Source organism: Heptranchias perlo, chromosome 14 (assembly GCF_035084215.1).
Source record: "Heptranchias perlo isolate sHepPer1 chromosome 14, sHepPer1.hap1, whole genome shotgun sequence".
NCBI lineage: Eukaryota > Metazoa > Chordata > Chondrichthyes > Hexanchiformes > Hexanchidae > Heptranchias > Heptranchias perlo.
In genome coordinates this window covers 30,713,287-30,785,375 of record NC_090338.1, presented here as the reverse complement: position 1 = coordinate 30,785,375, position 72,089 = coordinate 30,713,287, and the positions used below count along the sequence as shown (strand labels likewise).

The 72,089-nt window shown below is 43.5% G+C and overlaps 2 long non-coding RNA genes across 2 annotated transcripts in view; both read left to right on the top strand.

The window, feature by feature from the left end:
* LOC137332400 (uncharacterized) overlaps nt 1-5,068 on the top strand; it is a 7,876-nt gene extending 2,808 nt beyond the window's left edge. Inside the window, exon 2 of the long non-coding RNA XR_010965653.1 lies at nt 4,153-5,068. This is a non-coding gene — a long non-coding RNA (uncharacterized lncRNA). The remainder of the gene's footprint in view (nt 1-4,152) is intronic.
* Nucleotides 5,069-54,007: 48,939 nt separating this feature from the next.
* Nucleotides 54,008-67,063, top strand: LOC137332100 (uncharacterized). Its single transcript, XR_010965581.1, has 3 exons — nt 54,008-54,288; nt 61,000-61,126; nt 66,186-67,063. It is a non-coding gene; the product is annotated as an uncharacterized lncRNA (long non-coding RNA).
* The last annotated feature ends 5,026 nt before the right edge of the window (nt 67,064-72,089 follow it).

Below are 72,089 nucleotides of genomic sequence, written 5' to 3'. Positions count from 1 at the left end.
GGCCATTGGAGCAAGGAATGTCCCTCCCGTAGACAAGGAAGAGGGGGCTATATGCAAGGTCAACAGCGGGGAGGCTGGCAAGGGAATCGAGGACGAGGAAGATATACGGACTTTTCCCAGAATAATCCATTTCCCCAGTACTGACTAGCCAACCTTGTAGTAAGCGGGATCCAGCCAGAACAGGAGCCCGTTTTATTACTAACGATTGGAGGATACCAGTACACATTCCTAGTAGACACCGGAGCAACTATGTCATCCGTCCGGTCGGAGCTCAATCTCCCTGAGTCCGGGGAAAAGCAGAGTCTGTCTGGTTTTCAAGGACGAGTGTGCCAGTACCCGATATCTGAACCAGTTGAGGTACAATTTCAGAATGAATCCGTAAAACACCAATTTGTAACTACCCATGGATTAGACTGTAATCTCATGGCTAGAGACCTGTTATGTGCATTCCGACTGAAAATCGAGTGTGGGAATGAAGGAATAACTGTGCAACCATGGGCCCCTAAAATATAATGTTACGTCTCCATTACCCCACAATGGTGGTCTCTAGACTTGAGAGATGAAGGTCCCCTTCATGTAACCTTGGCCTATGATAGGAGTGGGAGAAATAAGGAATTGGAGAACTTTTACCTAAACTATGTAGGAACGGAATGGGATGTTATCCGCCGAGCTATGGTTATAGGACCAGAAGGAAGAGCAGAGTATGTTGAGGTCCCCTCGGAGTTGTGGAGGGAACCAACCACCGCAGGCTATGTCACTCGGGGCGCTGCAAAAACAATGGGGTGGGACCAGGGGTCCTTTGAAATAAAGGGAGCCCCACATGTCACTAGGGAAGTGAATTTCCCCTACCATGCAAAAGATCTAGGACCCATGGTGAGACAGGCAGTCGAACAAGCTGACCCAGATAGCCAGCAGGAGCAGACCCTGTCAGGCAGCCGAACTATCCTGTTCTACCCAACACCAAAGGTCACTCGGGCACAGTTGCACCACCACGTGGGGAAGGAAAAACCAGAATACGTTAATCCGCAAGTGTGGGCAGAGGATCCCACACAGGTAGGATGCGTTAAAATGACTCCCATCCACATCGCTCTGCAGGAAAATGTTGTACTACCCTCCATACGACAGTATCCCCTGAAACAACATGTGATACCAAGCATTGATAAGCTGATCATGGGACTACTAAGACAAGGAATTCTGGTTAAATGTCAGTCCCCGTGCAACACGCCCATACTTGCAGTTCCAAAACAAGGAAAGCCAAACCAGTACAGACTAGTACAGGACTTACGATCTATCAATGCTATTGTACAACCGCTCCATGCGCTAGTACCTAATCCAGCTCACATTCTGGCCCAAGTCCCCGCACAAGCAAAAATCTTTGCAGTAGTCGATCTCCGACACGCCTTCTTCGCCTTGCCACTGGAACCATCAAGTCAGTACCTTTTTGCCTTTACTTACGAGGGACAACAGTATACATGGACCCGCTTACCACAAGGCTTTGTTAACACTCCAACGTTATTTTCTAGGTGCCTACAGGGACAGTTGCAGACCTTAGCCTTAAAACATGGGTCCGCACTAGTCCAGTATGTGGACGATTTACTGATAGCTAGCCCTGATGAACAGAGTAACCGAAAAGACACCGCCCAACTGCTAAATCACTTATCCTCGCTAGGGTACATAGTATCTCAATCAAAGGTACGGGTGGCCCAACAGAAGGTTAAGTTTCTTGGCGTCATGCTCTCAGCAACCGAGCGGAGCCTAGAAAAGAGCAGGGTTGAACCCATCTGCCAATTCCCTGTACCTCGCACTGCAAAGGATGTCCGGCAGTGGATGGGAATGGTCAACTATTGTAGACAGTGGATACCCAATATTGCAGTGGAAACCAAGCGGCTAACGCCATATACTAGTATAGAGGGCGAGTTCCAACTAGACCCTGATGCCGTGGAAGCATTTGAAAGGTTGAAGAAAGCCTTGTTACAAGCCCCCGCCCTGGGAAGACCCTTATATGACAGACCGTTTCAGCTTTACTGTACTATCCTTATGGACTGCTCAACAGCCGTCTTGACTCAGAAGCATGGGGACAAACATAGACCGGTGGCGTACTACTCCTCAAAATTAGATCCAGTAGCCTTCGGACATCCCTTCTGTACCCAGATTCTGACCGCTATTTATAATAGCTTACAATCGGCTGCCAATTTGACTCTACAGCAAGATATCACGGTATATAGTTCACACTCGGTAACGGCACTGTTGGGACAATTGCAGACCCAACACCTTACCATGGCCCGACAAAATAAGTATGAAATTTATCTCCTGAACAACCCAAAACTGCAGTTTAAACATTGTACTACCATCAACCCAGCATGCTTTCTTACAGAACCACCACAGGAACAAACAGATCCAGGACATGATTGTTTATCTCTGATCAGGGAGGATGCCTCAGTAAGGGACGATCTATCTGACACCCCAATAAAGGACCCGGATGTAACCATGTACGTGGATGGGAGTGCATCTATCGGCCCCCTAGGAGAGACTTTCAGGGTATGCAATAATAGATCATGATGGCAATACTGTAGAATCAGCAGCCTTTGAGCTCCCCTATTCCGCGCAATAGGCGGAACTGTTTGCCCTGATAAGAGCTTGTGTCCTTGGGAAAGACCAAAGGGTTAATGTGTACACAGATTCAAGGTATGCTTTCGGAGTGGTTCACGACTTCAGACAATTATGGAAAAACAGAAGGTTTCTGACTTCTGCAGGCACACAGATTTCCCATCAGAAACTAGTCTCAGATTTATTACAAGCCCTTATGCTACCAAAACAGATCTCTGTCATGAAATGTTCTGCACATACGACAGGACAAACCCCAGTAGATATATGCTGATCAGAAAGCTAAGGAGGCGTCCCAGAAACAGAGGGTGGTTGTCCCTAGAATGATGAGTCAGACTAAAAGCTCAAACCAAAGCAAGTCTCCCTCGGAAAAACCAATGCCAACCATCCAAGACGTCATTAAATTACAGGAGGATGCTCCTGACTGTGATAAACAATTGTGGAAACAACTTGGTTGTACTTATGACTGTGTATCTAAATTATGGGTCACCCCTGCGGGGCAGACTTGTATGTCAGAAGAATTAGCATTATGGGTTATTGAATGTGTACACTTTGCAACTCATTGTGGTGCCAAGGCTACTAGTGACATGTTACTGGCCACATGGTGGCATCCTAGGTTGCAAGCCCTAGCTCAGGGCATCAGTAGTCATTGCCTCATTTGTCAACAACACAACCCTGGGAAGGGAGTGCCTTGTGAATGGGGAAAAACCCCTTTGCCTGAAGGTCCCTTTGAGACCCTCCAGATGGGCTACATTGAGTTGGAGAGATGTCAGAGTTATAAATATGTTCTAGTTATTGTTGATGTATTTAGTAAATGGATAGAGGCCTATCCGACTGTGGATAACAAAGCCTCCACGGTTGTAAAAGTCCTGATGAAAGAGATCATCCCGAGGTATGGAATTCCAAATCAATTAAGTTCAGATAATGGCCCTCACTTTGTGGGTCAGGTAAACAAGGAATTCTGCACCCAAATGGGCATCAAACAACAGCTACATTGTGCCTACAGGCCACAGGCCGCTGGTTTAGTCGAATGTGCTAATCAGACGTTAAAGAATAAACTGGCTAAACTGCAGGCAGAGACGGGTGCTAACTGGCTCAAACTTCTCCCCGTCGCCTTATTCCAGATACGTACTACCCCGGCCGGTGCAGCAAGGCTAACTCTTGCTGAAATTATATATGGTAGGCCTCTCAAGACCCCATGGAACCAGAACATTCCGAAAACCGTCCACTTTCACCACATGATGACAGAAATGACTAACTATCTCTTGTCACTAACCAAGGTATTGAGAAGCCTCCACTCCCGGGTACGAGCCGCCTACGTCGAACTTCCTACTATAGCCAGTCCATCTAAAATCAAGCCCGGAACGTACGTATTGATCAGGAATTGAACAAGGAAAGGACTGGAACCTCGTTGGGAAGGGCCCTATCAAGTCCTACTCACCACCCCTACTGCTGCTAAAGTAGAGGGGAAGAGCGCTTGGGTTCACCTCCACCACTGTAAAACTATCAGTAAAACTTAAAATGCTAACTTTTTTCTTTTCTTCCAAGAAATCTTCCCTATACAGGTGTGTCGTGACCAGCCATGAGGGCCTTGCTATGGATCTTCTGCCTTGGACTCTTGCCGACCCTGGGAGTAACCAGAAAAAGAACATGTCGACAGGACCAGCCTGAACGCATACACCATCTATGCCAAGGAGATGTACTTCGGTGCAACGATGATGACCCAGAAGGATTCGGAAAATGGGACGTCACCCGGATAGACTGATGTACCGGGCTCCTGAGGCAGCCCCACCATACACTAGAGTTGGGAGGTCGATTAGATGGTGGTCTGCCGTGTCATTGGACTGAATAAAGTAGATGTGACCGAGTACGAGGCCCTACCAAGAGGGAACCAGGGACCGATGTACTGATTGGTTATCATGGAATGATAAAAGGAGGGAATGAGAATCCTTAGGCTTAGGGACCCTAAAAGAATGCTGACATTACCCCTTGCTAAATAGCTCACGACCACTGTATTGCAACATGCTGAGAGTAGAACAATAGAACAATGTGCTTCATTCATTACAAAGTATCCTGTTATGTCCTAACAGTGCAGGTGACCTGATAAGATCAAGGGTCTGGTTGAGTTGTTTACTGGACATTGTGCAACTGGAACATTCTGTGGTTTGGAGATGATTGTCTTGTTGAGTTGTTTACTGGACATTGTGCAGCTGGAACAGGTTAATGATTACCTTGACCTTTAAGTGTTTTGAACTATGTAACCGGGGCGTGACGACCAGAATACTGCTTATGATTGGCCCTGATGATTGTCAGTTATGTTAGTGCTCTTGCAAAAACTGTATAAGAATGTAACCCTTTGACTGAAGTTTTGCCTTGCTCTGCTGGACTCGACGGACTCCGTAGAGTCACTGCCGATGCACTAGAGTAAAGCCCCGCGAAAAATAAAGATCTGTTTAATTCTGAAGGTGTGTTCGAGTCAGTGTTTGCTGAACCAGACTGAGGGAAAAGAATCCAGATCATCACCCGGGTGGTCGTTAGAGTGGCTGGCCTCTTCCTAATCACAGAGGAGCTTGCTTAGCTATGCACACAGTGACATTAGCTCTTGAAGAAATAGCATTGACTTTGACATTGCAATAATGTGAGGATGCACATGAAGCTGACACTACTTATGAAGAGCTTTGCCCTGCTTTTACCAACCTTACCTCCTACCTTGCCCTCTCCCACAAACTTTCCAGTTTGACTGCATATTATTTGTAGAATTTTCTCTTCCTGCAGACTCAGAGTTTTCAGCCTTGGAGTTCCTCCAAAGTTTCAGTTATTTTTTGCGTAGGTGTGTTTCCCTGGCACCCAGGTGGTGACGGAGAAAGAGTATGAGAAGTAAGGAGATGCATGAAGGCAATAATAGTGATAGAGGGTGTGGATTAGCAAGAGTGCCTTAACTTACTTTGGCTACTCTTGAGAGGTCATTCAACCTCTTCCTCCCCTGCATGGCAGTTCTTGGGGTGATGGAAGTTACACTTCTTTTGGGCCTTCCTGCCCTCAGCGCCCAAGAATCTAGCTTTCCTGACTCTGACTTCAGCTAGCAATGCCTCCTCATATGCATCTGAAAATCTGAAAATCCTTCCTGCTGCTCTGTTGTTAGAATCATAGAAAGGTTACAGCATGGAAGGAGGCCATTTGGCCCATCGAGTCCGCGCCAACTCTATGCAAGAGCAATCCAGCTAGTCCCACTCTCCCGCCCTTTCTCCATAGCCCTGCAAAATTTTTTCCTTTCGAGTACTTATCCAGTTCCCTTTTGAAGGCAGTGCATTCCAGATCCTAACCACTCGTTGTGTAAAAAAGTTTATAGAATCATCAAAAGGTTACAGCACGGAAGGAGGCCATTCGGCCCATTGCCGAATTTAACTCAACTATGGGAGAAGAATCCAGCACACTGTGTTGTATGAGCAAACCGCAAGGAAACACGAGCTTAAAAAATATAAAATCATTTATATTTTTGCTCCTGAGCTTATTCATTCTCGGGTTGTGGGCATCGCTGGCAAGGCCATCATTCATTGCCCATCCCTAGTTGCCCTGAGAAGGTAATGGTAGTCCTTCTTCTAAAATGCTGCAGTCCATGTGGTGAAGGTACTCCAACAAAATTAGGTGGACTCATCTCTGAAAAAACTTTTTGCTTGTAGAAAAGTCAGGCTTATTGTGGTGACAGGAGCCCTTAGACTTGCAAAACAATGGCTGCTTGAGTGAAGATCATTCTCCGTTGTATGTGGTCCCAAGTCAGCAAGCAATTTTATTATTGGTAGCATCTAGTCAATTTTTGGAGCTCTTTCCATCATCTACAAGGCACAAGTCAGGAGTGTGATGGAATACTCTCCACTTGCCTGGATGAGTGCAGCTCTAACAACACTCAAGCTCGACACTATCCAGGACAAAGCAGCCCGCTTGATTGGCACCCCATCCTCCACCTTAAACATTCACTCTTCACTCCCTTCACCACCGCGCACCGTGGTCGCAGTGTGTACCATCTATAAGATGCACTGCAGCAACTCGCCAAGGCTTCTTTGTTAGCACCTCCCAAATCTGCGACCTCTACTACCTAGAAGGACAAGGGCAGCAGGTGCATGGGAACACCACCACCTGCACGTTCCCCTCCAAGTCACACGCCATTCTGACTTGGAAATATATCGCCATTCCTTCATCGTTGCTGGGTCAAAATCCTGGAACTCCCTACCTAACAGCACTGTGGGAGAACCTTCACCACCCGGACTGCAGTGGTTTAAGAAGGTGGCTCACCACCACCTTCTCAAGGGCAATTAGGGATGGGCAATCCTTGCCAGCGATGCCCACATCCCGTGAATGAATTAAAAAAAATTATAAGAGAGCTGATCTAGGGTGTGGTATGGGAGTAATGTGGAGCTCTGTGAATAAAGGCTTGGAAGCAACTGAAGACTAGGCTGTAGTATTCTATCCTCCACCATCTGGCTATCCAATTTATAATGAGGCATCCTCTTGAGCAAAATAGGGGGAGTTCTATTCTGTTTCCAATGCATGCTATAACTGACCTAGGATGCTTGATGGGCAAAGTAGAAGAGCTTTACTGAATGAGATTGACAACTCAAAGTGAATTAATATCGCTTTTGTTTTGTGGGCCTCATACCCACCAGGAACTGGGTTAAACTTCCCAAAATTATTTCATGTAGGACGCAAAGAGCAGCATCCCCTCAAATTGGCCTGGATTTCAACCAAAATTCCTAAGCTAAGTGCACATCAGGCGAGAGGAAAATTGCCTCCTGAGGGCATAAAACAAAGCAACAGAGTAACCAAGACTTCAATAAACATAACCATTTCATGTCTTCATAATATTTAAGGTTCTGGGGTAATTCAATAAATGATGCAACTCTCCCTTAAATCAACTTATTTCATTCAGGTTCAATGGGATGAACCAATTTAAGACAACTAACCACCAATGAGGGTTTTCAGTCTGTTCCTGCAAATGGTCCATATCAGTTTGTCACTAAAATTTCTGAGGTATATTGAATGGTTAATCTCTTTAAAGTATTTAAGATTCTTCCTAAATGCATTTGTTGTGTATTAACTCGAGGAAGGAAAAGAGGATTTGATCATTCAAGAGAAGGATTTGGTGTTAATGGTATAAGAAATGGTCCTGGTTCTCAATTAATTCTAAAGGAAAACATAAAGAGTACAAGGATTAATAATGAAGCATCTTCTTTGTTCAATTCCACTTGAAGAAAATAGTGGCATGAATGTAATGAAATCTCAAGAGCACACATTAATATTTATAATTAATATTACCTGGAACTGGGTGGCATAACACACCGGAACAGTGTTCTGAAGTTCAGTCTTTTTTTCCTCAACCATTGGGATTGGGAATGAAATTAAATCCAGTGTACATATGAAGCTTCCTTTCTCCTGTGATTTTCATGTAAAATGAGTTCAGTTTCAAACCTTGTTCCAGTGGACATGGACAGATCACAATATAGTGCTGATGCATTTCAAAATTTACCAACAATCTCAAAGGCCATGAAGTGGAGAGCAGTGGATTAAAAATATTTCTGTATCGCAGCAAAGGGTCCTTTATAAAGGTTGGATTTAACAGCTCTCATGCAACTACAAGGGGGACTTGCATTAAAATGGAATCATTGACTTGCAATTGCTGGATGTTACCATTACAATCAGGTGCAAAACAAGAACAACATTAATTTTCTAATTTCTTGTCATAAATGAGCCCCACATCAGGCTGAATATTACAATCCAACTTCCTGATTTTAACTCTGGGCAGGTGGGTAGAGGTATGAGTTACTCACAGCTGCACCAAAAAACAGACACAGGGTATTACACAGATAACTGCCTGGCCTCGTTAGAATATCATGGGCAGCTTCTCCACCCAATTTGCTGACACAACGGGAAACCAACCCACTATGTGAGGGCAACAGCTATTTGACTCACATTTGGGGACAGTTTTTTTTCACTGCTGATGAGAACAATGATTTTAGATGCAAAAAAGCAGATTCCCAATGGCAGTAAACCATTTGAATCTATGGGTGATACTGTCCAGATTTACTTTTCTATGTAGTAAAGTTTTGCATCTTCTCAGTGGAAAAGAAGCCCTGAAAACTTAAAAATGAATATATATTCACTTTCCGAAGTTGTACAAAGTGCTGATGTAAGATTTCCAGGGAGTATCTGCCAGTATATGCAACTTTGCAACACTGGAATAGATTCCAGTCTGAGAGGATGGTCCTCTTTCCTCAATGCAGTTCAGCCCTACCTCCCCCCTCCCACCGCCCCCCCTGCCACCACCCCCCCCACAAAACCAGGACCTGAGGGTCCAAACTTCATCCTTCAATGCAAAGCTTGAACCTCACGATTCCAGTCTAACCTGACACATAGATTAAACCTCAGAATTCCAGCCCCAACAGACAGCTGGAATCTCAGGATTCCAGGGATTGGTGCAAGCAGGGTATTAGTTTCCTCAATATGTTAACCTCAATACAAATTTGGTTGTACGCAACTGGAAATATGTAAATGTATATCCCATTTATACACAGCAGTCCCTGAACACATTGTTGAGACATTCGAAGCTTGCCAACTGTTTAATTTTCCAATCCCTGGTTATCAGTGATGCATTTCACTTTCAGCGTGCCTTGCTCCCTAACTATTTCAGTTGTAAACAATTTTACAACACCAAGTTATAGTCCAGCAATTTTATTTTATTTTAAATAGTGAATTTAAAATAAAATTGCTGGACTATAACTTGGTGTTGTAAAATTGTTTACAATTGTCAACCCCAGTCCATCACCGGCATCTCCACATCATAACTATTTCAGGATTTTTCTTCCTCCATTTCTGCCATTACATGTTCTCTTCTTCAGAGGGCAAGTCCTGCTGGAGTACAATTCAAACCCCCAAACCCAGTCAGGTTCCAGTCACCCTCAGGCATTTTGTCTTCATGTGTGTGTGCGCCTAGTGAGTGCTGGCAAGCTATTCATTCATGGGTTGGCAGCATATAATCAAGCCAGATCCTGTCCTTGCTTAATATGTGCTCTTTTCCATAGTACCATCGAACTATATGAGAGTCACCAACTTTAAGAAAGGAGCGATACATTAAAAATAAAATTCAATACCAGCTGGCACTCAGGCAGAGAACAAATCTAATCCATGGATACATTTTAGAGTCATCAACAGTTTTAAATTTTGCCAAATGAAGGAAAAGATGACTGCAATGGCACTCAAAATGGTCTCACTGTTAATGAGAGATTCTTATGCGCAGCATACAGACTAACATCAAAGTACTTATCACACAAGTTGGGAGGCGATGCCAGTTGTGTACAGGATGGTCATGCTTCTGGGTTTGTTGGGGAGATATACACCACTTACCCATGGCCGTAAGATATTAGAGAGCACAATATTAATTTAACAGCACCCCTGCTATCAGATACCAACTTCTCTGCTACAGTAGCCAATATAACTCATTCAATTTACAGGAGTGTACACTGAGACACACACAATCTGTATTGTACCTAATGTGAGTGAACTGTCAACTTTTAGACACTGCTTTATTTTACGAATCTTAGGCACAACAACAACACCTATTGCCCTCCCTCAGCTGATGAATCAGTCCTCCTCCATGTTGAGCACCATTTGGAGGAAGCACTGAGGGTAGCAAGAGCACAGAGTGTACTCTGGGTGGGGGACTTCAATGTCCATCACCAAGAGTGGCTCGGTAGCACCACTACTGACCGAGCTGGCTGAGTCCTGAAGGACATAGCTGCCAGACTGGGCTTGTGGCAGGTGGTGAGCGAACCAACACGAGGGAAAAACCTACTTGACCTTGTCCTCACCAATCTACCTGTCGCAGATGCATCTGTCCATGACAGTATTGGTAGGAGTGACCACCGCACTGTCCTCGTGGAGATGAAGTCCCATCTTCGCACTGAGGACACCATCCAACGTGTTGTGTGGCACTATCACCGTGTTAAATGGGATAGATTCAGAACAGATCTAGCAGCTCAAAACTGGGCATCCATGAGGCACTGTGGGCCATCAGCAGCAGCAGAATTGTATTCCACCACAATCTGTAACCTCATGGCCCGGCATATTCCTCACTCTACCATTACCAACAAGCCAGGGGATCAACCCTGGTTCAATGAGGAGTGTAGAAGAGCATGCCAGGAGCAGCACCAAGCGTACCTAAAAATGAGGTGCCAAGCTGGTGAAACTACAACTCAGGACTACATGCATGCTAAACAGCGGAAGCAACATGCTATAGACAGAGCTAAGCAATTCCATAACCAATGGATCAGATCAAAGCTCCACAGTCCTGCCACATCCAGTCGTGAATGGAGTGGACAATTAAACAACTAACGGGAGGAGAAGGCTCTGTCAACATCCCCATCCTCAATGATGGAGGAGTCCAACACATGATTGCAAAAGACAAGGCTGAAGCGTTTGCAAACATCTTCAGCCAGAAGTGCCGAGTGGATGATCCATCTCGGCCTCCTCCCTATATCGCCACCATCACAGAAGCCAGTCTTCAGCCAATTCGATTCACTCCACGTGATATCAAGAAACGGCTGAGTGCACTGGATACAGCAAAGACTATGGGCCCCGACAACATCCCGGCTGTAGTGCTGAAGACTTGTGCTCCAGAACTAGCCGCGCCTCTAGCCAAGCTGTTCCAGTACAGCTACAACACTGGCATCTACCTGACAATGTGGAAAATTGCCCAGGTATGTCCTGTCCACAAAAAGCAGGACAAATCCAATCCAGCCAATTACCACCCCATCAGTCTACTCTCAATAATCAGCAAAGTGATGGAAAGTGTCGTCGACAGTGTTACCAAGCGGCACTTACTCACCAATAACCTGCTCACCGATGCTCAGTTTCAGTTCTGCCAGGACCACTCGGCTCCAGACCCATAGCCTGTGCTGTATCCAGTGCACTCAGCTGTTTCTTGATATCACATGGAGTGAATCGAATTGGGTGAAGACTGGCTTCTGTGATGGTGGGGATATAGGGATATAGGGAGGAGGCCGAGATGGATCATCCACTCGGCACTTCTGGCTGAAGATGGTTGCAAATGCTTCAGCCTTGCGTTGGTCCAAACATGGACAAAAGAGCTGAATTCCAGAGGTGAGGTGAGAGTGACTGCCGTTGACATCAAGGCAGCATTTGACCGAGTGTGGCACCAAGGAGCCCTAGTATAATTGAAGTCATTGGGAATCATGGGGAAAACCCTCCAGTGGCTGGAGTCATACCTAGCACCAAGGAAGATGGTAGTGGTTGTTGGAGGCCAATTATCTCAGCCCCAGGACATTGCTGCAGGAGTTCCTCAGGGCAGTGTCCCAGGCCCAACCATCTTCAGCTGCTTCATCAATGACCTTCCCTCCATCATAAGGTCAGAAATGGGGATGTTCGCTGATGATTGCACAGTGTTCAGTTGCATTCGCAACCCCTCAGATAATGAAGCAGTCCGTGCCCACATGCAGCAAGACCTGGACAACATCCAGGCTTGGGCTCATAAGTGGCAAGTAACATTCACACCACACACGTGCCAGGCAATGACCATCTCCAACAAGAGGGAGTCTAACCACCTCCCCTTGACGTTCAACGGCATTACCATCGCCAAATCCCCCACCATCAACATCCTGGAGGTCACCATTGACCAGAAACTTATATAGACCAGCCATATAAATACTGTGGCTACAAGAGCGGGTTAGAGGCTGGGTTTTCTGCAGCGAGTAACTCACCTCCTGACTCCCCAATGCCTTTCCACCATCTATAAGGCACAAGTCAGGAGTGTGATGGAATACTCTCCATGTGCCTGGATGAGTGCAGCTCCAACAACACTCAAGAAGCTCGACACCATCCAGGACAAAGCAGCCTGCTTGATTGGCACCCCATCCACCACCCTAAACATTCACTCCCTTTACCACCGGCGCACTGTGGCTGCACTGTGTACCATCCACAGGATGCACTGCAGCAACTTGCCAAGGCTTCTTCGACAGCACCTCCCAAACCCACGACCTCTACCACCTGGAAGGACAAGGGCAGCAGGCACATGGGGACAACGCCATCTGCACGTTCCCCTCCAAGTCACACACCACCCCGACTTGGAAATATATCGCCGTTCCTTCATCGTCGCTGGGTCAAAATCCTGGAACTCCCTTCCTAACAGCACTGTGGGAGAACCTTCACCACACAGATTGCAGCAGTTCAAGAAGGCGGCTCACCACCACCTTCTCAAGGGCAATTAGGGATGGGCAATAAATGCCGGCCTCGCCAGCGACGCCCACATCCCATGAACGAGTTAAAAAAAAACAAAAGTGAAACTGGAGATGTTCATATTCATCATTTCAACTTTTCAATGAGCTAACAGCCATGAAGTCACTTTAGGCAGTGATCATATGCTGCAAACTTCAAGGGATTAGCTTTATTCAGTTTTGAGGCCTGGAGTCATTGGGCACTGGTTTGAGCAGATGTGTACACAGAATGCAAACATGTATTTTATCCTTGGCATGGCAAATTCACTTGTTGGGAGACTATGCAAAATGATTCTTACTGGTGTAAAAAGAATCATCTTTGAAGTGCTTGGTTTGCAGGCTTTTGCGGATCATTGTGCGGCAATGATTTTAATTCATTCCTGAGACTGGCTTTATGGAGATGGAAGGAAAATTAACTGATATCTGCTCATTCACTGTAACTGATCTGGGTATGCTTTGTTGTACTGTTAGCTTCAATATTGCACAGCACAGTGCCAACACTGAATTATACAATGGATGTGAAACTGCCGGTTATTGTTGCTCAGCAACCTCTTTAAGTACCACCGTGTACTGATTTAGACCTGATTTAAGAGCAAGACTTGTAATTTGTGATGGTAAATCAATCTGTTAACCACAATTGCAAGAGTTACACTGTAATTGCTATACTTGAGAAAATGAAGCTCGTATTGCAACAACTTTTGCTTCATTCTAAAAGACCCTCCCTGACCACTGTTTGCAACCTCAGCATCCTATTTGATCCTGAGCTGAGCTTTCAAATCCATTTCCGCTCCATCACAAATACCACCTATGTAACAGCACCTGTCTCTGCCCCGTGTCTGCTTATCTGCTGCTAACTCCCTCATCCATGCTTTTGTAATTCTATTTTTCACCTCGGACCAGCTCATTGTGAGTTTCCATATGTGCAAGAAGCCACTGAAGTAGAAAAGAAGATAAATCAGGAATGGTGATTAGCTTGTGTTTTAAAAAAACTGAACTTGTGAGAATGCAGATAGACTGTGAGAAGGTAAGGGGTTCCAATTTTGAAGTCCTGAGAAAGATTAAAGTAGGAGACCGCGAAGAGTCTTGATGTCAAGACAGCGGTGATGCAGGCAGGGATGGGGGGTGGAAGTGTGTGCAGAAGAACGTATTTGGAGTTTAGAAAGAACAAGAGAGGAAAGTTCAGAGGAGCCCTGGCCATAGTGGTGATGGTAGAATAGGGAGAGACGAGAACAGTTGCAACAGATGGAGAGAAACAGGGAGCTTAGAGGCTTAGGTGTAGAGAAAAAGTTTTCACTTGTGGAAACTAGGGGGCAAAGACAGTCACCAATAAATCCAATAGGGTATTTAGGAGAAATTTTTACCCAAAGAGTGGTAAGTATGTAGAACTCACTACTACATGGAGTAGTTGAGCCGAATAATATAGATGCATTTAAGGGGAAGCTAGATAAGCACATGAGGGAGAAAGGAATAGAAGGATATGATGATAGGGTCAGATGAAGAGGGGTGGGAGGAGGGTTGTGTGGAGCATAAACACCGGCATAGACCAGTTGGACCGAAGGGCCTGTTTCTGTGCTGCAAATTCTAAGTCATTCTATGTAATCCCTTTGATGGGTTCGAAGCCAACAAGGTGTGTGGGGATGGGGGGGTCGATTTGCTGCCACAGGAGATCTTGTGACTTTATTCTTTATCTGTTCCCCCTTCATGTGAGCTACAGTGTGGCATAAACATGTGGCTTTACATCTTGTAGAGTAAACTACTAAAAAGTTAATTGGCAGTACAAAATAACTCCTTTATTCAATTATAGCACCCACTGGCTGAGATGAAAAAAGCCTGCCGTTTTTAAGAGTCAGCAGCATTTTGCGAGTCTTGAATCTGTTCACAGACACACTGGCATTAACAATGAAAAAGGATGGAAATTCTAACAGCAAACGTGATATACAAACTAGTTTTGAATTATTTAGCACCTTCCTAAAAATAGTGCACACAGAAATGTAATATAAGAACGTTAAGCATTGGTACATAAAGTTCATGGGTTGGAAATTCTACGCAATAATGTAAGGGACCGACAACTGGAGTAAGCAGTTGTCTGTATGCACTGTAAGCAAATGTGTACTTTTTTTAACCTGGAACAGCAAATCAGCTATTGCTTTGTGAGCTTGTGTTCAATAATCAGATTAATTGAAGCAGTAGTTTCTATGTGCACTTTCGTTAAAATTTAAATTTTATGACTATTTGATGTAAGAAGAAAATTTCTGATGTATTTTTTTGTGGTTTCTTTGGTTTTCTTTGTGATTTGCTGTCTCAAAGGATCCTGCCGGGCTCCTGATGCTGTTATTTGTCTCTCGGAGTGGATTCTGCACAGTGTGCTGGAGGTTCCTCAGAAACTCCTGCCTGCAACATGGCTAAGAATTTGATGAAACATTAGGTAGGAGACGGAGCCGGGACCCCTGCAGTGAGGAGGAGTACCTCAGTGATGCACAACAACACTGAAGAGGGAAGGATCTTTCTGTGTGGGGTGGGGAGAACATCAGGGTAGGGTTGGGAAAAGGTGACTGTTCAGATTGCTTTCAGAGAAGTGATGGTCTTTTGATTATGGATAACCTGAAAAAGTAATTCATTTTTCCAATAATTTTTTAAGTTTAAAAATCGATCGGTTGTGAAGTAAAATAAAAGTGTTGTTACATTAACCAAAATACTCCATTTTTAATGGAAAAAAACTGGAAAGCATTCCTCTAGAGCAACCTAGCAGTATGTTGCTAGTTGGAAGGAGTGTGTGTTATAATTTTGCTGTCCATACCCCTGTCAGTATGTGCAACAGAGACCAGTGCACTCTGCATTACTGATGCATGATGTTCACCTTGATCACGTTGAAAGACAGAATATTTGCTGCAAGTTTATGAATAAATACTTGTCGTTGTTTACTGGAAATTATATGGTAATACAACTGGTAGCTTTTCCCCAGCTGAAGATCACCCAGAGAGGAAGCTTCCTGAAGCGTGGCTTCACGGTAGCAGGAACTTCATGTGATAATTACAGCTTCTCAGCACACACAATGGGAGCTGGTGAAAGTCTTAAGGAGGTCTATCAGCCATGCATTTTTCCAATGTAAATGGTAATTATATTATTTTCAGGCATTCACATTAAGAGATATTGGCAGCACAAAGCAAGGAACATTAAATCAAATAATTACAAAGAATTACAAAGGTAATATAATTTATTTTTATTTTTATTGGTCCTGCTGTTGAAACGATACAGAGAAATTACAATTACAATTAAAATCAAACGTTAAAAAAAACAGCAAAGACTTATCTTTGACTAATATATCTAAATGACATTGTTAAAAATGTATAGAATCAGGAACCAGCTCATTTGGCCTCCACAGATCATTTACAATGTCCTGTTTCAGAAACTCACTCAATTTTCTGACGGAAGCATTCAGCAACATATAAACTTCAAAGAAGATAATAGTTCTGTGAGATATCGTCCCAAATACGAAAATTAGTCAAGCAAATCACAATCTTATAATGTAGATATACAACTCTGGCCCAAAAAAATTAGACCAGCAGCAATTATCTAGAATTAATTTTCCTTTTCTATGCCACCACAAAATAAATAAAATTGTCATGAATTCATGACTGGAATCCTCTTTCCCACAAAGAGAGTGATCAAATGCTGTATCCTGCACCACAAAAATATAACTTTACGAATAGTTATCTGTCTCTATTAAACTTTTTTCTCCTTCCCAAGTAAAGACTTGATGACCATTTGGAATCATAGAATCATAGAAAATTTGCAGCACAGAAGGAGGCCGTTCGGCCCATCGTGTCCGCGCCAGCCGAAAATGAGCCACCCAGCCTAATCCCATTTTCCAGCACTTGGTCTGTAGCCTTGTAGGTCACAGCACTTCAGGTGCACGTCCAGGTACTTTTTAAATGTGATGAGGGTTTCTGCCTCTACCACCCTTTCAATTGTAAACAATTTTACAACACCAAGTTATAGTCCAGCAATTTTATTTTAAATTCACAAGCTTTCGGAGGCTTCCTCCTTCCTCAGGTGAACGAACGTTCACCAGAGGAAGGAGGAAGCCTCCGACAGCTTGTGAATTTAAAATAAAATTGCTGGACTATAACTTGGTGTTGTAAAATTGTTTACAATTGTCAACCCCAGTCCATCACCGGCATCTCCACATCATGACCACCCTTTCAGGCAGTGAGTTCCGGACCCCTACCACCCTCTGGGTGAAAAATCTTTTCCTCAGATCCCCTCTAATCCTTCTACCAATCACTTTAAATCTATGCATCCTGGTTATTGACCTCTCTGCCAAGGGAAATAGGTCCTTGCTATCCACTCTATCTGGGCCCCTCATAATTTTGTACACCTCAATACAGGAGATAAAGGCTTTCCAGCTAGGTGCCTTTGGTCTTCTGATGGAGCTGGGGCAGATGGGACTGGAAGTGTGCTTGGGGATGTGCTCCACTGTGTCTCTGCCCTGTTTATTTTTCCAGAGGGCAGGCCCAGCAGCATAAAGTGATAATGAAATTAGAAATAAAGAAAACCTGGGCCCCGATATTTACGGGGAGGCTGGGAGGGAGCGGGAGAGCAAAACCCAGAAATGCCGGGAACATGGAAGTCCTGCTGAATTTAGCAGCAGGACCTCATTATCATTTTTTTACTCTGTTTCCTGCCCAGCAACCGACCAGATTGTGAGGCTGGCCGGCTGCTGGACAGGAAAGCCAGCGGTAGAAGGCCGCAACCAGGGACCATTGGGGACGGTCCCCGGCAACTGGGAAACATCGCGGTTTGATGGTGGGGGGGCTGTGGGAGTCATACCGGCAATCGGGAGGGAGGAGGGACCAGGAGAGATTGTGGGTTTGGAGGTGGGGGGGTTGGCCGATAGCGGCAGAAGATTTGCTTGGGGAGGCGGTGGAAGCATTCCTGCTCCTCCTGGCCCATAAGCAGTGCTATAAAAAGCACTTTCCTGCTGGATCTGGCAGCTCCTGCCTCCCTTCAGCTAACGGGTTTCACAAGCCCTGGAAAACCCCCCTGGCCAGTGTTAAATTCAAATAGCTGCCAAAACCTGAGGAACGGAGCCTCATTAACATATTATAATCACGGACCTACTTCTCGAGAGCAGGTTACTCGGACACCCACAAACCCGCCGCAGTTAAAGCGGAAGTAGATGCGTTCGTGGCAGATTGGGGTCAGGTTTCGCATATTTGCCCATTTAAACCCCCGCCCCTCTCCAGCCCATCATGGGGGGGGGGGGGCGGGGGTTTAAAACTCCCCCCATAGTTTCTGCCATGTTTCCCACCAATTGCCTTGATAGGACACTAGCTGCAGGGACTGCCTGATGGACACCAATGTCCAGTGTTCCAAGGTTGGTGGAGGAGTCCGCGGGCATCCAATGGAAGAAGAACCAGTGTAAGCACTCTCAGAGCATGGCAATGCAAAGGCTACATGCAAAAAGAGGAATTTTTAAGGGCCTACAGGGGGTTGAATCAATTATGGGATAGCTTGGTGCAATTTGGTGGGTGTACTGCTGGATTCTGAATGGAGCCTAGGACAACTGTTTATTGAGGTACTTCTAAACTAGAATACAAAGCATAACCCTACTATACTTTGGGTGTACCCTTTACAATGGCACACATTATCAGGCTGAATCCAATAGGCTGGCTATTCTTTTTTCATGCAATAGTCTGAATTTTAATTGGAGTCTGGGTTCAAGCCCTTCTGATACCAATCTATTCTCACTAGTTTGTTAGATTTGTGTTTCCCAGTGACCTACGAAATTGTTTCTGTCCATCTAGTTTTGTTCTTTTATGCGTTTTCTGGAGACTCTTGTCAGAGGTTGGGATGTCACGATTATTGAAGACTATTGCTACCCATGCAATCCCATGCTACCGTGTCACTTCAACAAAGGCCAATCCTGGACCTGGGCAATCTAGTAGGGTTCCCAGTACCATGATGTGGCGCACAAATCCGTCGGGACTATAAAGGGGTTATTACACAGAAAGGAACATCTGACTCTCCCAAACAAGGATGAAGTTTCTAAATCTGGGGAATATAGGAGAAAATTGCTTTAAAAGTTATTACAGAAACAAACACATAGAAGAGAACTCTCAACAGCTCAGGAGTGGAGCTAAATCAAAAACCAACAAACCAGAATACCATGGCTGCTTACTGATCAAACTTTTTCCTGGCACTGCTTAGAGTGAATTTTATTGGTTCCTGACTGAGACACTTCATTAAGTGTTATGCTACGTTGAAACCATTCATCTCCAATGAGGCAGGAAAATCTTCAGAGCTGCTACGGTGAGTCACGTTCATGATGGAGGGAACAATGTGGAAAATAACTGCATTTTCCTTACTTTACAGGAAGCCCCTTTCAATAGTCATTACTAATTCTTAAGAAGAATACATACATTTAAAGTTTTGTAGTACTTGTGACCAGATGTCATGCAATGTCACATAAATGACGTCCAAGTAGAAAGGAATTCTCCCTTCTGAGCAGGATATGTGTATACCGATCTCTAGACCTGCACCCTGTCGCTAGCTGGTAAGTTAAATCGATTTGCTGTGTTAAAGTTAAAGCTTGAGCTCTACTGTGATGCCCCATGGTTAAAACAGTCTGTCCACACGCACTGTCCAGTTTGCACATGAAGAATAATTACTTTGGCAAGGTACCAGAAGTGAAAAATGCCTCTGTTATGATATGGTCTGCACAAGTCAGTGCCTTCAGGGGAGGAGCAGAGAAAACTGGAGGGAAAAAGGCAAGAAATTGAAACACTCTCAACCTCTAATTACAGTCAGTTTTTAGCGAGCAAATCATTAGCAAAATCTTTATTCAGAAGTGCACAGAGGGCATGATTAGCATTCTAACATCAGCATTTTGAGTGAGTGTACCAAAGCTATGATGGTTAGTCTCAGAGCTAATATTGATTCAACAGAGATCTAATTTTTCAGTCTACATTGACATGTCTGAGAAAGACTGAAAATTGTTGAGGCTCTTTTTTTACAGCATTAAACAGCAACCTTAAAGGAAAGATGTATGTTACTGAATATTCCATCATTTTAACATATTGGGCCAGATTTTGCTGTAAAAATAACACCGTTATTTATGTGCAAATCGGACTGTAACGTCTGGCAACCGCACATGTGCAGTTAAAAGTGGAAATCGGGAAGTTGCTGGCCGAGATGCCCTGTTCCTCGAAAAGCTGCACAAAAACTGCATTTTGCCATCTGGTTCCCCGTTCAAATGTATTGAATAGACTAAATTCGCCAAAAAAAGTTAGGGCTTGTCTATTCCAGTGTAAGTACCACATTAACAGCATGGTAAGTGTTAATTACTGCCAAAAAAACCCTCTGGCACTGAAAATTAACTTTTACTGGTGTGGAGTCTCATTCCTTCAGGTATTAATTATTGTTGGACATTTAAAAAAAAATGTAAATAATTTTTTTTTCTTACTTTTTCTTTGTCTCTTTTATCTCTGTCTCGTAATCCAATCTTTCTTTCCCTCTCTTTATTTCACTCACTGTACCTGATTTGACATTGAATTCACTATTCTAACTTACACTTCCTGGTTCAGTCCTTGCAATGCTCATTAATGATTCTTCAATCTGATTGGTTAAGGAGGTGTACAGTTGCTTGCCCTGTTCACATAGGTCCCAGATGCCCTGTTGAGGGTGCTGCGCTGTTTGGCTGTCCTGTTGACGGCAACTTGCCGTGCAAAAGCCCATAGGAAGTCAATGGGCAAGTGCAAGTCTAACGAGCGGCTAGTGCTGTCCGTTTGACACTCACAGCAAGATCCGACCCAGTGTAAAGAGAGATACCTGTACACTTCTGTGTTTCTTGGTTGCTTTTTGTTTTGTTTCCTATTTAAAAACAGGCTATACGCAAACATTTTTGTAGTACTGTGCATGGTGTGAGTTCATTATGCTCTGTTCCACTGACATCATGACTTGAATCAGTGAACTCAGTGTTATCCATTTATTACAGAAGAAAATGATACAGATTGCAAACCCATTTTAAACAAATGGAGCTCTATTTATTTATAAAAGTAATATACATCAAAATAGGTAAATTTTTGAACCAAAATCAGTATTCATCATCATAATGAATGACATATGGCACACTTGTAGGCAATGACACATGAGAGAGAATTGTGCCCAGAAAGTCTGTTCTCACACTACCTTTAAAAGCAGTTTCAAAGCAAAGGGGAAAAAGCAGCTGGCACACTAATAAGTTAGGGGCACAAATATCTCCCTGGACAACATTTAGGAATTAGGGGCATTTCTATAAAATACAATGCCCTTTAACAAATGCATTTCTGTAGTGACCTACTGACAAGAAATGTACATGTATTAAATTCTACCCCCCCAGCCCCACCCAAGGGAAGTTCTACACAGTCTGTTTCCAAGCTGCCACGAACCACAGGAGTATAAAACACAACTAGGAACTGCTGGTAAGTATTTTAGTATCTTTCTTTGAAACATTTAGGACTATACATAGGGCAATTAAGTGGAATACAAGACATAAAGAAAGAAAGCAAGGAACAAGAAGAAACATTCAGCGCATCAAGCTCACTTTTTCTAGACATCATGTGCATTGCACATCAATGCTCCTTGATCCCTAAATGTCATCGAACAAAACTTCAGAATGGTTTCGCATTCCCCATCCCTCACTATTCACTCTGGTCTACTACAATCCACTACAACTGCTCCTCTGCCCTGCTCCCCACTGCCCCGACATCCATTTACCAATCTCAGCAACACAGGAACTATCTTCCCAGATTAGGCTCCAAACCAGATATTTATCGAAAGCAAAGTACTGCAGGTATTTATTGAGCACCTTTATGAAAGAATTAATCAATATTACATCAACTACTTTTGCCAGGAATATATTTCCTCTGTGTATATATATTTTTTAATTAAACAGTACTTATCTATTGGATATAAAATTGCAATCATTTCAAATAACTTCAGGATGCTATATATGAACCTCATTTACACTGACCTCAGGAGATATTTGTCACCCATCTCCTAAGGCTTGTGCCAAGTTCTATAGAACACATTACAATTTATTGTAAAATCTGTTGCAAATAATGCACCTTCAACCATTTTAATAGCCTATGATGCAAAGAAGCTACTTTCGAACTTGTACAAATTATAGAAATTTTATCTCAATTGTCATAAAATCATAAGTACAATTTTGCACACCAGTATGATCTATACACTGGAGTTTATACTTAGTTACTTAAAATATTAACATTTCATTAAAAGGGGAGTAATGCAATAAGGCTGTGGCAAAATTTACTTTCTGAAAAAGCACCATAAACACTCTGACAAACAAACACGAAATTGCAGCACCTCAACATGCAGCTGTATTCAGGATTAACAGCTGCGATCTCAACATCAACATGGTCGGACAGCCAAGACATACAGTTTTGTATTCTAAAATGTTGCAAGACCATTCAATTACACACACAGGCAGATGACAAATACATACACACACAGCATAGATATATATATTTATTTATTATATATATACACACAAAACATAAGTCTAGTCATAGGCAAATCAAGGTACACACGAAAAGTAGTCATGTGATATAATGACATACAAGAGAAAAAGTAAAAGTGCCGACCTCTAAATTTGTCATACTGCATCTTATTAAATGAGGAGTTAAATGTTGTTCTCAAATTGATACCCGACTGAATTATTAACAAAGCTTACAAATCACAAATGTGCTGCAATTTAAATACATTTTGTGTATGCGGTAGGAGGAGAGGGGGATCTTTTCTTTTGAAATTGCTCTTTCCTCACAGCTAATTCGGATATTTTGGTGCAAAGAGGATAATCACAATTTAATTTTATAAATATTGATGTTACTTAGTACCCAAGGAAAAATGCAATGACATTATATGGAAGACTGAAAAGGTTGAAAAAAACGAGATTAGGAAAAAAATATCCAAAACAGTGCACAGAGCTTCAACAAGAAGGGCAGGGAGCTAAAATCTGAAAGAAACAGGAAGGAAAAAAATAGCTGTGAACTGCTGAAAATCAGAAAATACTGGATTGTTCTGGAGCAGCTGATTGGCTGTGAGTGGCTTTCTTTGGATTGACTGACAGCATACTCAGTATCTGGGGTCTGTATAAGGGCAAAAGAAATGAGAGCTTAGAACAGCACAACAGTAACTCGACAAGCCATACAACTCAAGCCATCATAAAGGTAAGGTAAATATGTCACCTTTTTGAGGTGGGAATTGAATTATTTCTCTTATTTAATATCTTGTTTATACCAATTGAAATGAAAGATTTAGGATAAGCAGTGTTGATAATCATGTTGACAGATTGGACTTGTATTTGGTATTGATGCTGCATATCAGAGTATTGAATCTGAATGGGCAGCGTTGTCAGAAGGAGTTGCTGGGAATGCTTGGTTGCAATAAGTTTTTTGATAGTAATTGTATGAGTTCAATACTTTAAGGGTAAAGGCTGGCTCTGTAGTTTTGATGTAGAGATGGTTCCAGGGAAAATCTGATTCATGGAAAAGTGGCTGCAGGTTTTTTTTAAATGAAAGGAAAATTACTGTTTGTTATAAGCAAAACAATGGTTTATGGTTTTTATAGGAAAATTGACAGCATTGTGGAATTCAGCCCCAAAAACAACAGTAGAAATCCTGGAATTCCATATAATACAGAATTTAGCTTTTTCAGTCGATATAAACCAATGACCACTATTATAAACAGACAGAATTATGGATTACGAGCTCAAAAACATTGGCTAAATTTCGGAATCCAACATAATAAAAACAGAATGTCATTTATTCAGCTATAGCAAATCAGTGACCCTTGATTATAGGTCTAAATCAAATGTAACACTACTGTCGCCCTGAGCTACAGATGTTGTTCAAGTCACCTTTCATCCCACATCAATGGGTAAAAATGTTAGTAAGTTCTTTCTTTTTCACAAATTATATGTTAATTTGAGATTGTCAAAATAACTATCCAAGTGGCTCTGAGGTAAAATCATCATCTCTACCAGGAGGATTGCTGGTTTGATCCCTGGTCTGTGCTCAGAGTTAGCTGATCTCAGCCAGAACAGTGGTAGAAGAAAGGTAAACATTAATTATATTTCTGCTTTTGAGCCCATTTGAAGTACAGGTGTGTGGATGACAATTGAGAACAGAATTAGTCCTCCACTGTTGAACAGCCTACCAAAATTCGCTGTCAAGACTCATATGTGAATAACCACCAATTAGTCAAAGTACCAGAGGGCAACTGGTGCCCATGGAAGCATATCCCAGTGAAAGAGTAAATACCTTTAGGAGAGGAGAAAAAACTGAAAAACAAAATTGGGGGAAAAGAAACAATATAAATTAACCTGAGAGGAGGACGAAGAAGAGAGAGTGCAAGCATGAGGGAAGAGAAAGGGAGGGAGAGGGAGGAATATCATACCAAAAAACATTTATGGAAACATGTGTGGATGATGTCATCACTCACGAGTGAGGGAATAATTTGCAAGCTCAATGATCAGTATATTGTTTATACATCGAATCATTCATTTGTTAGTTGTTTTTAAAAAGAGGCATCGTCTTCCTGAAAAAATATTTGGCAAACTTTTTTTAATTTTGTTCGTAAACGTGACAATAGCTTAAATCGTGCCAAAGTGCACATTTTTAAAGTCACTGGCATGTAACATCACCATTGTAAAATAATGTGGGACTCTTTTGGCTCTTCTAGTTCCCCATAAAATAAAGAAGTTTGCCCACCTTCTTTTATGATGAAGAGGATGCTCTTTTCACAGGAAAAAGCAAAATTTAATGTCATAACATTTTATAGGACGTGGCCAGGACTGGAACTTGCTGTCCAGCCACATCCAGAACAGTGAGAACAAAATAAAACCCTCCCCAAGTAAATGTGATGGCCTGTTGTACAAAATATAGATCAAAACGTGTGCTTTATAATGGGGACCTGCAGTGATTATCGGACATATGCATCACATTGCATAAGGATTGGGGTGAGTGGCAGTGGTGGGTGGATAAATGGGGAGGTGAGGAAATGCATAGAAAGTGAAGGATGGTTGCTGCTGAAACTTAAGTAGTGAGGAGTAATGTGATGGAGTACGCTTAGCAAGACAGAGTGAGAGGGAGTGTTGTTGTACTCCACAGGATGTAGGTAAATCAGCAACTGTACTCACTTTTCCTGACCTGCTTAGGTCATTAAACTGTTTCCTGCACTGCATCCAATACCGGGCCACAATGCTCCTGCTGCTCAGCTCTTCTGCCACCTCCATGCCTTCTTGGTCGCAGAACCAGATTTCTTCCTCCCATTGCTGGGGGTAAATTATCTCTCTCCTGGTTCTCACTGCACCCAACAGTACTTCAGGTGAAGCATCCATGAACCTAGGTGCTGCGCTTTGCTCTCTTGAAATCCATAGCTTTATTTCCTCCAAATTCCATTTTTGCAATGGCCCTTTAAATAATGGACATCAGATCGAATCATGCGGGTGCGCATTACGCCCGCTGCACAGCTCGGAGACGCGAAACCCAGAAGCAAAAATGTAATCCTTCAATTGAGTTGTGACCGCAATTTCTGACCTAGGTCAGAAGCTTCACTTCCGGGTTTCGCGTCTGAGAAACATCCCCCCACCACTGCTCCACCCACCCCACCCGCTCTCTTACGGCTCCAAGTTAAAATCCAGGCCACTGACTTTTTTGGTAAATTTAGCAGGAAGAATTGCAACCCAGAGTACCGAACAAAACAACTCACCTGTAATTATACATCTGAATAACATTGCTGACATCAGAAGGCCACTCTCAGTATATAATTAAAGGAGCTTGAATGACTATACACCAGAGAGTGGTTCAGTAATGATGTCTGACTGTGTAAGTGGCAGTCTGCATTCATACATTTTGATTAGGATCCTATTGCAGCTTTTAACACAGTATTATGAAAACATTCTCCAAACTGGACCAGAAATAATTATGCTCTTTGCATAAAAGGTTATGTATAATGTAGTAGAGATTTTGATTGTTCGAAAGGATCTAGGCTTGTCTTGTGATGGTTCCTGCATAGTGCCAGTTTGAAAATAAATGAATTTACTAAAAAAAAAACAAGTAATTTGTATAGAGCATTATGAACTAATAACGCACATGTGGCTTATCAAGAAAGCAAGATACAGAATCAGATCTAAACATACGAAGCGGATGCTTAATACTGGGTCATTTTGTATTAGTACATCTTTCCAGTTATAAGGGAAAGTATTAATTCTGGCAGGAATATGATATAAATTATTAAAATAAATTAAGACTTTGCGGTGTAGTGCATTGACGTGCCAAAGCTGCCCGTCCACTGGGGGTGAATTTCTGCAAAGTTTCTCTCACTCGGCCTCCCTAACTTTGGTGGAAGAACCGCGGAAACCCCTGAAAGATGGTGTCACTCGTCACAGAGGACGAGCGGGAGAACCTCTGCAGAAATCCACCACCCTGTGTCTCTACGGTATCGCACTGGTAAGGACACAGGCTGAGGCCTAGGCAATTCTTTACAAGGAGAGAGGGAAATCTGACAGTTGACAAGAGAGCTCGCACCAGCGTTGGCAGAAGCCTAGAAGCAGGCCAGCTGCCTACCCTTCAGCCACAGGAGGGCAAGCCACCAGGTGAAACGGGAATTTGGAAAAAAATAAAGGGAGTTCCTCCCTTCCTCAAAAATGTCGCACTATACTTTACTGCAATGCAAGTTTATACTTGAATTGGATTAAGAATATATGTAAAGTACAAATAAATGCCTGATTGAGATCATTCAGGTGATAATTAATTTAAAAATCAAAAAAACCCACAAATTTGAATCCCAATGAAAATGAATGATATTATTACTAATATTACCTGTGCTTCTGGACAATTATATTCAAGTTTAATATATACAAAAAAGTACATAAAAACATGATGAAATAAAACTTAATCTGATGAGATTAAAGCATTTTGCAATGATGCTAAAGTTAGGAATTACCCTAACCATGGATACCAATTACCAACCAATTGGAAATTTCACCAGCTTTAAATCCACAATGCACCAGGAATTCAAGGTGTGCTTACCAGGAAAAAGAGACAGTTCTCCCACCAGTACCCTAGACCTTGGAGTGTAATAATTATTCTCTAAATATGAATTGCCAAGTAATCAAGCAATGATTATATCATACTCGATAATCTTCCAGCATGAATGATATTGTACAAACGCATAGAGCACACTGACTTTTGACGTCTGCCACAATACCTGCTGCTAACTACTAAAGACCCAAAACAGAACAAACTACTCCCAGCAACTCCGAACTATCTATTCACATACATGAGTCATTTCAAGGCTATAATCTCATCCCAGGATTCAAATGACAGTTATAAAATGTTCAAGCTCTTAGCTCTGTGGCAACCAAAATCCTCTATTAAATTCTAGTTTCCAATTTACTCTCGGTATTATATATATCTAAACCATCCAAACTTTTCCATTAGATTGCAGCCTGTAACTCTTCTGCCCTTCCCCTCCTTTCCCCTCCAGCCCCACCCCCCCACCAGAAATCCATTATTCTACATATGAACCATTTGAACCTTTTAGTTCGAGTCCAGATTGTAACACCCCTCTTCAACCCGCATATCCATTATTCTTGAAAGCTGATAAAAATAAAACTATTTACAAGTAGGTTAAGCATTAAGTGTAAGAATGTTAAAACATTATCTCCTGCTGACTGAAGAGCTGTTAATCACTTACATGGATTGAAGGATGTGCAAAGGATCTGCAGTTGTCCGTGTCTCTTTTGTTGACCTTTTGGAAAATAGGCACCTCATTTGCTAACTCAGTCATAATGATGTAAATACCTTGCAAATCTTTTCCCTAGTTTCTCTTAGCACTCTAGGATAAATTCCATCTATCCCTCGAGATTTGTTGGTTTCAAGTCTTTTTAAGCTGCCTTGCATCTCTGGCTTGTATATATCAAAATCATCAATTTTTCTTGGGTTGCCTGTTTGCAGAGGACACGTTACTCATATCTTCTCTTGTGAATATTTGGAGCAAATAATCATTCAGGATGTTCCCTATCTGTTGCTTATCCTCGGTTTCCAGTCCATTTGCACCTTTAATGGTTCTCTTCCCTGACTACACTCTTACTGTTGAAGTACTAAAATAATTTTTTTTACTTTTACATTTGGCCTCTGCAACTATGGTTATGTTGACCTCTCTTTGCCCCTCTGATCATTCTTTTAATATGTTTCTTCATGTTCCTATATTAATCCCAGTGAACCTCTTCCCCTTTCTCCCTGTAGGATTTGTAGAGGCGATTTTTCCTCTGTTTCACTTTTGATTTCTTTATTGATCCTTTATTGTTACGCTTGTTTAGTCTCATTTTGCTAATTCTAGCAATGTATTTATCCTTCAGGCTCAGCATTCTTCCTTCAAAAGGTGTTCTACATGGCCTCAACTGAAGTGTTGTTGAACAACCTCTCCCAATTAACTTGCTTGAAAAGCTCCCTCACTTCTTTCAAGTTGTTCCTTTTAAACCTCTTCTTGGCAATCCCCAATTGCAGCCACAGTGGGCTCAATTTTAAAAGGGTGGTGTGATGGCAGCGGGGGGGGTGAAGGTGTGCGTGGCAAATCCAAATAGAAAAAACTTAACTTTTCCGACCCGATCGCGATGTAATTGCTGATGATTAAAGTTGTTTCCGGGTTTCACGTGCGGCGGCCAGGACAGGAGCTGCAACGCCGGGGGTGGGGGAGAAAGAGAGAGAGAGAGAGATGTCATCCGGTGCTGGAACAGAGAATGGAGGGCATTAAAGATCGGGTGGGGGGGGGAGAGGGGAAGATTGGGGGGGCAGAGGAGTAGATTGGGGGGGGAGGGGGTTGATTGGGGGGAGAGAGGGGGAGACATCAGGGGCTGAGAGGGACATCGGAGACGGAGACATCGGGGGGAGAGGGGGACATCGGAGAGGGGGGTGCAGGTGACATCGGTGGAAAGGTAGGTTTATTTTGTTTTTTAACTTTGTGCAATGGTTTTTTATTTAATTTATTTGCTTTATTTTGCCTGATCCGGCCCTTGACGCCTGGTTTCACCCAGCGTGAATCGGAAGCCATGGGAAAGCCACCCAGGTAAGTTTAAAATAGGTTTAACTATCTACTATGTCTGAAACAAAGTACCTTAAGTACCTCAATGAGGTACATTTGGTTCTCTCGGGAAGCGCGCGCGCACACAGGCGTGTCTGTGGGGAGCTGGAAGTCGGCGGGTTGGGGCCGGCTTCCTCACTCGCTCGGGAATTTCCTGATTTTTGCAGCCGCCCGCCCCCAATGCATCCGCAATTTTATTTGAAAATCGGGGCCAATGTCTCCTTAAGGAAGTTTCATCTTCAAGTTGCCAGTAATTTTCAAAACGTGTTTATTTTGCAGTTGCAAAAAAATCAGCTGAAATTTAATTTGTTCCAACAGAGTGTGTAAAATGGCAAATGCTGTGGAGCATGCTGCATCTAAACTTTTCATAATTAAAGCTTCAAATCACATTTCCTGGTGACATTTCAAAACTGGAATCTAATAATGGGCCCAATATATTTTTTTTACTATCAAAATGTGGTTTTTTTCAGCTCACATTACATTTTCAACATTCCCAGACTGAGTGTGCCTTGCCATGGCTTCAGGTGCCTGGATCGATCTGGGGGAGCCCTTCAGTACTCACCAGCGAGGGTGTGTAGAATAATAGTCATGCGTTGCGTCCTGCAAGGCATCGCTCAGCAGAGAGGGTTACAGATGGAGGAGCTCGAATGCGCTCATGTAGCATCCTCATCTGCCGGCAACATTGAAGAAGATGTTGAGGATGAGGGTGAGGAGGAGGAGGAGGAGGACAAGGATGAAGATGGGAAACCCATCCAGAGCAATGACGCACATGGTTGCTTGTGATAACAGGGATTCACTCATATCTAACAGATTCTCGTAATGAGATCTGCAAACTGAAGATAGTAAACTACTCAGGCCGCCTGGAACAACCACCATCACTACCACCACCACCACCAGCAACACCCGCCCACCACCACCTTCATTTGCACGAAACAGTTTTTCAACCTTGCACACACCCATTGTAAACGCGCCCAATGGGTGGCATCATGTCTTGGCATTCATGATAAAGCACATGAAAAGGCACATTCACAAAAGGGACTCAAGAATGGACAAGATGTGGTAGTGGTGGTGAAAATGATAACATTTAATTTGCAGGTAAGAAAAAACAATTATAAATGAAAAACATGACATTTTGTCAGACACCCTTGTGCTTACCCTTGGTGATCACAAAACCTTCACCTTCCTTTACCTACTATTTCTACGGGGTGCATCCCTTGTGGCTTCAGCAGAGGTAGTGGAAGGTTGCTCAGGTCCCTGCCCTGACTGCTAATATGCTCTCAGCCTACGCCCTCTGGGTTTTGGAACCGGTGAGGGCCCCGCCAAAGACTGCTCCACCTGCACCTGTGCAGGGGCAGAGTCAGCCATTGGGAGAGGAGGCAGCATTGTGGGTACCATTTAAGGGGGGGGGGGGGCAACGGGTGAGATGTGGGAGCGTTTTGAGTGGAGTCCCCACTTTCACGTCCCTTTCGCCATCATCCCTCTCCCAGGCCGGCGTAACGTCACTCCCGCCAATCTGCAGGCCAGCAGACAAGTGAGCAAACGTGCCACTTTCTAAGGCCATGGCTAACATATCTGTCTGCCTGTTTAAGATGGCAGACATGTAGGCATCCAGAGTCCGCACAGCTGTTGTCACGGCTTGAATTGACTCATTTGAGAGCCGTGCTTGAAGCTCAATGGAGGCTACCATTCTCTCCATCGAAGACATTCCCGCACTTACCTCCACCACCAATCCACTAGCAATGGAGTTGGCCTCCTCCATCCTATCTGCTATTATGGAGAGTGCATGTGACACCTTTTCCATTACCTCGCAAAGGTGAAGCTGTATCTCGATCATTCTCACTCTCAACCAAGTCCCTCAGGGTTCATCATCTGGGTCCAGCTGAGCAGAGCTTGGAGAGGAGTGCCCCCCCCCCTCCCCGATACAAACTCTCCACAGCTGGCCCTGCCACCAGTGACAGCTCTTGCTCAGTTGTGAGTATTGAATCACCAGGTTACAACCCAACTATCTACCTAACAGGACCCACCGAAGTGCGAGTATCTGCACTGGTGCATGGCTGGATGTGATGTGTAACAGTGCGCCCTCAGAGGAATTGAGCTCCTCTGAGGAATCGCCTTCTTCCATGGCACCTGCCTCTTCATCAATCCTTGAAGGCCCTGGAAGAGAACATAAAGCAATATTAAAAATCGCAGAATTTAGTTTTCAATGAGCATACTCCCCACTCCACAACTCAGCCTGTTTCCCTTTATCATTGCAGATACCCAAGAACACTCCACCACTCTGCCAGTGCCCTTGTTGTTCCTATCGGCCAGCCAGGCCAGACTGCTGCAGCCCATGCTGCGATGGTTCAGTCGGAAGCTTGGGCCCTCCCGGCCCAGAGCTGCTCGAGGTCGTCCTCCAAGGCCATCTGCACGCTCCTCCATTGAAGGCCAGCAGCCTCCCACCACCCATACTCCAGCCACTGGGGAAGCACCTCGTAGGAGCACTAGGATAGGTAATGGCACACGAACAACAGGCACTAAGGGAATGCACAAGGGTGAATAGTTCTGTTCTGTTTCCATAATTTAATTTATTCATTGATAAATGTGATTTTGACTTTGTAATTGATGGTGGTTTTTATTTGTGCGATGAGATGAGAGGAAAACCAGTGTGCAATCAGATGGAGGGCGATTTGATTGTCTAGTGGGAGCGGAAAGGCGGGGAGAGTAGGACTGTTGTTGAGTTGGGGGATGTAGTTGACATTATTGATAGCGGCACGGATCAGGCAAGCACACAGAGCCCTTGCAAACAAGACGTGTGGTCCCTGTTGCACCCTTGCGTCTTCCTCCACTTCCTCTTCCGGTTTTTTCTTCTCCTCCTCCTCCTCCTCCTCTTCTTCAGCCTCTTCCTCCTCAGCCCCCTCCTCCTCCACCTCTGGCTCAGGGCATTCTCCGATCATTGGTGGCAAAGGCCGGTGCCTCATGATGGTGAGGTTTTGCAGCATGCTGCAGACCACCACGAATCTGCCCACCCGCTCAGCGGAGTACTGCAGGGCTCCTCCAGACTGGTCCAGGCAGCGGAAGCGTTGATTGAGGAGGCCTATGATGGGCTCCACAAAGTTGCGTGTGGCAGCATGGGTCTCATTATAGGCCTGCTGTGCACGTGTGCGTGGGTTCCTGACCAGAGTCATGATCCACAAGCCACAGCATGAGGGGATAGCCCTTGTCAGCCAGTAGCCAGCCTTTGACTTGCCGAGGCGGGTGAAAGATAGCTGGCATGTTGGACTGCCGCATGACAAAGGCATCGTGACTATCAGGGTAGTGCACATCGACCTCCATGATTTGATGCTTGTGGTCACACACCAGCTGCACGTTCAGGGAGTGGAAGCCCTTTTGGTTGATGAAGGTGGTCGAGTTGATATGCTGGGCACGCAGGGCAATGTGCGAGCTGTCAATGGCACCCCGTATCATGGGGAAGCCAGCAATGCGAGCGAACCCCCGTGCTCACTTGTTCTGCTCGTACCTGTCAAGAGGGATGGTGATGAACCTGGGGGGAGGGTGGGGGGTGGCAATTTTGGTTAAAGAAACAATTACAGCTGTGAGGAGGGATGATATGTTGGAAGGATCACCAAATGAGGCTATATGGGTTGAGCTAAGGAACAAAAAAGGGGCAGTCACACTATTGGGAGTGTACTATAGACCCCCAAATGGTCAGAGGGAGATAGAAGGGCAAATATGTAGGCAAATATCTGAGAAGTGCAAAACATTAGGGCAGTAATAGTAGGGGATTCCAACTACCCTAATATTAACTGGGACACAAACAGTGTGAAGGGTACAGAGGGCGCAAAATTCTTAAATTGCATTCAGGAGAACTTTTTTAGCCAGTACATAGCAAACCCAACAAGAGAGGGGTCAGTTCTGGAATTAGTTTTAGGAAATGAGGCTGGGCAGGTGGAAGGAGTATTAGTGGGAGAGCATTTTGGTGGTAGTGATCATAATTCAGTTAGTTTTAGCATAGTTATGGAAAAGGACAAAGCTAGAACATGAGTTAAAGTTCTAAATTGGGGAAAGGCCAATTTTACTAAGCTAAGAGGTGATTTGGCAAAAGTGGACTGGAAACAGCTACTTGAAGGTAAATCAATGTCAGAGCAGTGGGAGGCATTCAAGGGGAAGATTTAAGGGGTGCAGAATAAACATGTTCCCACAAAGAAAAAAGGTGGGGCTGCCAAATCTAGAGCCCCCTGGATGTCAAGGAGCATACAGGGTAAGATAAGGCAGAAAAGGAAAGTTTATGTCAGACACCGAGAACTCAATACTACAGAAGGTCTAGTGGAGTATAAAAGGTGCAGGGGTGAAATTAAAAAGGAAATTAGGAAAGCAAAGAGAGGGCATGAAAAAATATTAGCAAATAAAATCAAGGAAAACCCAAAGATGTTTTATAAATACATTAAGAGCAAGAGGATAACTATTAGAGACCAAAAAGGTAACCTATGTGTGGAGGCAAAAGATGTTGCTATGGTTCTTAATGAATACTTTGCGTCTGTCTTCTCAAAAGAGAGGGACGATGCAGACATTGTAGTTAAGGAGGAGGAATGTGAAATATTGGATGGGATAAACTTAGTGAGAAAAGGAAATATTAAGGGGATTAGCATCTTTGAAAGTAGATAAATCACCAGGGCCGAATGAAACATATACCAGGCTGTTAAAAGAAGCAAGGGAGGAAATAGCGGAGGCTCTGACCATCATTTTCCAATCCTCACTGGATACAGGCATGGTGCCAGAGGACTGGAGTACTGTTGACGTATCGTTGTTTAAAAAAGGGAGCAGGGGATAGATCACGTAATTACAGGTCAGTCAGTCTAACCTCGATGGTGGGCAAATTATTGGAATCAATTCTGAGGGACAGTATAAACAGTCACTTAGAAAGGCATAGAGTAATCAAGGACAGTCAGCATGGATTTGTTAAGGGAAGGCCGTATCTGACTAGCTTGATTGAATTTTTTGAGGAGGTAACAAGGAGGGTTGATGAGGGTAGTGCATTTGAGGTAGTCTACATGGATTTTAGCAAGGCTTTTGACAAGGTCGCACATGGCAGACTGGTCAAAAAAGTACAAGCCCATGGGATCTAAGGGAGAGTGGCAAGTTGGATCCAAAATTGGCTCAATGGCAGGAAGCAAAGGGTAATGGTCGACGGGTGTTTTTGTGACTGAAAGGCTGTTTCCAGTGGGGTTCTGCAGGGCTCAGTACTAGGTCCCTTGCTTTTTATGATATAGATTAATGATTTGGACTTAAATGTAGGGAGCATGATTAAAATGCTTGCAGTTGGTACAAAAATTGGCCATATGGTTGATAGTAAGGAGGAAAGCTGTAGACTGCAGGAAGATATCAATGGACTGGTCAAGTGAGCAGAAAAGTGGCAAATGGAATTCAATCTGGAGAAGTGTGAGGTAATGCATTTGGGGAGGGCAAACAAGACAAGAGAGTACACAATAAATGAGGATACTGAAAGGTGTAGAGGAAGTAAAGGACCTTGGAGTGCATGTCCATAGATCCCTGAAGGTAGCAGGACAGTTAGATAAGATGGTTCAGAAGGCATATGGAATACTTTCCTTTATTAGCTGAGGCATAGAATATAAGAGCAGGGAGGTTATGCTGGAAATGTATAAAACACTGGTTAGGCCACAGCTTGAGTACTGTGTACAGTTCTGGTCACTACATTACAGGAAGGAGGTGATTGCACTAGAGAGGGTACAGAGGAGATTTATGAGGATGTTGCCAGGACTGGAGAATTTTAGCTATGAGGAAAGATTGGATAGGTTGGGGTTGTTCTCTTTGGAACAGAGGAGGCTGAGGGGTGATATAATTGAGGTGTACAATATTATGAGGGGCCTAGATAGAGTGGATAGGAAGGACCTATTTCCCTTAGCAGAGAGGTCAATAACCAGGGGGCATAGATTTAAAGTGATTGGTAGAAGGATTAGAGGGGAGCTGAGGAAAAATGTTTTCACCCAGAGGGTGGTGGGGGTCTGGAACTCACTGCCTGAAAGGGTGGTAGAAGCAGAAACCCTCATCTCATTTAAAAAGTACCTGGATGTGCACCTGAAGTGCCATAACCTACAGGGCTGGAAAGTGGGATGAGGCTGGGTGGCTCATTTTCGGCCGGCGCAGACACGATGGGCCGAATGGCCTCCTTCTGTGCCGTAAATTTTCTATGATCCTATGATTCTATGATGAACTGGTTCCTCATCTCGTACAGTGCGTCTGTGATCTCCCTTATACAGCAGTACACTGCATACTGCGAGATGTTGCACATGTTGCCAGCAGAGGCCTGAAATATTCCTCAGCCGTAGAAATTCAGCGCCACGGTGACCTTCACAACCACAGACAGTGCTGTCCTCGACCTGCTCTGAGGCTGCAGTTGTGGACGCACCAGTTGACAGATCTCTGTCACGGCTTCCTTGGTGAACCTCAGGCATTGGATGCAATTCCCTTGGTCATGTTGAGGTAAGAGAAATGGTCCTGGAAAGCCCTCATTGGATACAGCCTCCTGCTCAGTGCCATGCGCCTCCTCATTCTCCCTCTCCTCGTAGCTTGACCTGCTATGCGTGGCCTCTCTGCATGCTCCCAGTTGTGCTCAATGCCCAGTGGAAGCCTTAGCAGACCACCCCTGGTTGCCAGAAATGTTGTTCAACCACGGTTGTAACTTTCTGAACCGTAAGGCAGTACCTGCCAAACCACTCTCAATTGTACTCTAGGAACTCTCTGTAACTACAGGGAGCTTCAAAAAACACTTCCTATTCCACCAGCAGCCAGAAGCAAAAATTCAGCAACTAACCTGTAAATCCTGCATGGCCCCTTTAAATAGCACCGGTGGGGGGTTCTCCAGGCACTCTAAGACATGTTCAGGTGTGCGTGATTAAGACTGTGCGTTGAGTTGAGCATTAAGGTCCAAAATTGTGTCTATCACTTTAAATCAGCATTGCACACTCCCTACTTTATATGCTTCTGGCGTTCGGTATGTGCACATGCGCTAATACCTATACCAAGATGGCGTCCGGCGCATGTCACGCTGGAAGCGTGCGTGTGCAGCCAAGACACCATCTTGGATGTTTGAGAGGCCGCGTAGGGCTGAAACAACGGGCACTACATGGCCCAATTTAGCGCCCTATTTCTTTCAAAGTGTACAGCCCTTTTGTTTATGAGTTTTATGCACAGAGTCCATATTTGATTGTTTCTGTTCTTGCTGAACTGTCCCAGCACAGGCTAAAATAGAAAATGAAAAAGTTAGCAGGCAAAGACTAGCAGCCGTTAACAGAGCCAGAGACTCTTTAATGAGTCCAGGATTACTTGAGTGTAAAGAAGTAATCCGTGCATCAGTGTACCAGTCACTCCTTGTTAAGGGCATTAGACAGACTTTGTAATTTTCTAATCTTGCAATTCGATACAATCCTTTGTGTTTTTTTATATATCTCTGGCCCAAGTGTTATTAACTGTACCTTTGAATAGGCCCAGTGCCATGTGCTACTGGCATAAGCTAATGGAGGCAACTTTGAGGCTATAGCACGTGTCAGGAACCTCAAAGATAGGGGAAGAATGATTTTGATCTTCAAACTGAATGAAAAAGAAAAAGAAATGATGGCCATCAAGGCAGTTAGGTGGGCAGTATTGTTCCACTACAGTCTTTTGCCATCTAATGGTTTGCTCCATTGTATGTAATGCAGGATTTTCTTTTCCTGGTGTACTTTGCTGGTGCATCAGTGACAATGATAAAAGGCCTCATGGCTGCCTTCCATCTCCATCTATGCCATAAGTCTAGCTTTCAGCAATTTGGCTGACAGACCATTCCTAAGCAATCCTTTTGCTTTTCATTCTATTATCTGTGTGCTGAAGGGCAGGAATTGATTTTTGCTTGTATTCGACTAGCTTCACACTTTGTGCAAAGATTTGAGATACTGGGATTATTTTCACTGTAGCAAAGAAGGCCAAGAGGAGATTGAGTAGAAGTTTTTGATAGGATGATTAGGGAAAGACTATTTCTTCTGGTTGGGCTGTCACTGACTTTTGAGGCAGAAGGGTCCAGGGCTATAGGGATTAGTTTTGGATTGCTCTAGCAAAGGCACAATGGCAAAATAATCACCTTCTCCCTAAATGTCTATAGTTTGTTAGTAAGAGAGAGTGAGGAGAGAGGTTGGCAGAATTTTTTTTACGTTGGAGCAAGGAATGCTTTGCCGCAGGGAATAGCTGAGGCAGAGACTTTTAAAGGAAAGAGTAGAAAAACATTTGAGGAAATAGAGACGTGGGAAAAGGGCAGAGCAATAGAATTAGTTTTTTCTCTAACAAAGGGTCTGCACAGACATGACAGGTTGAACAACCTTCTTCCGTTTTGTAAACTTGGATGGTTCTATGGTTTGTCAGGTGGACGGTCTTAGTTTTGCATTTGAAACACGCCAGCACATTGAGCTTGCAGAACATAAAAGTGGTCTGTATTCCATTATAACCCACATTTATTTTAAATTAAATATCTTGGCACTGTGATGCAATGTTGTAGTACCAATGTATAGAGCTAGAATGAGATTCAATTCTTCCCCCATTCTTCTGTGTTCTCAATCTCAACCCCAGTGCTGTGGTTAATATGCCTTCCTATTCCTTCCATGGACCAGATACAATTTGTACTGTCCTGGACTTAACCCAACTCTTCTGAGGAAAGAGTCTAGCCACAAGTCAAACCTTTAATGCTTGGCTCAGTTGGTAGCACACTGACATCGAAGTCACATGTTTAAGTCCTATTCCAGGACTTGAGTATGTAAGGGACAATTCAGTGATCCTGCACTCCCATCAGGAAGCCTCACTCAGACGGAGTGTGGATTGGAGATAGAACCATTCTGCTTGTCTCCTGTTGAGTGAAGCTCCCCTCTGGAGTGCAGGATAACTGAATAAATCCTATAATATAGGCTGATACTCCAGTGCAGGTGAGGGAGTCCTTACCTCCAATTTAAATGTTTAACCTTAGATTAATCCTGAGATTACCACCTGTGAAGTCCTGCTTTTTAAATTTAGTTCCTAGCTTCTAATATTCCCTCAGCAGGATCTCCTCCTTGTTCTTCCTTATGTCATTGATGCCAACAAGGACCATGACAACTGGATCCCCCCCTTCCTTTCCAAGTTCCTCTCCAGTTGCTCAGAGGTTGTTCCAAAATAACAAATTGCAATGTGGCAGGAATGTTTTGTCAAACAGACCTTTCTATTTTTTTTCTTCTCCACAGGTCTTTACCCCCTGACGACACATTTCTCCCTAGGTCTCCATTAATGCTGCCCTTTGTGAAATATTTGGGTTGCTGTGCTCTCCTACATTTTATAGGAAATGTTTCCCTAAAATAGCAAAATCACCAATTCAAGTGTAGTTTTGGACTCCTGGGGCTCGATTTTCACACCCGCGATCGGGTGCGTTCATGGCGAGGGGGCTGCGAAAATCCGGGATTCCCGGGGCGGGTCTGGAGCCCGGCTCCAACCCGCCCCATATCCGGGTTCCCCACTGACGCGCTCACATGCGCGTGCAGCCCCCGCATGTGGGACTCCCGTTGGCAATTAAAGCCGGCGGGCTGCCACTGAAAGTACTTGAACAGGTACTTCAGGTTGTTTACAGACCTGATTGACCTGTTATTTTAGCAGGGATGGGATTTTGCAACTGACTGACACTGTTTCCTGTACTGGGGGAAACACTCACAGTTCAAATGGACGTGTTGCAGCCATTAGCCTGTGGCAGCTGCAAAGGTCCATTTGACAGGTGGTAGGGGGAGACCCTCACTTATTGCAGGAGGCCACTCTGTCACTTTGGACAAAGTTTGGCCTCCACCACCCTCCTCCTAACAACAAAATTCACCAACTTGCACACTTACCCCGGTGTCCAGACACATGTACCTACCTTGCGGACCCCCTCAAATTTACATCTTCCAGATGGGGGCTGCCGTAGCTGCAGTCATGACCTCCTCGGAGGGCGAACAGCATCACCTGCCTCGCCGGCCACGCCGTCCACCTCTGACACGTGGAGCTCCACAACACAGTGCTGTGACACATCCACCTGCACAGCAGGAGGGAGGGCAACCGCAGAGAGAGATGTGTCGCAGAGGGCACTACCCTCGCCACAGGGTCCACAGACCGAGGCTCAGCTTCCTGGGCCTCTCTGAGCAGCAGTGCACACGGAGGCTCAGAGTCACTCGACATGTGATTGTGGACATCTGTAGCCTCCTTCATGCCGAGCTGCTCCCGGCTGGCCCGAGCACCATCTTCTTACCTGTCGTTGTCAAAGTCACCACTGCCCTCAACAATTTCTCCTCCACATCCTTCCAGGGTGCCACCGGGAACATCGCCGACGTCTCTCAGTCATCTGCACAAAAGAGCCTTGCAAATACACCTACACCCACTCTGCAGTGACACAATGGGTGGCATCAGTTGTGGGTCTTCATAGTGATCCTCAGGAAAGGGCATTATTGCACAAACCAGACAAGATTCGCAAAGACGTGGCAGTAGTGGTGCCAATATAATATGTAATGTGAGTTGATCAGAAATTAAATATAAGTAAAAACCATGACAAACCCTCAAACACCCTTGTGCATCCCCTTCATGCTCATGACACGTTTGCCTTATACTTCCTACTGTACATATGTGATGCATGCCCTGTGGCTGCAGCACAGGTAGTGACAGGTTGAGTGAGGCTGACTGTGAAAGAGATGCATGAGAGGGTGAGTATGAGATAGAGCCATGAGATTGTATGAGGATTGGGTTGAGTGGTAGTGGTGGGATGAGTACTGGCGACGTGAGTAAGTACAGGTAAGATGAGGATGAGGTTTGAGTGGATATGAGGAGTGATGTGATAGAGTAGTGTTGGCTGTGCTGAAGGAGATGTGGGGTGAGGGCGGTGATGTGGCAGACGGAGTGTAGGGGAATGAGTAAGTGTACTCACTTTGGCTGACCTACTTGGGTCATTGCAGCGCCTCCTGCACTGTATGCAGGTGCACGATATGTTGGTGGTGCAGGTGACCTCCTCTGCCACCTCGAGCCAGGCCTTCTTGGTGGCAGAGGCAGGCCGCTTCCTCCGGCCCGCCGGGGGGAAGATCTCTGTCCTCCCCCTCCTCCTCACCCCATCCAATAAGAGCTGGAGTGAGGTATCATTAACCTGGGAGCAGCCTTCCCCCTGGGCTGCTCCATGCTGTAATTTTTCCTATTTCTTGCAGCATCAGTCAGTGGAGGACTGCCCCTTTAAATAGGGCTCCTCCAGCTGACAGACCTTATTCCGCATGCGCAGTCCGCCCACCGCGGAGCTTAGCAGCGGGGAACCCGGAAGAACAGGTAAGTGGATCCAATCAGCCTGTAATTGCGTGCGGAGCAGACTGATTTCACCGGGCGCGTGGGTGTCTACCCCCCGCCGCGAACCCGCCGCCATGGTAATATCGGGCCCCTGGTGTTTTCTACTTGATTTTAAACATCAAAACCACTTATAACAAAAACTACTCTCTTGTTGGACAATTAAATTGTTGAAATAATGCTACCAATGCACAGAATATGCACATTATTAATGAGCAGGGGTTTGCAGATTACTCATTATCTGTAAGTGTCTTTTAACTTGCAGATAGCAGAATTTTTAAGTAGATTGAGTGACAATATAAATAGTTACAAAGTACCCTCTCTAAGTTCAGAGTATCATTGTGATGTTCAGCTGTTGTTTAATAGCCCAGATACACAGGAAGTTCTCTCTACAGCAAGCGTTCAGCACTAAAAGCTGGATTTTAGCAGAAAATAAAAATGCATTCAACAAGATTACAATGAGTTTAAATAGATACCAGATGTAAAACGAGTGCTCCAGTACCAGACTTTAATTCAATTCTACTTTGTGAATTAATAGTTGAAATTGAAGAGAATCATTGATGAATATTTGATGAAAGAAAGTAATAGCGTCTTGAAACCTTATAAAGTCAGCGCAAGTGTGAGTCGCTTACAACTCATGAAAGCAACCTGTAGACAGTAAGGCCTGGATTTTCCTGAAAAACTCCCCTCACATTTTCAGGTGGTGTAGAGACTGTAAATGGCCACCACAATTTCCCTCTTGTCATCGAGTCATAGAATCATAAAATGTTACAGCACAGAAGGAGGCCATTCGGCCCATCGTGCCTGCTCTTTGAATGAGCTATCCAATTTGTTACACTCCTCCTTCCCCATAACTTTGTAAATTTTTTCCCTTCAAGTACTTACCTAATTCTCTTTTGAAAGTTACTATTGAATCAGCTTCCATCATTCTTTCAGGCAGTGCATTCCAGATCAAAACTCACTGCGTAATTTTTTTTTTCCTTATGTCACCTCTGTTTCTTTTGGCAATCACCTTAAATCTGTGTCCTCTGGTTACCGACCCTTCTGCCACTGGAAACAGTTGCTTCTTATTTACTCTATCAAAACTGTTCATGATTTTGAACACGTCTATCAAATCTCCCCTTAACTCTCTCTGTTCTAAGGAGAACAATCACAGCTTCTCCAGTCTCTCCAGATAACTGAAGTCCCTCATCCCTGGTACCATTCTAGTAAATCTCTTCTGCACCCTCTCTAAGGCCTTGACATCCCTACTAAAGTGTGGTGCCCAGAATTGAACACAATACTCCAGCTGAGACCTAGCTAGTATTTCATAAAAGTTTAGCATATCCTCCTTGCTTTTGTATTCTATTAATAAAGCCAAGAATCCCATATGACTTTTTTAAAACAGATTTCTCAACTTGTCCTGCCACCTTCAAAGATTTGTGTACATACATCTCCTGGTCTCTGTTCCTGCAACCCCTTTAAAATTTCCCATATAGTTTATATTGCCTCTCCTCCGGCACCTCATTTAAATGAAGGGATTGCCTTAATTTCTGCCCACTTACTGCCCATGAAAATCCCGATCACTATAAAAGTGGCAGTGCTGTACATGTGTGGTGGCCCACAGGCAGGAAGAGATCAGTAAGGTCACATAGGAGTGCAATACTGAAGTACTGTTTTGGCTGGGAGTCATAGAATCATAGAAAATTTAGGGCACAGAAGGAAGCCATTCGGCCCATCGTGTCCGCGTCGGCCGAAAATGAGCCACCAGCCAAATCCCACTTTCCAGCACTTGGTCCATAGCCTTGTAGGTCAACGCACTGCAGGTGTACATCCAGATACTTTTTAAATGAGTTGAGGGTTTCTGCCTCTACCACCCTTTCAGGCAGTGAGTTCCAGACCCCTTCCACCCTCTGGGTAAGAAAATATTTCCTCAGCTCCCCTCTAATCCTTCTACCAATCTCTTTAAATCCATGCCCCCTAGTTATTGATCTCTCTGCTAAGGGAAATAGGTCCTTCCTATTCATTCTATCTGCGCCCCTCATAATTTTGTACACCTCAATTAAATCTCCCCTCAGCCTCCTCTATTCCAAAGAGAGCAACCCCAGCCTATCCAATCTTTCCTCATAGCTAAAATTCTCCAGTCCTGGCAACATCCTCATAAATCTCCTCTGTACCCTCTCCAGTGCAATTACATCCTTCCTGTAATGTGGTGACCAGAACTGTACACAGCACTCAAGCTGTGGCCTAACCAGTGTTTTACACAGTTACAGCATAACCTCCCTGCTCCTATATTCTATGCCTCGGCTAATAAAGGAAAGTATTCCATATGCCCTCTTCACCACCTTATCTACCTGTCCTGCTACCTTCGGGGATCTGTGAACATGCATTCCAAGGCCCCTCACTTCCTCTACACCTCTCAGTATCCTCCCATTTATTGTGTATTCCCTTGCCTTGTTTTCCCTCCCTAAATGCATTACCTCATATTTCTCTGGATTGAATTCCATTTGCCACTTTTCTGCCCACCTGACCAGTCCATTGATATCTTCCTGCCAACTACAGCTTTCCTCCTCACTATCAACCACACAGCCAATTTTTGTATCATCTGCAAACTTCTTAATCATGCCCCCTACAATTAAGTCCAAATCATTAATATATATCACAAAAAGCAAGGGACCTAGTACTGAGCCCTGCGGAACCCCACTGGAAACACCCTTCCAGTCACAAAAACACTCGTCGACCATTACCCTTTGCTTCCTGCCATTGAGCCAATTTTGGATCCAACTTGCCACTCTCCCTTGGATCACATGGGCTTGTTCTTTTTTGACCAGTCTGCCATGTGAGACCTTGTCAAAAGCCTTGCTAAAATCCATGTAGACTACATCAAATGCACTAGCCTCATCGACCCTCCATGTTACCTCCTCAAAAAATTCAATCAAGTTAGTCAGACACAACCTTCCCTTAACAAATCCATGCTGACTGTCCTTGATTACTCCATGCCTTTCTAAGTGACGGTTTATCCCGTCCCTCAGAATTGATTCCAATAATTTGCCCACCACCGAGGTTAGACTGATTGGCCTTTAATTACTCGGCCTATCCCTTGCTCCCTTTTTAAATAATGGTACAACGTTAGCAGTCCTCCAATCCTCCGGCACCATGCCTGTATCCAATTCAGTTAGTTTTAGCATAGTTATGAAAAAGGACAAAGCTAGAACATGAGTTAAAGTTCTCAATTGGTGTAAAGTCAATTTTACTAAGCTAAGAGGTGATTTGGTAAAAGTGGACTGGAAACAGCAACTTGAAGGTAAATCAATGTCAGAGCAGTGGGAGCATTCAAGGGGAACATTCAAGGGGTGCAGAATAAACATGTTCCCACAAAGAAAAAGAGTGGGGCTGCCAAATCTAGAGCCCCCTGGATGTCAAGGAGTAAGATAAGGCAGAAAAGGAAAGTTTATGTCAGACACCGAGAACTCAATACTACAGAAAGCCTAGAGGAATATAAAAAATGCTGGGGTGAAATTAAAAAGGAAATTAGGAAAGCAAAGAGAGAGCATGAAAAAATATTGACAAGTAAAATCGAGGAAAACCCAAAGATGTTTTATAAATACATTAAGAGCAAGAGGATAACTAATGAGGGTCAGAGCCTCCGCTATTTCTTCCCTTGCTTCTTTTAACAGCCTGTGATTTATCTACTTTCAAAGATGCTAATCCCCTTAATAATTCCTCTCTCACTAAGTTTATCCCATCCAATATTTCACACTCCTCCTCCTTAACCACAATGTCTGCATTGTCCCTCTCTTTTGTGAAGACAGATGCAAAGTATTCATTAAGAACCATACCAACATCTTCCGCCTCCATACATAGATTACTTTTTTGGTCTCTAATAGGCCCTATTCTTTCCTTAGTTATCCTCTTGCTCTTAATGTATTTATAAAACATCTTTGGGTTTTCCTCGATTTTACTTGTCAATATTTTTTCATGCTCTCTCTTTGCTTTCCTAATTTCCTTTTTAATTTCACCCCTGCATTTTTTATATTCCTCTAGGCTTTCTGTAGTATTGAGTTCTCGGTGTCTGACATAAACTTTCCTTTTCTGCCTTATCTTACTCCTTGACATCCAGGGGCTCTAGATTTGGCAGCCCCACTCTTTTTCTTTGTGGGAACATGTTTATTCTGCACCCCTTGAATATTCCCCTTGAATGCTCCCACTGCTCTGACATTGATTTACCTTCAAGTTGCTGTTTCCAGTCCACTTTTACCAAATCACCTCTTAGCTTAGTAAAATTGACTTTACACCAATTGAGAACTTTAACTCATGTTCTAGCTTTGTCCTTTTTCATAACTATGCTAAAACTAACTGAATTATGATCACTACCAGCAAAATGCTCTCTCACTGATACTCCTTCCACCTGCCCAGCCTCATTTCCTAAAACTAAATCCAGAACTGCTTCCTCTCTTGTTGGGTTTGCTATGTACTGGTTAAAAAAAGTTGTCCTGAATGCAATTTAAGAATTTTGCACCCTCTGTACCCTTCACACTGTTTGTGTCCCAGTTAATATTAGGGTAGTTGAAATCCCCTACTATTACTGCCCTACTGATTTTGCACTTCTCGGAAATTTGCCTACATATTTGCCCTTCTATCTCCCTCTGACTGATTGGGGGTCTATAGTACACTCCCAATAGAGTGACTGCCCCTTTTTTGTTCCTTAGCTCAACCCATATGGCCTCATTTGATGATCCTTTTAACATATCATCCCTCCTCACAGCTATAATTGTTTCTTTAGCCAAAATTGCCACCCCCTTCCTTTTTTATCCCCTTCTCTATCTTGTCTGAAAACCCTGTGACCAGGAACGTTGAGCTGCCATTCCTGCCCCTCTTTAAGCCATGTTTCTGTAATAGCTAAGTATCGTACTGCCACACGTCTTTCTGTGCCCTCAGCTCATCTGCCTTATTCACTATACTCCTTGCATTGAGTATATACCTTTAAGAACTGCCAAACTCCCTTGCTGTTTATTTTCTAACCTTTGTTTCTTCTGCCCTCCTAAGTCACTTACTAATTTTCTGCCTTCTATCTCCAGTTCTGATTCTGTCCCATCTGAATCTACACTCAGGTTCCCATCCCCCTGCCAAGCTAGTTTAAACCCTCCCCAACAGCACTAGCAAACCTCCCCACAAGGATATTGGTCCCGGCCCTGTTGAGGTGAAATCCATCTGGCTTGTACAGGTCCCACCTCCCCCAGAACCGGTCCCAATGCCCCAGGAATCTAAAGCCCTCCCTCCTGCACCATTTCTCCAGCCATCCATTCATCTGCTCTATCCTCCTATTTCTATACTCACTAGTGCATGGCACTGGGAGTATTCCAGAGATTAGTACCTTTGAGGTCCTGCTTCTTACTCTCTTTCCTAACTCCCTAAGTTATTTCCATTACTTAGAAGCTGTAATATCTGAGCATTTGAAGGCATTTGGTGAAACTTGCTGAGTGTGAAGGAACCAGTGCATAGTAAAATAATGGATTTCCCATTCTTTGAGGAGGACAATAAGGACATGATGGAAGGAAAGATGGAAGCCAGGAGAATGCAGCAGCAGGCACACAGGCAACACCTGACCCATAGGTTTCAATGCCACAGAGTCTACAGACCACAGCAATCCTATCTGGATTTTTCCTATAGGCAATGTCTGAGAAGGCTGCAATTTCCCCCTGACATCGTGACAGAGGTCTTCCAACTGTTGGAACCTGACTTGCAGCCTGTTTTTACCAGGGGCACAGCCTTGTCTGTGGCATTGAAGATGACAACAGCACTTATCATCTGGATGCTTCCAAATGGAATTTGGTGACATTAGTAACAGTCAGTCAGCAGTTCATCGCTGCATTAGACACTTCATAGATGCTCTGTTTAGGCCAATAAGTTCATTTGGTTCCACATGGACGAGATAGAGAATTTTCTCCCTACCCATTTCTTAGTCACCCCATGCCATGGATCAAATGTAGCCAAGAGGAAAGGTATATCACACACTGACTAGCAGTGGTTCTTTTAAAGTATATGGCTATGGTGACAAGTGTTTAGGCTTTGATCAATGGGGTTAGGTATTCCTCATTAACTTCTCTGAACTCTACTGCAATTACCATTTATCCCCTCCCCAGAAAAATGTACAACCATTTTTCATTTACTTCTGTCAACAGTGCTGTTAAAAAAATTGAATCAGGAACCTTTGTAATGCCATGGTTGTCACACAAATTATTGCAGCAATTGTTGTTAATTTTTCATTAACCATTTTTGCTGTATTATAAATTCACAAGACCACTTGTGAGCCACCAGCCCAGCTTGTACATGGTTAGGAACAGAGTCCCATAATGCACGTATTTAAATCAGTCAAAGAAATGAACTGCTCAACATGTCCCAACGGAGAAGCCATACAGTTTCATGCTGATTAATTACGGTAAAGCAAATTTTATCTTCAGTAGATTTTGTTATTTTATCAGTGCAACAGGGGACTGAAGTGAAATTAATTTAATCTCACCACATTCGAAGGCGGATGACACTAATTTCAGGTCACTGGTTAGATGGGGCAGGTAATTAAAATTTTTTGATATATATTAATGACTTGGACTTGGGTGTACAGGGCACAATTTCAAAATTTGCAGCTAACACAAAACTTGGAAGTGTAGTAAACAGTGAGGAGGATAGTGATAGACTTCAAGAGGACATAGACAGGCTGGTGGAATGGACGGACACATGGCAGATGAAATTTAACACAGAGAAGCGTGAAGTGATCATTTTGGTAGGAAGAATGAGGGGAAGCAATATAAACTAAATGGTACAATTCTAAAGGGGGTGCAGGAACAGAGAGACCTGGGGTTTTTTGTGCACAAATCTCTGAAGGTGACAGGACAGGTTGAGAAATTGGTTAAAAAAGCAAACGGGATCCTGGGCTTTATTAATAAAGGCATGGAGTACAAAAGCAAGGAAGTTATGTTCAATCTTTGTAAAACACTGGTTCGGCCACAACTGGAGTATTGTATCCAATTCTGGGCACCGCACTTTAGGAAGGATGTGAAGGCCTTATAGAGAGTGCAGAAAAGATTTGCTAGAATGGTTCCAAGGGTGAGGGACTTCAGTTATGTGGATAGACTGGAGAAGCTGAGTTGTTCTCCTCACAGCAGAGAAGGTTGAGATGAGATTTGATAGAAGTATTCAAAATCATGAAGGGATTAGATAAAGTAAACAAAGAAAAACTGTTCCCATTGGCGAAAGGGTCGAGAACCAGAGGACACAGATTTAAGGTGATTGGCAAAAGAACCAAGGGCAACATGAGGAAAAACTTTTTTACGCAGCGAGTAGTTATGATCTGGAATGCGCTGCCTGAAGGGATGGTGGAAGCAGATTCAATCGTAACTTTCAAAAAGGAATTGGATAAATACTTGAAGAGAAAAAATTTGCAGGGCTACGGGGAAAGAGCAGGGGAATGGGACTAACTGGATTGCTCTTACAAAGAGCCGGCACGGGCTTGACGGGCAGAATGGCCTCCTTCTGTGCTATTACCATTCCATGATTCTATAAATGTATTCACTATAATCAAAACAATTCCATCGACAATGTTACTGCAAGAGTTGCCTTGGAGTCTAAGCACTTTACAAAGTGCTTAGACTCCAAGGTTGTGATTTTCAGTTTGAATGCCTATCAGGTGGGCGGTGGGCAGGGTGTGTGTTACGCCCGCTTGAATGAGTCATCGTGGGCCTGTGCCATTTGTGACCAGGCCTCGTTTATATTAATTCGGTGAGCTGCCAACATAAAATGTGCTTCCTATAGGCAGCTTGCCAATCTGGAGGGTGGTAATCTGTCAGGCCTGTTGAAAGGTCTGCAGCAGCACCTTCAATGGGGAAGGAAGGAAGCATCTGGAGTAAAATAAAGCACCAGTTTTGAGCAGCGGGCAAAATTTTCATAGCGCCTACAGCACCAAGAATATTAAATGTATAAGCCTTTTAACCATCATAAATCAACAGGCATTAAAAAAAAGTCTGCCAAAACTGCATCCAACTTTTGCTGACTGCAGCTGAGGATCCCTTTAATGGACACTTAAAATGGCTGCCTCCCAACTTCAACAACCAATGTTTGGTGAGCGGGGGGCAGAAATTGTGATCCTGCGGGCAGAGACGAGAATGGTGTCGGGAGTTGACCGTGATTAACATATATTCACGAGACTTCTGCCTGTTTTCAGCGAGACCTCCGGCCGCCTAGATCAAGGTCCGTCCGAAAAATCAGGACAGATAATTCAGCATTTTACCGGACGGACCACCCGGCATCGGACCACTAGGCACCGGACACGACCAAGGCAAACCAAGCCCAGTCGACTCCTCACGAACATCTGGAGACTTGTGCCAAAATTGGGAGAGCTGTCCCACAGTCTAGTCAAGCAACAGCCTGACATAGCCATACTCACAGAACCATACCTTTCAGCCAACGTCCCAGACTCTTCCATCACCATCCCTGGGTATGTCCTGTCCCACCGGCAGGACAGACCCACCAGAGGTGGGCGGTACAGTGATATACAGTCAGGAGGGAGTGGCCCTGGGAGTCCTCAACATTGACTCCAGACCCCATGAAATCTCATGGCATCAAGTCAAACATGGGCAAGGAAACCTCCTGCTGATTACCACCTACCGCCCTCCCTCAGCTGATGAATCAGTCCTACTCCATGTTGAACACCACATGGAGGAAGCACTGAGGGTAGCAAGGGCACAGAATGTACTCTGGGTGGGGGACTTCAATGTCCATCACCAAGAGTGGTTCGGTAGCACCACTACTGACCGAGCTGGCCGAGTTCTGAAGGACATAGCTGCCTGACTGGGCCTGCAGCAGGTGGTGAGCGAACCAATACGAGGGAAAAACTTACTTAACCTCGTCCTCACCAATCTACCTGACAGTATTGGTAGGAGTGACCACCGCACAGTCCTCGTGGGGACGAAGTCCCGTCTTCGCACTGAGGACACCATCCAACGTGTTGTGTGGCACTACCACCGTGCTAAATGGGATAGATTCAGAACAGATCTAGCAGCTCAAAACTGAGCAACCATGAGGCGCTGTGGGCCATCAGCAGCAGCAGAATTGTATTCCAGCACAATCTGTAACCTCATGGCCCGGCGTATTCCTCACTCTACCATTACCAACAAGCCAGGGGATCAACCCTGGTTGAATGAGGAGTGTAGAAGAGCATGCCAGGAGCAGCACCATGCGTACTGAAAAATGAGGTGCCAACCTGGTGAAGCTACAACTCAGGACTACATGCATGCTAAACAGCAGAAGCAACATGCTATAGACAGAGCTAAGTGATCCCACAACCAACAGATCAGATCAAAGCTCTGCAGTCCTGCCATATCCAGTTGTGAATGCTGGTGGACAATTAAACAACTAACGGGAGGAGAAGGCTCTGCAAACATCCCCATCCTCAATGATGGCAGAGTCCAGCACGTGAGTGCAAAAGACAAGGCTGAAGCATTTGCAACCATCTTCATCCAGAAGTGCCGAGTGGATGATCCAACTTGGCCTCCTCCCGATATCCCCACCATTACAGAAGCTAGTCTTTAGCCAATTCGATTCACTCCACGTGATATCAAGAAACGGCTGAGTGCACTGGATACAGCAAAGGCTATGGGCCCGACAACATCCCAGCTGTAGTGCTGAAGACTTGTGCTCCAGAACTAGCTGCGCCTCTAGCCAAGCTGTTCCAGTACAGCTACAACACTGGCATCTACCCGACAATGTGGAAAATTGCCCAGGTATGTCCTATCCACAAAAAGCAGGACAAATCCAATCCGGCCAATTACCACCCCATCAGTCTACTCTCCATCATCAGCAAAGTGATGGAAGGTGTCGTCGACAGTGCTATCAAGCGGCACTTACTCACCAATAACCTGCTCACCGATGCTCAGTTTGGGTTCTGCCAGGACCACTCGGCTCCAGACCTCATTACAGCCTTGGTCCACACATGGACAAAAGAGCTGAATTCCAGAGGTGAGGTGAGAGTGACTGCCCTTGACATCAAGGCAGCATTTGACTGAATGTGGCACCAAGGAGCCCTAGTAAAATTGAAGTCAATGGGAATCAGGGGGAAAACTCTCCAGTGGCTGGGGTCATACCTAGCACAAAGGAAGATGGTAGTGGTTGTTGGAGGCCAATCATCTCAGCCCCAGGGCATTGCTGCAGGAGTAGCTCAGAGCAGTGTCCTAGGCCCAACCATCTTCAGCTGCTTCATCAATGACCTTCCCTCCATCATAAGGTCAGAAATGGGGATGTTCGCTGATGATTGCACAGTGTTCAGTTCCATTCGCAACCCCTCAAATAATGAAGCAGTCCAAGCCTGCATGCAGCTAGACCTGGACAACATCCAGGTTTGGGCTCATAAGTGGCAAGTAACATTCGCGCCAGACAAGTGCCAGGCAATGACCATCTCGAACAAGAGAGAGTCTAACCACCTCCCCTTGACATTCAAGGCATTACCATTGCTGAATCCCCCACCATTAACATCCTGGTGGTCACCATTGACCAGAAATTTAACTGGACCAGCCATATAAATACTGTGGCTACAAGAGCAGGTCAGAGGCTGGGTATTCTGCGGCGAGTCACTCACCTCCTGACTCCCCAAAGCCTTTCCACCATCTACAAGGCACAAGTCAGGAGTGTGATGGAATACTCTCCACTTGCCTGGATGAGTGCAGCTCCAACAACATTCAAGAAGCTCGACACCATCCAGGACAAAGCAGCCCGCTTGATTGGCACCCCATCCACCACCCTAAACATTCATTCCCTTCACCACTGGCCCACAGTGGCTGCAGTGTGTACCATCCACAGGATGCACTGCAGCGACTCGCTAAGGCTTCTTCGACAGCACCTCCCAAACCCACGACCTCTACCACCTGGAAGGACAAGAGCAGCAGGTACATGGGAACAACACCACCTGCACGTTCCCCTCCAAGTCACACTCCATCCCGACTTGGAAATATATTGCCGTTCCTTCATCGTCGCTGGGTCAAAATCCTGGAACTCCCTTCCTAACAGCACTTTGGGAGAACCTTCACCACACGGACTGCAGCGGTTCAAGAAGGCGGCTCACCACCACCTTCTCAAGGGCAATTGGGGATGGGTAATAAATGCCGACCTCGCCAGCGACGCCCATATCCCACGAACGAATAAAAAAAACTTCAACCAGTCACGCTATTTTGGTTCCACTGCTGCTACATTTTGAAGTGCAATTCTTTCATAAATTACAATTTCTAAATTGTTGTTTTGCAATTACCATATGTAACTCAGTGGTGCTACTTGAGGGGTGTTCCTTATACTCTGAAGCTACATTCAGTATATGTGCTTGCACCTTAAACATACACAGAAATTATCAGTGCATTCAGGCCTACAATTTCATTCTGGCGAATTCCTGATCTCGATTATACAGTCAGGAAGCCCCTGTACTTTCACAAAAGGGAAGAAGATGAGACAGAGAGAATCACTCAAGCTATTTTTAAAGCCTTTTCATGGTCAGTTACAGACCGGAATAGACCTGTAAAGGGAATCATTTTAATACAGTGAAGAAATTAAAATTAACCCCCCCAACCCTGCACTGTTCATGTATGGTATGCAAGATGGGGGTGAGAAAGGAGTTCACTGCCTGGCCTCTTTCAGATCATGTGCAAGGGCTAGCAGTGCTTATCAGGGTGTCTTGGCTGCAAAAGACTCACTGGAGTGTATTATGGTACTGAAAATAATGTTTGAATCTTGGGATTGCATTCTAGAACCAGCAAGTATACAAATGATTTGGACATAAGCACAAGAGGAATGATATCAAAATTTGCTGATGTTACTAAATTAGGGGCATGACAAACAATGAGGAAAAATCCAGAAGATTGCGGGAGAGCATAGATAGGTTAGCAGAGTGGGCAGATAGGTGGCAGATGCAGTTCCATGCAGAGAAATGTGAAGTAGTATGTTTTGTCGAGAAAATATACCCTAAATGGCAAGGTTCTTGTCAGAATGGAGGAACAGAGAGATCTAGGGCTGCAGATAAATAAATATTTATAAATGAAATATAGCAATAAATTTTTTTTTAAAAGGCAAATGGGATTCTGGATTTTATACATAGGGTCATTGAATATAAAAGTAAGAAGGTGATGTTGTTAGTCCACAGCTGGAGTATTGCAGGTAGTTCTGGACACCGACTAACATATTCAAGTAAGCTCCCTATTTTATCAGGGAGGAACGCCATTAAAACCACAACTTTTAAAGTATAATTTATGGATTTTAGTGTATGGTATGAATGAGTTCACTTTGCCCTGTACATTTGCAGACTTTAATCTATTAAGTCTTTCAAACAATCTCTTAGTTATTCTAACTTTGATTGTCTGTCTCTTTAAGCACCATTCACTATATAAAGATTTTATCTAACCTGCCATTTGTTACTTTTCTAGCTACCAAATAGATGTGGAAGTAAAAACGGATGTAGAAAAAACTTTAGGTACAGTGATGCCTTGTAATGCTGGCTGTTATGGCAGTTTTAGTGCTACAAGGTTCTTTGTCCTATGGCCTGGCTAAACAAACTTACTTTTGTCTTCTTCCTGATGCCGTTAATTCCACTCCCATTGAATGCAACACATTTTCACACGACAAATTAGTTCACAGTGCTTCCAAGTAGCAGAGATAACAACATTGAAAATGTTAAAATACTGAGATTTGTAATCCAGGAATGACAGCTTGTTGTTTTAGTGTAGGAGCACTTAATGTCTTTGTATGACATTCCTTTGATCATAATTTTAACAGATGTAAAGCTGTTAATTAAATGGGTTAACACTAGTTAAAATAGTGGATAGACGAATTTTATATGAATGTGTTCAGTTTTGTATCCAACATTGCAAATAGTAAAAATAGTCTAATTTAGGCCCTGAAATTCCACAGGGGTTCCACCTGTCTCCCACTTGAAGTCCAGTGAGAGACCAGTGGACCCCACAAGGAGATAGCGTTAACTGCCATCTACGTTGTTTCCCTGGGTTCCACTGGTCTGCTGCAAGAGCTACAGCAGGAGACGAGTCGAACTCCTGTGGAATTATCGCTATAAAAGCAAGGACCGAGGGAGCCAGAGTCAGAGAAACCCATGGGAGACAGCACTATTCCTGATTAGAGGGTTGAGATGAGAGGCATTTGCATGTTTGGTTACTTCAATTATATTTATTTTAATTAATAAAAATGTAATAGAGTTGATTAACTAGCTTTGTTGGTTTTGCTTGACTTTAAATTTGTTAAGACTTTAGCCACTGAGTAGGATTCAGGGTAGTAGGCTGTAGAGGCTTAGTATGGAACACTGAAATTTATATTGATTACTTAAAATGTCAACAGGAATACTGATTCTGAGCACTGGTTGTGCAAGTTTATAGGTAAATTAAATAGTTTAATAAAAACAGTTGCACAATGAAAATAGTTGCTTGTTCCTCTTTTAAATAGAAATTGAATAATGATTTCAGTCCAGGTGCTGATAATATGGTCCTGGTGTCATGGCAGCTGTAGTGTTGCTCTTTGATAGCTGCATGTAGTTGTAGAGCTATGAGCTGACCATATGCTTTAATACAAGGTCAGTTCCTTTGCATAATATTTCACAGCCCCTAGTGCACAGTATATGAAACAAAGGGATATGTTATCTGGAACTTATCACCTTAAAGCTGTAATGTTACCAAGGGCTATAAATGGCTGCAGCAAGACCAGGATACAACTTTGAAGATCCTTCTGTAGGAGGTGCAGGCAAGAAAAGTGTTCTTTTCTGGAGTGCAAGGACATTCCCTCCTGAAGAGTAGTAAGAGAACAGCCTGGATGGGATTAGCAGAAAGAGTGAATATTGTCTTACTTGTGGACCAGATCCTGGGAACAGGGGCAGAAGAAATTTGCTGGTCTCCAATAGGTTGCTAAGGTAAGTGTTTAGCTTAATATTACAACGTTGGCTTAACCACATTTCTCTATGCTTGTTGGAGCATCGCAGAGGGAGAATGCACTGCACTCCCAATAACTGTTCACCTATTTTCCAAATGCACAAGCATATCCATGTTTTAGCACAATACTCTGTATTACTGCCATAATGAGTCAGCCCCATGGCCCATGAACGGTGACAAGAAATGCCAAACATACTGGTAATAGTAGGGGACTTTAACTTTCCCAACATTGACTGGGACAGCCACAGCATTAGGGGCTTGGATGGAGAGAAATTTGTTGAGTGTATTCAGGAGGAATTTCTCATTCAGTATGTGGATGGCCCGACTAGAGAGGGGGCAAAACTTGACCTCCTCTTGGGAAATAAGGAAGGGCAGGTGACAGAAGTGTTAGTGAGGGATCACTTTGGGACCAGTGATCATAATTCCATTAGTTTTAAGATAGCTATGGAGAATGATAGGTCTGGCCCAAAAGTTAAAATTCTAAATTGGGGAAAGGCCAATTTTGATGGTATTAGACAGGAACTTTCAGAAGTTGATTGGGAGAGTCTGTTGGCAGGCAAAGGGACGTCTGGTAAGTGGGAGGCTTTCAAAAGTGTGTTAACCAGGGTTCAGGGTAAGCACATTCCTTATAAAGTGAAGGGCAAGGCTGGTAGAAGTAGGGAACCTTGGATGACTCGGGAGATTGAGGCCCTAGTCAAAAAGAAGAAGGAGGCATATGACATGCATAGGCAGCTGGGATCAAGTGGATCCCTTGAAGAGTATAGAGATTGCCGGAGTAGAGTTAAGAGAGAAATCAGGAGGGCCAAAAGGGGACATGAGATTGCTTTGGCAGATAAGGCAAAGGAGAATCCAAAGAGCTTCTACAAATACATAAAGGGCAAAAGAGTAACTAGGGAGAGAATAGGGCCTCTTAAGGATCAACAAGGTCATCTATGTGCGGAACCACAAGAGATGGGTGAGATCCTGAATGAATATTTCACATCGGTATTTACGGTTGAGAAAGGCATGGATGTTAGGGAACTTGGGGAAATAAATAGTGATATCTTGAGGAGTGTACATATTACAGAGAGGGAGGTGCTGGAAGTCTTAACGCGCATCAAGGTAGATAAATCTCCGGGACCTGATGAAATGTATCCCAGGACGTTATGGGAGGTTAGGGAGGAAATTGCGGGTCCCCTAGCAGAGATATTTGAATCATTGACAGCTACAGGTGAGGTGCCTGAAGATTGGAGGGTAGCAAATGTTGTGCCTTTGTTTAAGAAGGGTGGCAGGGAAAAGCCTGGGAACTACAAACCGGTGAGCCTGACATCTGTAGTGGGTAAGTTGTTAGAGGGTATTCTGAGGGACAGGATCTACAGGCATTTGGAGGGGCAGGGACTAATTAGGAACAGTCAGCATGGTTTTGTGAGAGGAAAATCATGTCTCACGAATTTGATTGAGTTTTTTGAAGGGGTAACCAAGAAGATAGATGAGGGCTGTGCAGTAGACGTGGTCTACATGGACTTCAGCAAAGCCTTTGACAAGGTACCGCATGGTAGGTTGTTACATAAGGTTAAATCTCACGGGATCCAAGGTGAGGTAGCCAATTGGATACAAAATTGGCTTGACAACAGAAGACAGAGGGTGGTTGTAGAGGGTTGTTTTTCAAACTGGATGCCTGTGTCCAGCGGTGTGCCTCAGGGATCGGTGCTGGGTCCGCTGTTATTTGTTATTTATATTAATGATTTGGATGAGAATTTAGGAGGCATGGTTAGTAAGTTTGCAGATGACACCAAGATTGGTGGCATTGTGGACAGTGAAGAAGGTTATCTAGGATTGCAACGGGATCTTGATAAATTGGGCCAGTGGGCCGATGAATGGCAGATGGAGTTTAATTGAGATAAATGTGAGGTGATGCATTTTGGTAGATCAAATCGGGCCAGGACCTACTCCGTTAATGGTAGGGCGTTGGGGAGAGTTATAGAACAAAGAGATCTAGGAGTACAGGTTCATAGCTCCTTGAAAGTGGAGTCACAGGTGGATAGGGTGGTGAAGAAGGCATTCGGCATGCTTGGTTTCATTGGTCAGAACATTGAATGCAGGTGTTAGGATGTCTTGTTGAAGTTGTACAGGGCATTGGTGAGGCCACACTTGGAGTACTGTGTACAGTTCTGGTCACCCTATTATAGAAAGGATATTATTAAACTAGAAAGAGTGCAGAAAAGATTTACTAGGATGCTACCGGGACTTGATGGTTTGACTTATAGGGAGAGGTTAGACAGACTGGGACTTTTTTCCCTGGAGAGTAGGAGGTTAAGGGGTGATCTTATAAAAGTCTATAAAATAATGAGGGGCATAGATAAGGTAGATAGTCAAAATCTTTTCCCAAAGGTAGGGGAGTCTATAACGAGGGGGCATAGATTTAAGGTGAGAGGGGAGAGATACAAAAGGGTCCAGAGGGGCAATTTTTTCACTCAAAGGGTGGTGAGTGTCTGGAACGAGCTGCCAGAGGCAGTAGTAGAGGCGGGTACAATTTTGTCTTTTAAAAAGCATTTGGACAGTTACATGGGTAAGATGGGTATAGAGGGATATGGGCCAAGTGCAGGAAATTGGGACTAGCTTAGTGGTATAAACTGGGCGACATGGACATGTTGGGCCGAAGGGCCTGTTTCCATGTTGTAACTTCTATGATTCTATGAACACAAGATACCCACATGCTGCATTTTCACATACTCACATAAGGTGGCTAATGACCAGTGAGATCTTCTGCCACTGGTTGAAGCAGGTTCTTTTCTTCTCCACCTTTTCCATGACAATGCAGAGCAAGATTTTGAAAAGCACATCAATTTGCAATCATCTGGGCTGGCCTGTTTTACATCTTTCCTCTTACCTTGCTTTCCCTTCTCCAGACCAGCAGATTGACAGAGACAACCAGCAGGATACTGAAACATCTACTTTATGCAGAGCTCAATTACAGTTCCCTCAGCTAATACCCATAGATGACAGATGGGGTGCAGTTTTACGAGTAGTACTGAAGCCAAAGGACACCAGGACATAAACAATGAAAGCACTGGGTCAAAATGCAGCCATTTGATATAAATACCACATGAATGAAGGGGCACCTGTTTTATATGGGTGCTGAGCTCCAGCAATATTTTCAGATCCTGAGAACGCATTAGGGGGAAAGGACCTCACTGACCTTTTTTTAGGCCTTATTGAACATATTGTACACCTGGTGCACAAGCCCTCATGCTACTAGTGCTTTTCTACCGCAATATCCCATGCCACAAACAATGGGTGCACAACAGGCCACAATAATGAGTCACCTGCCAGGTGCACATCACCATTATGGGTTGCAAATATCGCATATCAACCCCAAGTTTCATCCTTTATTAGAAGACAGATTCACTATGTCAAAAAAAGTTGTTACAGAATCCATTATCATTTTTATCAGAACCCACAAGAAATGTTATTAAAAAACTTGCAATTAGATAGAAATAAGACAAAAAGGGACAAACTGCAGGTATCTTGGTAAAAGTTTAGGAAACAAAATACCAATGAAAAGCAAGTCTTCAACGCCGAGTGCAAAAACTGCAGAAATGTAACTAGAGTTGTGTGATACATAATGACATGAAGAGAAGCAAGGAGCAAAGAAGTGTAATACCTGTTTTTGGCTGAAGGATCATCTCTCTGTTGGCCTGATAGATTTTTGCTGTACAGTGTCAGACTGGGTGATTTCACAGTTGGAAGGGAAATCAGGCACTTCAAATTTTTTCCCACGCATGTGCAGGTTTTCAAATAATTGAAACTTTGAGAGATTAGAACAAGCCCGGCTAAGTTGGCATCTCTGATGTCAATCAGTTGTATTGCTGCTTGCCACAAGAGATAAACACATGAAGCAAGAAAGACTTGTTCCGTCTCACCTGTCAGGTGATGAACAGCCAGGTTGTCATGAAATTGGAATAAATAACACTGAAGAAAATGCATGCAAGAAATTTTGTTTTGCTAAGCATGTACAATGCAGTAAGGGGGCACGAATACTTTGCAAGTCACCAATGCATATTATCATGGAGTAGTAGGGTGAGACTTTCCAACCACGATTCTCCACATGAAGAATTCTTACTCTCAACCAGATCACTGTGGGGAAGCACTAACTGGAGGCCAGCACCTTCCCAGACAGAATTCCTAAGAGGGGATATAGTACACCATTGTGGGAAGTCTAGAAGCAGGATACATGTCCACCTTCAGCCAAGGTTAGAAAGTGATGTGGAGAGACCCACACTGGGAAAAAGAGGAGAAAATCTGATCCTAACAATTCATTTCACATTGGCACCCAAGAATGATTAATGAAACATCAAGTAAGAAATACTAGCACACATCATGAACATTATGCACTTGAGAAGCACTGCACATCAATTCTAAGCTTAAGCCTTATGAAAAGTTTGTGGCTCATTTAAATACTGAGACAAGAGTTAATGAAAGAGAACTGCACAAATCAATCATAACTTCAGAGGCTGAATTGATTTTTTAAAAATATAATATACATGTATAAGAATTTAAATATATAGAGATGAATATCATTGATTAGCAAGAGAGACTTTATTAGAGTAGATTTTAAGAGAAATTGATTTCTATGGACAAAAAAGAAAATCATAGGCTGTGTGGCCACAATGTTTCGATCTGAGCGATGCTCGTCACCATGGGCAAGGACTCAAAAAATGTAACCTGTGTAAAACCCCCTCTGTGTTGGGGTTTTTGTCTTTTATTGGGCGAATTCCCAATTTCAGCAGCTGGGCCACCTTTCAAAGATGTCAATCAAAAGCTAGGCATACCTCTACAGAAAGGTTTTTTTAAAAAAAGGGAGAGCTCCAAAAATAAGATCACAGAGCATCTGATTTCAGAGCAGCATTGACAAGAGTTGGATACACAATCCTCTGAGCACCTAGTCTTCACTTAGTGCCTCACCATACTAGAGCAGTCAAAATTGTCAAGTTAGCAGCATGCTTAATGAATCCGTATCCCCACTATCATGACACTATGCACCCGTGCACTAGAACACAAAGTTGTACATGACATGAGGCACCAGGGAATGAGAAAAAAAAAACTATAAAAGTGTATAATGTGAGGATGGTGTTCAATCTGTAATACCCTCCAGCAGTGAGGTTTTTTTTTAAATGTAATGTCAACAAGAGTTTGACATCTATTTTCTCCCCTGGCTACGTTGAGGATAATCTGCTGTTTACTGAATTTCTCTATATTTTTGTACAATGGGTTTAGTCGTGCACTGTTTTGCTATGATGAAATTAAGTACAAAAAATAAGATTTTTGAATGAACTCTGGCTGAGATGTACAATAGGAGCCCAAGGAAAACTCAATCATAATTTTCCATCCCTACTGCATGGAGGCACCTAGTGCCTCACCATACCAGAGCAGTCAAAATTGTCAAGTTAGCATCATGCGTAATGAATCCGTATCCCCACTATTATGACACGATGCAACCGTGCACTAGAACACTGAGAAAACTAGGCCTCCTGCAGGGAGACGCTTTTTAAAGGATGTGGTCTTTTATACTAAAGCAGATGTTCTATATGGTGGGCAGCTTATTTGCATCCACTGGAATAGACAGTTTCCAGCTGTCAGCAATAAATGTATATTGAAGCCTCTCTGACAGAAACGGTGCAGGTCTCAGATATGGCACAAAACTGCTGTATCATATTTAATGGGGATGAACATGAGACAATGTACATTGAACAGAAAATGTGGGCACATAATGTAGGATATATCTGATTTCTAGTGATTCTTGAACCTGGACAATAGTCAAAGAAAGTCACACTCACTGTAGTCTTGTTAATCAAAAGTTATTATTTAATGATGTTATAATTCATATAAGCATGAAGCAAATCAGCAATGCATACAACCTTATTCTACCCATTCTGCACTTCGCAACGTGATCATTTAATGATTTAAACTATTCACACAAGCATCAGGCAAAACAAGCAATACATACAACCTTAACAACAAAGGGTTTTTGCATCAGGGCAGTTAGAGTGATCAGCTCTTCTTAACTTTTGTTGTTGTTGATGATGATGATGATGATGATGATGATGATCGTCGTCTTCCTTTCTTTCAAGCTCCTTCGACTGCAATGTCTGTTTTAATCGCAGTGTCTTGTTTTTATGGTGTTTTTGACCAATCAGTAGGATTGGGGAAGTGTCATTTTTGTCCAATCATTTCCTTGTTGCTAGACTAAGTTCATTACCATACCTTAATGATGGACAGTTAAAATCAATTAAAGCCAGATGCAATTATCTCAGACTATTGGAGTGCATAGGCTCCTTTTTTATCTGTGTGCAAACTCTCTCAGGCAGAGATCAGAATGTGTGGGCCCCTTCTTAACTATACACAGACTCTTCTTATAGTCTTGGTGTCTCCAATTCTAGCTGCTTCAAGGATTTCTTAATTACTTACCAGTTATTTTCACAAGCTGTAGGCCTGTTAGAAACTTCTGAAAACTCTTACAATTTCTGCAGTTTTCAAATGTAATGTTTAAAAGGGGCACAGTTAACCCCTTCCTTTAAATGTAATGCTGTTCAAGGGATATTTTAACCCCACATTAATAAATAGGTACTATTTTGAAATAATAATAAAATCCTTCCCTTAGAATGAGGCTACCATTAACATTTTCTTTAAAACAAGTTTCTCCTCTCTTACAGCCTGGTAGCAAAAGTGAAAAGGATTTGAGTGTGAATATTGACCTCTCACTGAATGTATGCAGTCAACTTGAACCCGTTATCAACAAGGCTGATCAAGTACTGGGATGCACTTCAAGAGTGTCTGATTGTAAGTTGAAATAATTACCCAGTTATTCTCATTGGTAAGAACACATATGCAATAGTGCAAATTTTCCAATTATTTATGCCACTAGCAGGTGGAGGGGAGAGGCGTTGTGATTACAAATCATATTCGTCACCTCTGTACCCACTTTGCAAAGTACAACAACTTTCTGGGCAGGAAGCACTTCAGGACAGGAAGCTGTCACAGCCAACAGGCAAGAGCTTAATTTAGATATTTATAGAATGGTTTAAAAGCATTTAAATGTGTGCACACACAAACTTCTGGCATTCATGCCACCCATATAAAATGGGTGTTCAGGGTTGCTAAGTTGTGCCTACTGACAAGAAGTCAGCATTTTTAAAGAGCAGCTGCCTTTTTTCAAATTAATTTTGGGAGGCTGCAGAGGAATATTATTTTTTGACTATTCATTTTGGCTCTACTTTATTTTCAGACTGTCTGTGCTACAAGTTCTGGCACTGCCATTATCAATTGGTGTAATTTAGATTAGCACCATAGATATTCCTATGGGAATACCTTTATCTTTATGCTATTTGTAGGAAGAGGAGAATCAGCGCAGGAGGGATGGAAAATGAGTTTGCCCCAGAAGCAAACAGTTTGCACCCATTATTATCTTCAAAAACAAATATACAGGCATGTATACTTACCTAGATTTGACCAAGGAACTCTGTCTTCATAGGCTGCGATTTACGAGAGAGGTTGTGCCACGTGCTGCAACCAGACTTCCAGCCAAACTCCATCAATACCAATGCCCAAACATCTTCAGCTGCTTCATCAATGGCCTTCCCTCCATCATAAGTCAGAAGTGGGGATGTTCGCTGATGATTGCACAATGTACAGTTCCATTCCCAACCCCTCAGATAATGAAGCAGTCTCTGCCCGAATGCAGCAAGACCTGGACAACATTCAGGCTTGGGCTGATAAGTGGCAAGTAACATTCGTGCCAGACAAGTGCCAGGCAATGACCATCTCCAACAAGAGAGAGTTTAACCACCTCCCCTTGACATTCAACAGCATTACCATCGCCGAATCCCCCACCAACATCCTGGGGGTCACCACTGACCAGAAACTTAATTGGACCAGCCATATAAATACTGTGGCTACAAGAGCAGGTCAGAGGCTGGGTATTCTGTGGTGAGTGACTCACCTCCTGACTCCCCAAAGCCTTTCCACCATCTACAAGGCACAAGTCAGGAGTGTGATGGAATATTTTCCACTTGCTTGGATGAGTGCAGGTCCAACAACACTCAAGAAGCTCGACACCATCCAGGACAAAGCAGCCTGCTTGATTGGCAGTCCATCTACCACCTTAAACATTCACTCCCTCCACCAACGGCGCACTGTGGCTGCAGTGTGTACCATCTACAAGATGCACTGCAGCAACTCGCCAAGGCTTCTTCAACAGCACCACCCAAACCTGCAACCTCTACCACCTAGAAGGACAAGGGCAGCAGGCGCATGGGAACACCACCACCTGCACATTCCCCTCCAAGTCACATACTATCCTGACTTGGAAATGTATCACCGTTCCTTCATCGTCGCTGAGTCAAAATCCTAGAACTCCCTACCTAACAGCACTGTGGGAGAACCTTCACCACACGGACTGCAATGGTTCAAGAAGGTGGCTCACCACCACCTTCTCAAGGGCAATTAGGGATGGGCAATAAATGCTGGCCTTGCTAGCGACGCCCACATCCCATGAATAAATTTAAAAAATGTCTGTCAAGGTCACCATAGAACTTAATTTTTATACTTTAGGCTTATTTCAGGGTGCCACAGGTGACGTCAGCAACATTGTTGGATACATTCTAAATTGGAACACCAGCATCTGTTAGTATCAAAAGCTTAAGATATATGAAAATTAACAGGAACATGTGGCCCACAAGACTCCATGATATGCACTTATGCAACTCATGAAGAAAAAAGCTTGGAATTTGTGCTCTTAACACTCAACTTGTGCTCCTAGGTGCTCACCTTGTAGCAGGAGTCAGTGAAGTGGCTGGCTGCTATGTGTCAGTGGGAGCAAGGAGTCCTCTACTTCCTTGAATTGGGCCAATATGACTAGCTACCAGCTCTGCCATATCCACAGCTTCGAGGGCTGCCTGGTCCTGCATGCTTTCTGTCATATATTCAGTCCATTTGAGTGTCCTGAGAAATACCTTCATCTATGTCAACTGCAGCCATGCCACTGCTACTAGATGCTGCCTGACCATGCCTACCAATAAGATCAGTGAAGTCCCAAATAAAGATTCTCCCTATCCAATCTCCAAGCAAGCCCCACCATAAAATGCAGGGAGGCTTTTTGGGGGCAGAATCTGCCCACCCCAAGGATGTGCCCCTTGCCCCAGCCCATATCACCAGTGATAGGGAGATTTGAATACTGCTGGTGGCTGTTCACACTATTAACGGTGCCTGCATCAGGTGGTGAGGGAGGAGAGAATCCATGGAGGTGCCTGGCCACAGTGTAAGTGGAACCAAACCTGCATTGCTGGCCCAAGATGATAAAAGTTACCACTTTTAAAAAGCATTTGGACAGTTACATGGGTAAGATGGGTATAGAGGGATATGGGCCAAGTGCAGGCAATTGGGACTAGCTTAGTGGTATAAACTGGGCGACATGGACATGTTGGGCCGAAGGGCCTGTTTCCATGTTGTAACTTCTATGATTCTATGATTTTCCTTTAGGCTGGTTTCCCAAAAGCAATTGCTCAACCCGTGTGTTTATATTTTAAATGTCCCTCCCCCACTTGAGGTCCTTACCAACGCTGGCTGCAAACCAGAAATGCACAGACTCCTCTTGCATATGGTTGTGCCAGGCTGCAACAGCTGGGAAAAACATAAGATGCATTTGATCATTTGCAAGGCATCATAATGCCCTGCTCATTTGTGAATGGTCATATTATACACCCAACTTCCACCAGGATGTCTGATGGGTAGGAAAAGAGGCTTGGATTCGGTATAACTGGGTGCCATCCTAAATTTCTCCACTGCCAGCCCAGATGATCGTTTTCTGCAGAATTTCAGAGCTCTTGTTCCATGCTGGAGCCCAGGCACCTACACCGAATAAATATACGGCCTACTTTGGCTGATCTAGTAAGGTCCATACTTGCTGCCAAATTCTTGGTGCTCGACAGTAGGATGAAGTGTCACCTCCTCCTAAGTGCTATGTGCTGCTTGTCTGTGCTGATGGTGCACTAAGATGTGAAACAGTGCCACCCCCAGAGTACCAAGATTTTTTTTTTAAAGATGTGACTGAAGAAACATTTACATTTAAGGTGATTGATAAAAGAACCAGAGGCGACATGAGGAAACATTTTTTTAGGCGGCAAGTTGATATGATCTGGAATGCACTGCCTGAAAGGGTGGTGGAAGCAGATTCAATCATGGCTTTCAAAAAGAAAATGGATAAATACTTGAAGGAAAAAAAATTGCAGGGCTATAGGGAAAGAGCAGGGGAATGGGACTAATTGGATTGCTCTTACAAAGAGCTGGCACAGGCATGATGGGCCAAATGGCCTCCTCTGTGCTGTGCCATACTATGATACATGTGTAAGTTGCTGGTGCAATGTGTACCCTGCTGCATGCACCCATGCATCGTAATCCTTCAAAGTACTACAAGATAGTGTGAGGAACATGCAAAGGACCAGTTCATGACTGTCCTCCCTTGTTAAGCCCAGAACTTCACAGGTCCTGATTTAAAAGGAGGATCCTTTCTGAGCACAGAAGTTTGTTGCAGTCATTGAAGGCTCTGCCAGCCAACCTGCTGCAGCATGTGTCTAGTGTGGATGAGTCCACGATCCACATCTGTACAGTACCAATAGATGGATTTTCAAAATTGCAGACCACCGTAGATCATGAGGCAATTCCATGAACATCTGTGGCAGAGCCCCCCCAGGGAGATGTCCTAATGTTAGTTGTTGTATCTGTTGGCTGTGGGGATGGTGCACTTGGGTGCCAAACCCCCATCCCCCACCCCGAATTTTAATTACACAATCTGAAAATATTGGTGCTCTGGCCCTGCACAAGTCTCCCTGCTATTATTTTCCAGCAGAAATTTTAGGCTTTTAAAAAGTCAGGAAAAAGCACACCTGCCCTTTAAAGTACTGCAGCAGGATTTAAAGTCTGTATTTCCTAACTTAAATAGTGAGCCCTAATTGGCAGTTTTTTCAGTGGAAGCCCATTTACAGTATTATAGCAAGACTGACCCCAGAAAATGACAGGAAAATGCAAATCCCATACACCTCCTGGTACAAGCACAGGCCCAGAAATTGTTTGCAGTTTGGGCATCCTATCTTCAAAGCCACATTGGATTGAGTTCAGAGAAAAGTGATTTGGATCATTTCAGAACAATGAACTGTAAGTTATGAAAAAAGAGTCAAAGAACTGAACTTGCTTTCACAGGAGAAAGGATAATTCGGAAGCAATAGGAGGCAATTGTTGAGAACAATGAGAAGTTTGGGTAAAATGGATGGAAACAGGTCAGTTTTACGTGGACAGAGTACAGAAGTATACAAAATGAGCAAAGTTCAAGTGAGACTCAAGATATGCTGCACCAAATAACTCCTTCAGAAAGGGAGCTGATAAATATCTGCTTAAGAAATGTTTTGAAGGTTATAAGGATAGGAATCGACACAGATGATTAAATACTCCAAGGACCATGATGAATCATGTAATCTTAGACCTTGGACGATTCTGCTGTGGAAAACAATTGCTCACTGCACTTTCAGTGAGTCAGGCAGAAATTTCACAGTTTACTTTCTTGAAAGGTTTAACTGGTTGATCACCTCCCTGAATAGATTGAGTAGGGTCCACTATAGGGAAAATTGTAAACAGTCTGTGAAGAGACTAGACATGATGGGCTGAAAGCCTATGTCTTGTTTTATATTCTATGATATACATGCCACTTTCAACTGTTGTTGCTGGAACTGCTTCGAATAGCAAAAATCAAGGTGACGAGATATATTTACAGATTTGTTTCCCTTATGAGTCATTTTACCCTGATTTTCACAGATACTATACTGATAATCAGATGACAATCTAATTTCAGAAACCTTAGGGAAGAAGAAAGAAGCTTCTTTGGTGGGATCCTATAAATAAACCCAACTGCACCGACACCAGCACGGAGCTGTACAACATCTCGCAGACCATGAAAAACGAGACACATTTAATAATCCCAGACGCAGCCCATTATGTCATCATCATCATGTACGCCTCAGCTACCTTTCTGTCATTGAGTGGGAACATGCTGGTCATTTGGGTGCTGACCATGGGCTGCAGAACCAGAACGGATATCACAGTGTTTCTCATCAACCTCGCTGTGGCTGACCTGACAATGGCCATTTTCTGTATACCCCTTACATTTACAGAGGCTCTCCTTCAAAGGTGGCTTTTTGGGGAATTTCTCTGCCCTCTGGTGCGCTTTGCACAAGTAAGTGTTGTGTCAAAAAATATTAAACACTACTTTCAAGAACTCCTTTGATACTTGTTTAAAGCAGCATGGTCTTCATGAAAGTATCCTAAACAATATTTTGTTTAGGGAAGTGGGAGAGCCAAAAGACCTGGATGTCATTTTTGTCATGATGTCATCAGATACAAGTGGCACACTGATTGATTTTGACATTCATTGTATCATTGTATTGTTTTTTAAAAAACAAAACAAGGTTTGCCAAAAGTGATCATCACTGTTAAACCAATGGTGCACAGTGGAGCTTACTGACAGTAGCAAATAACCATGATCTCTGCCAGAGCTGTTTTCATGCCCTGCTATGAAGGGCTGATTTGAAAATGTTACAATAATTCCTTATTCAACTTGAATTTTTAAACTAATAAAGCTAACATCCAAGACAATTAAACAAATTGAGCCCAACAAAATTCTCTAATTTCAAGAATCCATATGATTGGAGTCTCTGTCCTCCTCCTCCTAGCCCCAAAATAGCAAAGTAAAAAGAAAGAAATAGATATATCCCCACACACATACATATGTATTTAAAATATATATATATTTTTAAATTGAGCATTCTTTTGTGGTTTTTATCCTTCCAGTTCTATGTATCTATCATGCCAGCTCCAATTAACACAATGTACCACATCAGCAAATGATGTACAGGTCATATAACACCCTTACTTAATCAGGTAGTATCCAAAAAGCACACTGAAAAAATTGCCAACAAGCCTTTTATACAAAAGTTCCCGAATGGTTCAATGGATAAGTCCACCATGTGGTGTAGTACTGAACCATACAGACCAAAAAGGCAGGATCCCTGGGTTATCAGGACTCACACAGAGCACTGTTGGGGCGCTGCAAATAATCTCAGCATCCCCAGGGATGGAGAGAAAATCTTCCATGGTTTCAGTTGGGATGTAACCCTCCACAATGTCAAACATATCCACAAGTGCAACAATCACTGTCTATACTTGTACATGAAGAATGGTCACTTGGATGAATTGCTGGAAGGCTGTCATTGTCCATGGAACCGTACCCAAGTCTCACTGAAGGATAGAGATTCAGGCACACGGGGTACAGGGTACCATCCCTGCACCTGACCAGGCGAGGCCTGAGGTGCCCCTGATATTGGGCCTCGGGCCTCATCTCAATGGATCAGGTGTGGCACGAACAGCCAACCAGCGCAGGGTCAATGAAGGTCGGGTCACTGCTAGCGTTGCAGCAGCCCTCAGGTAAGCGAAAGCCAGGGAGAAACGGAGGACGAGGAGGGAGATCAGAAGCCGAGTCGAGGGATCGGAGAGCGGCGGCCAGCGTTCTTTAAATGTTTCCGAAATGTGCTGACATTCAGCAAAGTAGGTAGCAGGTGGCCCCAAGAGAAAGAATAAAATTTGAGACAAAAAAGTCATGGTTAGTATATTTTTGTTTAAACATCAAGAGAGCTGGCTTAATTAAAGTTAAAGCCCTTTACATTAATGACCGTAATCCAACTACTTCACTGTTAGTAACTTCTCCCAGTGAACACATTGATTAATGGTTGTTTCCCAGTGATAATTAATCCTGTTTCGAGACTCTGCAATGTTCAGTAACTCCTTCCAACCAGTACCCTGTATTAATGACCACATTTAATTCTGATATACCATTGGGCTCCATCATTTGCTATTAACCAGTTCCTCAGATTACGTTTAAATAATTTGAAAATGAATAGAAATAATCAAGTCACTTCTACCTAAAATTATTAAACTTAAGGGGCCATCCACAATGCTGAACTTTATGAATAGATGTAAAAAAAAATTATGGCACATATAAAGAGCACTCCATATTTTTATCCATCTCCCCACAAAACATAAAAATTATATTTTTCCTTGTATAATTTGCACTCCCTCCATTTCTTAGCTCTTCTATTATCTCTATTATTGTGATTTAAATTTTCTCTCTCTGTGAACAGGACATTGGAGCATTGATCAGATTCCAGCAAAAGTTGCATTGCCCAAAAGTACCAGATATGCTAATTCCCATTGCCACACAAATCCTACTCAGCATGAGAGCAGAATGATACTTATCCCAACAGGGAATTGATTAAAATGGGAGTTGCAGCTGCAAAAACAATATGGGGTAACATTAAGCCCAGTGTGACTTTTACTTCAAGGGCATACATCTGTCTCAGTTGAAAATCTTGAAGTATTTTATATGCAAAGATATAAAACTAGAAACCTAAGCCCACTGATTGATGGTTAAAAGGTGGGGAATATCTTATTTGCAAGTCCTTGTAATGCATAGTAGTGAAGCTCACTCCGAGGAGCACACTCACCTGCTCATAGTACCGTCCTACTCTCCAGTCGATTCAGAATTCTTAAGGGCTGTATGCCCTTCTTCAGCTCAACATCTCCCATCCCCATAGCATAAGGGACAGTCAGTATGTATTAAAATCAAACGTCTTGCATTCTAGTGATCTGTAGTGACCGAAGGGCATCTTATATATGCATTATAGATGTTTTTAAGTTTTTTGGCTGGAAATCAAGGGATTGTCTTATATGTGGCCTGTCTTTTACACAGCATATACGGTATGATTCATCGAAGTGGTATTAGGTTTAGTTCACCTCAGAGTTAGTGATTGGCAGACTTGTCTAGCTAATAAAAGCTTCTCTCTCTTATGAGCTGAGGATAATGGGTGTTAATTTAAAAAGATCCTCAGTTGATTGCATTCACCTCCAAGAAAGGAATCACTCTGCAGAGAATGAAAGTGAAAATAATGAAACATCCTTCTATAAAGACAGCAGTTAAAAATAGGTTTGCCACTTGTCCCATTTTGGACCAGACAGTCCAGTTTTTGAGTGGGCTGTCCAGAAAATTAGAATGTACGGATTCAACACTAGTAGTACAGTTTTCAAAATATTTTCCCCCACTTCCTTCTGTATCTCTTGATGTGACTGCATTAGTTATTGGGGTTTTTAACATATTTGACAAATTCTCATCAGCAGCTAAGCAAATCTCATCAGCTTTGATCCCACACATTACCCAGTTTTGGACTTTGCAACAAAGTTAAGAGAATGCAAGACCTACACAAGTTCTGGCAGTTGCCCTTGTCCACAGTCTACATATAATCCACCAATCATCTCTGACCTTCTTACCATGTTGAAGGAATTCTCACAGAATCCAAGGGAATACAGCATTGGATAACCAGCCGGCTCTTCTGTTCTACAATTCATAAAGTACCTCAGAATACAGGCAACTATTTGATTCACCTCAGAAAGATGATCACAGAAGCTCTAATCCTTCATTGACATTGATTATTCCCCTTTGCAAGTGAAAATTCTTCAACTCAGCTGCGCCATGAGCTTTTAAACCCATTAGCCGATCATGTAGCAAAGCTGAATGAGTTTGGGTAACCATTGTGCTTATAAATGATGAATGGAATTACTAACTGGTTAGAGCAATTAGTAGAGATTTATACTGCAGAGCATTAGATAGAAACAAACAAATAAAACTGCTAACCAGATACAAGCCTCATAATTCCATTTGTGGTCATTTTTTATCATTTTTATTCCTCAGACGGATGATTGCAAGTTCTTGTGGTGCATAGCACTACCTGCATAAATGATAGTTTGCAGAATAATCGGTTGAGAGTAATCATGAGGCAGCTATCTTATTGAAGCATTTAGGTGATATTATAAAGCAGGATAGCATAGCTTCAGGCTGCCTTGATGTCACTTCAATGTATCTGTTATTTTAGGTAATATAGTCTAGAAATTACTTTCATCATAAACCTTTAAATGTACAATGTGATCATCAATGTAAGGAGTCTGTTGTAGCACACTATCCCTGCCTTGTTCCCACTTGGTCTGAAAAAAAAATCCTTTCTGGGCTATTTAGCGGCCAGAATGACAACACAAGTTCAGTCAATAGCGCTCTGTACTCTGAGAAGCCAACAGTATTGCGAAGTTAAGTTGCCCTCTCATGTTGCTGATGTTCATCAGTGGTGAAAGTGATGAAATCGTTGGCCCTGCTGCAATTGTGACATCCTTGATTCATCTGTGGACAGCAAACCTCAGATATCCTGAGTGCTACCCTAGAAGGAGCCTGGCACATAGAAACTGAGGACCACATTGACTCTGATGATCGCTGGCAGTGCTGCATGACTGTTGCATGTTGGGCATAAGCACAAATTGCAGCAGGCGCTGATTTATAGCCCAGTAGGAAATGGGCACACAGCCTGCTCTCCTAATTCTGCAATCCTTCTGCAACCTTTGGGCAACTGCTCCCCAGCACACAGCACCACAGAATCTACCCTGAAGATTCTAGCTATCTCACTGCAGCCTCTCCAGTAATGTCGGTTCCAGTTATGTAAGATAAAAACAATGGCCCAGAAATTGCACTGAGCGGAGAACGAACATCGCCTGTTGCTCGTAAGTAACTAACTCACCCACAAACTTTTTGCTGGTTTCTGGGCACCAACTTGCTTCACTGGAGACCTACAAGAAGTGCAGGGGTCTTTCCGAGGCTTCCCTGAGCTGTGAGAGTGGAGAAACGATATCTCTCTCCCCTCAACCAATCAGCTAGAAGCATCAATGACAAGCCTCGCAATCAGGACCAAGAAGTGAAAGCCCCCTTCACAAGCCATGCACGCTAAGAACCAGGAAGTGTCAGATAGATTAGTAAATTCACTACAAAATCAGTTAGAGAAGCAAAATAAAGAGAGGGTATGACTGCACGTGTGCGCTTACTGGAACTTGCTCTCCCATTTGCCCTGAAATAACGATGACCTCTGTTAGCCTCGCCATTATTTCAAGAGCAATTTCCAGGCCATTGTACCAGCTGCATTATGACACTGTTTCCTCCTAAGTTCCCGCTGCCGGTTTAATTGCCCTGACACACAAACTGTGCACATTAGTGCTCTCACTTCACATTCTTCATTGAGTAGCATTTCTTCATTTTGGAAATAGGCTGTAAACAAGCACTATACTGCACTCCTGACATTATTGGCCGCTGTGACACAATTGTTGCAGTGTAAAGTTTTATGGCAAAAGCAATTTTTATCATATAGCTTGCATCTTATAGGGTGTCACAGCTCAAAGTGAATATAGGGCAAAAATCAATAGTTGGCTCAAACAACCACTGTCTGTTAATTTAACGCCTTGGTTTGCTCAAATATCCCATTGACTAAATGCGAAGCAATCAAAATCCACTCCTAGTCACTAGACAGGTAGAAAAATCTATAAATCAGCAATCAGCAAGTATTAGAAAAAACACCCAATCAAATTGTTCTTTTTTTTCAACCCAGCAATCTGGAACCAGCAACTACCATAAAATGAATCAATCAAACTGCTTTCAGCCACCATTTTCCTTCCTTGCTCAAATCAATATATACAGCTAAAATAATATAGTACACTGAGCATCATTGGTGTGTAACTTGCTGTGTGTGTTAAATGATAATGAGTCGTGTGTTATCAAGCAATTATGCTCCAGCATATTTTATAATACTGTACATTGTATGTCAATGGCCTACATTGT